The 72,089-nt window shown below is 36.1% G+C and overlaps 1 protein-coding gene and 1 non-coding gene across 2 annotated transcripts; both read left to right on the forward strand.

Moving 5' to 3' along the window:
* Positions 1-5,752: 5,752 nt before the first annotated feature.
* Positions 5,753-60,261, forward strand: KPNA4 (karyopherin subunit alpha 4). The gene is made up of 17 exons (XM_040636619.1): positions 5,753-6,101; positions 28,433-28,477; positions 29,369-29,458; positions 29,569-29,598; positions 29,682-29,734; positions 31,810-31,905; positions 32,644-32,729; positions 37,741-37,827; positions 38,741-38,910; positions 39,005-39,049; positions 42,070-42,201; positions 47,027-47,155; positions 48,505-48,609; positions 51,738-51,809; positions 53,187-53,349; positions 55,844-55,938; positions 58,277-60,261. The coding sequence occupies exons 1-17, from the start codon at positions 6,033-6,035 to the stop codon at positions 58,373-58,375; spliced, it is 1,566 nt and encodes a 521-aa protein (XP_040492553.1). The 5' UTR covers positions 5,753-6,032; the 3' UTR covers positions 58,376-60,261.
* Positions 47,362-47,674, forward strand: LOC121104333. Its single transcript, XR_005836624.1, has one exon.
* Positions 60,262-72,089: the final 11,828 nt, after the last annotated feature.

A 72,089-nucleotide genomic window follows, 5' to 3' on the forward strand; every position in this document is an offset into this window, starting at 1 on the left:
GGAGTTATGTGCCAGGAACCGTGAGGAAGACCAAATACATATTTCTTAATATAAACCACAATATCACAGAGGCCCAGGAGAGATCTGTGTTACAGGCCAGGGAGGCAGCATGGTGGTTTTGTCTGTTCAGGCGGCTGTAACAAAATACCATAGACCGGGTGCTTATAAACAACAGAAATGTCTTTCTCTTTTAAAAAAGATTTTATTTTCAAGTAATCTCTACACTCAATGTGGTGCTGGAACTCACAACCCCAAGATCAGGAGTCACGTGCTCTTCCAACTGAGCCAGCCAGGCACCCCCAGAAATTTATTTCTCACAGTTCTGCAGGATGGAAAGTCCAAGATCAAGGCTGTAGCCAATTTGGTGAGAACATATTTCCTCATAGACCCCCATCTTCTCACCAACTTCTTGGCAGAAGGATCTCTCAGGGGCCTCTTTTCTAAGGGTACCAATCCCATCAATGAGGGTTTTATCCTCATGACCTAATTACTTCCCAAAGGCCCCACCTCCAGACACCATCACACTGGGGATGACGTTTCAACACCTGGATTTTAGGACACAAACATGCAGTCTATAGTAGTGGTCAACTAGAAACAGTGGGAGTTTTGCAGCTAGTCAGACCTGAAATCAAACTGGGGCTCCAGAACTTACTAGTTGTATAGAGTCTTGAGCAAGTTGCTCAGCCTCTCTGAACTTCAGGGTCCTTATTTAAAAAGCTAAAATAATAATGCCTATCTTGAAAAGTTACTATGAACACTTAAGTTTATGTGCCTACATGGTAATCAGGAGTGCTGGCTCTGGTGTCAGGCCCAGTTCAAATGCCAGCTTTTCTACTTACTCAGTGACCTTGGACAAGTTACTAATCCTCTCTGTTCTTCAATTTTTCTCATCGGTAAAGTGAGTAATAACATACTTGCCTTACAGTGTTGCTGTGAGGGTTTAATGACTTAATATATGTCAGTTGCTTAGAAGACTGCCTGCCACATAACTGCTCAATAATTATGTTTGTAATAGCAGGAATACAAATAAAAACAATAATAATAAAATATCTCATGTACATAAAACAACTGGAGTATGATAGGTACTTAATATAATTATTACTGTCATTACAAAATTCTTTATCATAAAGTATATAGGGTTATAAGAGATTCTAGTATATAGGCACCCCCTGATACTTTCATGTGTTCTTTACATTCTCATGTCTTCCCTCCCCTCTGAATAAGCTCTGTGTATTATATTAATATCAATTTCCTGATTTGGATAGTGTACTATAGTTATACAAGATGCTACTATTGGACGTGGCCTGAGTGAGGGGTATGTAGGGCCTCTTTGTACATTTTTAACTCCTATGAATCTGAAATTATCTAGAAATAAAAAGTTAAAAAAAAAATAGGGGTAAGGGAGCTTACCTGAAGTGAGAAGTATTGGGGCAAGAAGTTGGGCCTATACCTCATCTACCCCCAGTTTCTTATTTACCAGTCCCTGGAATCCTAAGCTTCCTCTTTACTAGTGTGGGCTACTGGAAACCACGGGAGTCTGACTGGTAAGAGGCTAGGCCAGGCACCCGTGATATGAACTTGCAGAATGTCTGATGCATGGAATTCTAATGTAAGGAACATCGTAACCCTTATAACATCAATACCTAACACAGTTCCTGGTGCATAGAGGCAAAGGTAAGAGATGTGCTCTTCCTGATCAAAATTGCAAATCCGAATTTTTCCTCATAGAAATACTGCCACATAATGCGATTAAGCTCTGTGATGTTCACTAAGTCCTTTACAGATTAAATAAGCCTTTGTGGGCTAACCTGAACATCTACCCACTAATCATGACGGTGTTCCTATGGATCTATTTCAAAGAACTAATCTCCAAGCAAACTTCTGAAATACTACCAATCTGTAAGTCATTATACTTAGTTGATGCTATTAACACAAAATTTTTTAATTGAGGAGTGATAGTGATCATTCTAGGCTGATTTCAAGTTTCCAAATAGTGTTCTGCTTAACACTAATGTCTTAAAGTTCCCACTACCACCCACCTTATAAGTTCCTAAAATTGTTAGACCAAGAAAACTTTTTTTTTAAACAAACATTTACTAACGCTGGGGAGTTCTGAGGAACTCTCCATTTGAGAGAAACTGCTCTAAGTCACATGATCAATCTTCTTGACCATTTGGCTTTTAAATGGCTCCTTCTGTAGTATTTAAAAATTAAAAACATTATTTTAGGCCCAAATAAAAAGCAAGTGAAAAAGCTTTAGAAAATCTAGGCATGTCTGCCAGGTAGCAATACAAACAGATATCAACCAGTCATCAATTATTTGTACCCATGAATTTTAAGTTTTCTCCAATTAATTAGTCAAAACTGAGCTTAAAACTGTGTGGCTCATCTCTCTCAATCAAATTAATACCCACAGCTAGCTTTTTGATTCATCATCTTTTACCACTCAGGAACTTCAATCAAAGTAAAGTAGTTTTTTCCAGAGTTCTCAAGTTGTAAGTCAGAAAAGTCCTGGCAATAAAAAGGAGTAATTGAAGCCCCCCATTCCTGACCAGCTATGTTTTCCTAAGAAAATAAAAGTGTATTACCAAAGGCCCAATATTTTTCTCGCAAAAAATAAACCAGTCCAACTATAAAAAACACAAATTACATTTTATTTTTTAAAATATTTTATTTATTTGTCAGAGAGAGACAGAAGGAGAGAGAGCATAGGCAGAGGGAGTGGCAGGCAGATGGAGAAGCAGGCTCTCTGCTGTGCAAGGAGCCTGCTGAGGGACTCGATCCCAGGACCCTGGGATCATAACCTGAGCAGAAGGCACCCAGGAGTCCCACAAATTACATTTTAGTTAGGATTTACCAACATAGAAAATTGCTTCCTGTTTCAGCATACACTACCCAGTTTTGCTCAAGAAATCATACATAATTCACCAGTAAAGAAACACTCCAGTCTTCAATTTAATATATGTATCGTGAGAATACTACAAACTGCTTGAATGAATTATCAATTATAATTCTCTTTGAAATTACATTTGATCAACTAAAACCTGTTAAAGCTTCACAAATCCTTTCACAAATCTCTGCTACAAAGAAAGTTTCTTTACTCCAAAAGTGACTAAGAGAATCTCATGACACATTCATTGAAAGCAAGTATCTCCAAAATATTTTAGACTTTTCTTACATTAAAGTAGTAATAAGTCAGGATATGAAGTTACCTAACCTTGAATATCCTATTTGAAAACAGGTGTTATATATAGGTTTTATAGTTTGATTATAACTATATTTCATATACACAAAAAACATTAGTTAAAAAGTCTGTTGAAATGGTATTGATGGCTGCATTTACTTCCTTAGTTCAGGAAGTTCAATTTCTGAAATCTCCTAACTACAATTAGAACTACTGTATCTTGCCAGTTAGGTTGCCAGTCTGCATTTAGAGCTATTACCAACTCCTGGAAGAACTTCTTTACCCTTCTGAGAAACTATGTATGTTCTATCTGGGAAGAACCGGAAGTACAGAATAGGCAGTGATATTTTCAAATGAAAAATTTAGGCCAGCAAACAGACTACCTAAGCATTATAACTAAGGATAATTGTTCCACTTTGCAAAGTGTGTCACAACTCTTTTTAAACATATTGGGGGGTCTGCCCCGAAGCCTATGTCTGATCTACTCTCTGAACTTTATCCCTGGAATAAGCATGATACGAAATTAAGAATTCTTAGAAAGGACCAGTGTAAATTAAAAGCAGTAACAACTCAATTCATATTCTTAGTCAAGAAGTGTTGGCTTGTTTTTTAACTTATGGAACATACATTCAAAGAAGCTGAAATTCAGATCCTATGTTTGACAAATAGTCACTGAGGGCATACCGTATGCGAAGTACTACTAGGTGCCGAATATCTGATAGAGAACAAAACAAGTATGTTCCTTGACTTCAGAGAACTTATTGTCTAGAGAGGGAGAAAGACTTTATAAAGACATTAAATAATAATAATAAAAGAAACTAAATCATTTTGTGGTTATTTCCTGTTTGTACTGCATCTCTGTCAGTGGGTAACTGTGATCACACCCTTCTCTTAGGGGTATTCTGCAGAGAAACTCAAGTTGTTGTTTAACTACCAGAGACAACCAATTGTAGCTGGGAGAAATAAAGACATAGGATGACAATTTTATAAACTTCATCATGAAAGCTATCATGGAATTTATAGCAAGAAGTACAAAATATTCATTTATACATGCATGTTAACAGCTTAACTTCTAATCACAGGGTGGGAATTCACCGGTAATTTGTTTTCTAGAATCCTGTTAGTAACAAAAATCCATGATGGTGGAACACCCCCCCAAAACACACACTCCATTTTTTCAACTGAATTTTCTTATCCTAAACTTATTTTGAAAACATCAGTGCTCCAGTGTGCAATGTTACTTCAATTAAATTATTCTTTGGAGAACAGGATCTATAATGAACTTCATTTATATTTTAAGATCGGCAACGAATTTACATTCGAGTTAAGCTTCAGTGTGAATTATTTCCAGGTACAACTTTTGTTTCCCTAGAGGGCTGAAAGTATACAAAGTACTGAGAATTTTGAAGGTATATATATCAGTAAGGAAGTGGGAGGGAAGGGGGCGGGCGAAGAGTAAAAGTTCCCGAAAGAAATCCCCATACCGCGCCAAATTTACACACCCAATACTCCTACACCGCCCCCTTTCCTTCCGACCTGAGTTTTTGCTGCCTACTTCGTTTCCCTGCACATTTGAGGTGCTATTAATTGGTAAATATATTTTTAAACCCTTTGCTTCCCCCTTTTTTCTGAAATATTGGAACACATTCCTTCGTAGCTTGTGTTATTTCTGCGTCTAGTAATAATATTCCTAATAGAAATGTATATCCTTGGGAATTCATTTTCTTTCTCAACAGTTACAATACTACATTATTATGTCAGGTGTCACAGTCCCCGCCTTCCAGAAGTTAGTACTTTGTGGCCAAGTAACTTCTTTAACTTTCTAAGACGAAGTACTTAAAGAAGCGGTATGACCGGATAATCAGCGCTTCCCAAGTTCCTACCTGTTGCGGGGACGTGGTCTGAAGTGATGAATCAGATTTGCCTAACGCGTCCTTTCCCTTTTCCGCCCACTGTCCCTCTCGTTTTCCGCTGCGACTCCCAAACGCACGTTACCCCTGCAGTCCAAACCCCGCCGCCCGGCCCTCAAACGGCAGGAACCCCCAGCCTGGGAATGGACCTTGGCGGGTAGACGGGGGAGGGCGTGCCCTGACCCGCACTGAGCCAAGGTGCAGCTCCTACTTCCTGTAAAGTCAACGGAGCGCGCAAGCAATGCCCTGGAAGAGAAGGCGCACCGGAGAAAAAAATACTTCAACTCCGCTTCAATCCTATAACACAGACGTCTGGGGCGGCCCCGCAACAAGAGCAAACCAACTCGTTCCCGGACCTCTCCTTCCCCTTCCCCGCCTCCCCTCAAGTCGTCCAATTCTCTTTCGCTTCCTCCCCGGCGCTCCGGAGGCACGTGGTCGCTCCCCACCCTGCCCCCGCCGCGCCCCTCCCAGCCTTCCAGTCCTCCGGCCCTTCCTCCCAACGCTGCTCTCTTCCCCTTTCCGTTTTCTCTTCCGCCCCCGCTCTCCATCGTCCTTTTTGATTGGTCGAGCGCACCGGAGCCTGGTTGGCCAATCGGCGAACTGGGCTGGCGGTGATGGGCGTGGCCGCGGCTCCGGGGCCCTCAGATCGAGGCTGCCTCCCCCTTCTCAGCCGGCAGCACATTCCGCCGCCGTTGCCGCCGCCCGGCCCCGCAGTTGTCTTCGCCGGAGCTGCGGTCGCGCTGGGGTTAGGGCGGGGGGGGCGGGCGGGGAGAGGAGGAGAAGGCCGCGGCGGAGGCAGGTGAGAGGAGGAAGGAAGCAGCGGCGCGGCGGGCATTGCAGCTCAGGCGGCGGCCCGGTTTCTGGGAGTGTCGGTGCGGCGTGGTGGTTGGGGCGGATCCCGCGGGGCCCGGGCGGGGGAAGGAGTCACCGGCCCGGCCATGGCGGACAACGAGAAACTGGACAACCAACGGCTCAAGAATTTCAAGAACAAAGGCCGCGACTTGGAGGTAAACTCGGGGGCGCCGGAGGGGTGGGGGCTGTGGGCCTCGGGCCGATCTCCGCCGGGACTCCGAGTGTGGGGAGTAGGGGCGGGTGCCGCCGCCGGGCCGCGGGGGAATGGCGCTGGGGGCTGGCCCGTTCGTGACGCCTCTGCGAACGCGCCGGGAAGTTTGTGTCGGGCCTGGTCCACCTCCGCCCGGGAGCGAGGTGCTGGGGTACGGCCGACGCGGCCTAGGCCTGCCCGGGGGAGCCGGCCCGGCGCGGGTGCGAGGGGCTGGGCCGCGCGGCGGGGAGGCCGGGCGCGGCGAGTGCGGAGGAGGCGTGCGTGTGCCGCGCTGCCCCGGCCGGGCTGCGGCCCCAGCCCCGGCAGCGGCGGCGATTCCGGCTCTCCCCCGGGCCCCGACGTCTGGCGCTGCGAGGAGGGCAGTGGGAGGTGGGGGGACGAGTGTGTGGCGACCGAGTGGGGCTCGGAACTTCCCCTGCGGGGTCCGAGTCGTCTCCACTTAAAGGCGTTTTTTCTGGTCTTCCCGACTCCCGCTTTACCCCTGCCTCCCCCCAATATCCAAACTACAGGAGTCAACTTCTCCGTTGAAAAAAACACCCCCGGCGTGAGAGGCCATCCTGGTGATGCTAACAGTGCCTTCCAGCGGCCTGTGTTTTACTCTGGATATAGCTGATTCAAGATGTGGCTCACGGTGTGCCCTCTTCCAGGCAAAGAATACCCCTTATTTCAGCTTGCTCACAAATCTCTTTATCCCCTCCTGAGAGACCACCAGCTGCATTCTTATATATAAAGTCCACAGGGTTATACAAAGCTGTCATCCTCTAGTCTACAGTATCCTTTCCCTCCACCTGCTGGTGGTGGTAGTGGGGGATGGGGTGGGCTATGGAATGGCACCATCACGTTTTATTATTTTAAAAAGGTGAAAAAAAACCTTCAGTATCTTCGATACAGCTTTTCCCGAGGTGGTTAGGCTACATGAGGTGTGTGGGCAAAACACATACACAAATCACAGAATTTTGATAAAAGACTTCTTTTCTTCTTTTAGTTTTAAGAGTCTAGGTAAATCGGTGTGGTTTTTTTTAATACTTGCGTCCTGTGTCTGAATCAGAAGTTTAGCTTTTAAAAGATTAGTGGTCAAGTAGTATTTTTTATATTGTTCTTCTGTCCTTTTTTATACTAAAATTTTCAAATTCCCGTTTCCTGTTTCTGAACTTTGAGTATTTGCTTGACTGAGATAGTAACTGTTAAAGCCATTCAATCTCTAAGGTAGTTTGTGTTGTTTTTAGTGGGTTTCATAGTTTGAGGATCTATTAAATATCTGGGTCTGTGGTTCTTAATTCTGTGATTGTTTTAAGGTTAATGTGAGACATTATTTTGTGATCCTTTTTTTAATGAAAAAATTTTTAACATTTTTATTGAGGTAATTCACATGCCATAATCACCACTTTAAATATACAATTTATGATTTTATCATTAAATTTACCTAGTTGTGTAATGATGTGATGAAGAAAATTTTTTGCTAATATCAATATTTAGGATGAAAAAAATTAAAAAATTTAAAAACATAAATACCACTAGTTACAAAATCCCCGCAAATTGCAATTAGATGCTTGACAAGTTCTAGTCCTTTCTCCCACCTACATTTCGTACTGCATTTTTTTTAACAGCTTCATTGAACTGAAATTCATATACCATACAATGCACCTATTTAAAGTGGTTTTTGGTGTTTTCACATAATTGTGCAACCATTAGCACAATCAATCTCAGAACATTTTTATCACTCCAAAAAGAAATCCTAACTCATGAGCAATCTCTATTCCCCATTACTCTCTGTCTAGATTTGCCTACTCTGGATATTTCCTATAAATGGAGTTATACAATATGTGATCTTTTGTGACTGACTTCTTTTAGGTAGCATAATGCTTTCAAGGTTCACACATATAACAAAAATCTAACAGTGCCTCATCCCTTTTTGTGGCTGAAAAATAAGCTGAATAATATTCCTGCCTATGGATGTACCACACTTTTGTTTATCCATTCATCAGTTGGTGGACATTTGCATTGTTCCACTCTTTAGCTATTATGCATAATGCTGATATGAACATTTATGTACATGTTTTTGTGTGGACCTGTTTTCATTTCTCTTTGGTTTTATATCTTGGAGTGGAATTAGTGGATCATATGGTAACTGTGTAGCCTTTTGTGGGATTGCCAAACTGTTCTAAAGTGGTCCTCCGTTTTTTGTATTTTGTTTTTTGTGTGGGGTGTTTTTTTTTTCTTTTTTTTTTTTTTTTTTTGGTAAATTGGTGTTTCCTCTTACTGTGAATTTCTTAATACTTTAGTCAAAATAAGATTGTGTTGATTCTATTAGAACAATATTATAAGTGATTTTAAAAAATAACTATAAATACACATTAACCACATTTTTTGGAGAAGTTTATAGTGCCTATGGGCATCCTTGATGCCTTTCATAACCCTGTGTGTACAAAAGGAATAGGGATATTTTTACTTTTTCACCTTTTCACTTAAGGAAATGACATGACTCTAATGGAAATTGTACTTTTTCCTCACTTATTCAAAGTCACATACACCTGTAATGAGATAGCGACTTCTTTTATCATCCTTAGAGAACACTAGAATGGGTGATTTTGTGTATTTATTAATTACATACATGTTTGTGTCCCTCAGAATACTTACTATGCCCATAACCTTCCCCTCCAAATATGGTTACTGTGTTTTGCTACAACAGATTCTAAGAAAGTAGTCTGCGTTTAGGTCTTAATGATGACATCTGTTTCATTGAGAGGTTTTTGTAAAGAAGTATGAAGTTGGGATGCCTGGGTGGCTCAGTCCATTAAGCGTCTGCCTTCGGCTCAGGTCGCGATCCCAGGGTCCTGGGATGGAGCCCTGTGTCAGGCTCTCTGCTCAGTGGGGAGCCTTCTCCCCCCCCCAAGTTCTGTCACTCTCTTTCTCTCAAATAAATAAAATCTTTAAAGAAAAAAAGAAGTATGGACCATTGCTGTCCAGTGAATTTTATTTAATCCAGTACATCCAAAATACTAATATAACATCAGCAATGTAAAAAAACATTGGGGTATTTTCTATTCTTTTCATATTAAGTGTTCAGAATCCAGTTTTTATTTTACATTTAAAGCATATATCAGTTTGGACTAGCTACATTTCAGCTGCTTAATAGCTACCTGAAGCTATTGGCTCTCTTATTGGACAGCACAGATATAGAACAACATATAGAATGAGGTAATTGTACCATTTTTTCAGTTTGCTCTAACATTGTTTGATTTGAAATAGAGTACAAAGCCCTAGAGTTTAGTGTAATCTGATGATCTCTAACTTTGTGTGTGACCTTGAGAGAGTCTCTCAGTCTTATGATTCTTTAATCTGTTAAAATACAGGTACTTGACATCTGCTTCGTGAGTGTTGTGAAAATTAATGGGTTAATGTTAGGAAGCTGCTAGCAGTTCTCTGAGCATTTTATCATTTTTAGCTTTTCTGTTTGGGGGTTAGGGTGATTTAATAGGATTCATTGTAATTGATTCTTTTCCTCCCTTATTTGCAGTTGGCTCTCTTTTTCCTCTGTGTCCATACAGAACTTAAGTTACATTGAACTTAGAATTAAAGGGGAAAGTTTTTAACATAGAACTCTGTAATTGCTCATTGAAGGGCAATTTGATCACATGGAATTGTTGACCCTTCTAAAGTCATAATTTGTAAGTGTTAGAATTTGAAACTGATTCAGAGCTTTCAAAATGATACTCATTCTTACCTTTCAGTCTTCCATTCTGGCTCTTCAAAATGTGGTCATGCTAACTTCTTGAAACAAAAGCATTAAAGAAGGCATATGTCAGTATCCATTTAAAATAATTTATGGGAATTCTCAAATGATATTCAAGGCTTGGCTGCTTTCTCGCAGTGTGGTGGAGGATCATTATTAGTTTGAGAAAAGTAACCATAGAAAGGGGTACACTGAATGCAAGACAGGAAATGGGTAGTGACCAAACTTCAAATAAAATATTTGTCAGAATAGAGCAAATAAAGCTCATCTAGTTTATGTTTTAAAAGTAGAGGGGGGATTCTTTTGTAGGCTTTCCAATAAATCTGTATGATTTTTATAGAAGTTCTGAGAATATCCAAGTTCTAATAGAGCATAAATTGTTAGAAAATAATTAGATCATATAAAAACACAACTTTAAGAAAAAAACTTACACTAAAAATAAAAGAATCATAAAATATTAAATGACTGGAAACTTGTGATTGTCCACACAGCATAAAATATGCATTGAGCTTGAACTTCAGAAAAAAATGGTTGGTTGGCAAGAGTTTAATAAATTGATCAGCTGATTTGTTTTTGTTAAGTGGCTTTGGTAGTTTGTAACTATACAGAGTGAAAAGCATTGTTAAGCTATTAAGTCTTGTTAACTTTTAGAGACTGACCTCTCTCATCACAAATCTTGGAACATATTTACTATACTTAAAATAACTACAGTCTAATTTTTCATATAATAGTCCAAGCATGTGACAATATGAAATACCTGATAGAAGTATAGTTAGGAATTAAATAATTGTTTTTGTGCTTCCCTGCCAGCTTTCCTGGTTTACAAGACAACCAATTTCAGAATTGCTTCATTGATAATTTTCTTTGAGATATCAAAATGTCTTTGTTTTTCATAGTCTCTGGTATGTCAAATGAATATATATATACAAGATTGGGAAGAGTTCTAGGAGTGATTTAGCTTTAAAAGAATGAAAGTACTTTAGAAAAAATGTGTTGGTAGTTTTTAATCATTGATTACTAATATCTGATAGTTACTGTGGGTCCCCAAAAATATTTTTAAATGTTTTCTGGAGCATCATTCAACTACTTAAGTACTGTAATGATAAAATGAGAATTTATCGTCAAGTCTAACCTTGAATGATGATTTTGGTACTTGCTGGGTTAGTTTTGGGACAGAAATATGATTAAAACACATACTGTGCTATATGCTTTTAATCATATTCTCATTTCTCTCAGTCTAATAATAGGAATTATTCATTTTATAGAAGAAAAAATCTTTAGCGTTAAGTGACTTAATAGCATCGCATTTAAGGGAATGATGTTAATTCAGGTGTGTGTCAAAGTAAAGTCTGTATTTATACCATACCATATTACCTGTTTTTTACTTCTTTCAGCCTTGATACAGGTCGGAAAGTTGATTAAAAGGTTATAGTGAAAGCATAGTCCCTGGGGTATATATAATAGGGATTCAGTAAATGTTTCTTCCTTCACCCAGAGAGGTTTTTGGAAATTGTGTGTCTTTTGTGGACTTGAAACTCTAGAGAACACATTTACAGGCTTTCCATTTAGATTTAGTTTTAAAAGACAGGGTTAGGGGAGACTCCCCCTCCCTTTTATTTTTTTACAGTTAATGTGAGAACAATCTTTATATTGGCACCTACTAAATAAGAACAATGTATATGTGCTTCTAATGGCCTTAGTTCAGAAGTTTTCAAAGCTTTGGGGCCTGAAGACCTGTTTATGCTATTAAAAATTAGGGACCCTCAAAGAGCTTTGTTTGTGGGTTCCTATCAATATTTATCATTTCAGAAATTAAAACTAAGAATTAAATATTAACTCAAAAAATAATAAGCTATTTTATATAAACATAAATTTCTAATGAAAATTAACTTATTTTCTAAAACCCAAAAAATTTGGTGAAAAGAATAGCCATGTTTAACATTATTTTTTTGAGGTCTCTTTTATGTTTGGCCCAAGAAAAGATGGTTGGATCGTCCTATTTCTGAATTCAGTCTTTTGGTGATAACGGTGTTTTGGTTGTTTTGGTCACACAGGCAGTTAGGGAGGGTGTTTTCATAGCCTTTTCGGATACTTACGGAAATTTTTGTTTGATACTATACCATAATTCCACAAAATAGTAGTTTCTTAAAAGTTAGTTGTAATATGGAATCTGAAGCCACATCAGTGAGCCTTTCATTCTCTGTTATGTTAAAATTTATAGGTCTGTCTTGCACTTGGAATATTATCTTTTGCCCATGCCTGATTTTGTAACAGCATGTATTGGTCATTTGGAAAGTATTAGTTCACAGAGTTATGCAGATCTTCCAAATGCTGACACATTTTATTTTACAGTGAAAATTCACAATTATTGTCCGTTAGTGTCACCAAATAGTTCATCAGAAAAATCTTACATATTGGCAATTTGTGAAGCTCACAGTGGTAGATGCAGGTTTTCCAAAATTCTTATTTTCACTTGAAAGCTTAAATTTTATCATTAGCAAGAAACACTGTAAGTTGTTTTCCTTGAAGCCACAAGCTCACTTTGCTCATTTTTGTGAAAACATCTGCCAGACACTGTCTGAATAGCCATAATTTGTCTGTCAGTCGTTCTTTCAAGTAAAAATGGTGTTCCATGAAAAAGTGGCTAGTTCAATTTGCAATTCAATCATAAAAAACTTTTTCATTGAGACAGTCATCATGCTGCAGAAGTAGTTTACATGTAATCCCCATTTTATCACAAAATTTTAGAAAGAAAAGTCTGGTTTTTAATAGAGGTAATTTTTTACTGTTTCATCAAGGACATTAAGTAAAGTGAACTGGCCTTTTTTTGTTGTTGTTGTTTTTTTTTTTTTTTTTTGACTGAAATGTAGTGAGTACTCATACAGCCTGATGACATTGCCTTAATTCATGTTAAAGCACCAGTAGTTTTACTCACTGCATTGCATTGCTGTGCAAATATTAGCACCATAATAAATAATAGTAGTAATATGAGAATAGTTTTGATATGTGGACCCTCTGAAAAGGTTTTCAGTATCCCCACAGGGACCTATTGATCACACTTTGAGAACCACTGTCTCTGATATTAGCATTGCTTCTGTAAGAGGTGATTGTCACTTTTAATTAATAAAAGCTCTTAAAAGACTTTATGGTATCACAGTTAAAAAACATGGAGTATTGAGTCACTTACACCTGGATTTGAACCCTGATTCCTCCATTTAATAGTTATGGAAGTTAACTTAGTCTCTCTAAACCATTTATTTTTTATTTTTATTTTTTAAATCTCAACCATTTAAATGCTTAATAGTGCCTGGCATATAGTATATACAGAGTGAATGAAAGCTCTTTTTATTTCTTCCAGCTTGCTTCATCGTTCATTATATCCAAATAACATTTTGTCTGTAGTTCCGTTTGTACCGCTGTGTACCATAATTCAGGTCACATCACATGAATTGGGGAAGGCTTCCTTTTCTGTTTATTAGCACTCAAGTAAAAGCCTTTTCTCCTATGTGCTTCAACCAAATTATGTCAAAATTACTGATTCCTGACTTCATTTCTCTAATTCTGTGTTGTAAGTAGATTAGTAAATATTTTATGTAGTTTGTAACTGTTTTTCCACAAGATTGTAAGTTTAACCAGAAAGTAGTTTTGATTCACACCGTTTAGTATTGGTGATGAAAAATGAGTTAAAGTCATAGACATGCTGGTAATACAAGAGTGGCTTGACTACTTAAAACCTAAGCTTTTTCTGTACTGTTTATTTACTATTAGACCAAAAATTTATTAGCTGTCACTTTTACCCTAAATTTAATTTACATTAACCTAACATAAATTACATTTTCAATAATGTGTTCTGAAAAACCTGGAATTTTATTACATTTTTGTTAACAAAAGTCAGAATCCTAAGATAATGTGGGGTTTCATAGTTTGGTGGTAGACATATTTTTTAATATTAGCAAATCATATTCTGTCTCAGTTTCCTAGTCTATTACGAAAACTTTAGTTGCTCAGTATCTACTCTTAATACTTGTTTTACTTTTTATAGCATGTCTTTGTGATTCCTTAAAATAGGTATTACATAAATTTCTTTAGTTAATGGTAGTTGTATCCTGATAGCTCTACAAGTAGCGTCTGCTTGCTTGTATTAAATGATCCTGTCCTGTTTGCCACCCATCCTGCCTCTTTACCCTGGTCCTCTGTGGTCACTTTCAGCTGTTGCTGGTCCAGAAAAGGAAGCAAAATATAGTCTTAATATTTTCAAATAATTGTTACATTATTCTTGGTTCTTTAGTAACTATGAAACCCAGTATGTTTTAGCTCTCTTTAGAACAGTGGTTTTAAGAATATCCTAAACTCTCCTTCATCATGTTGTTAGTGTTAAAATTTAAGTCTGATAACTTTAGGCTGAAAAAAGCTGATTTTTATACTATGTTATTATGTTTCAGGGAACAGAAACACACTTCATATTAGTTTAAGCATTAGCTTTCATAACCCAGTAAGTCCAGGGCCACAATTGGTATTAATTGTGGTGAGAGTTCTAGTGAAAGTCTAGGGAAGATTGATTGATCAAGATTTGATGCATGCTTGTGCCTGAATTAATCACTTTGGACAGAGGAATATGGTTCTGTGATTGGCCAGCACAAGGGGTGCGTGCGTGCGTGTGTGTGTGTGTGTGTGTGTGTGTGTGTGTGTGTTAGCTAGGGAGGGATGTTGGTACTTTCACTTAACCCCCACATTTGCCACAAGAATGAGGGGTCTGATAGAAAGAAGAAAAAAATTTACTGAAGACAAAATTACAAAGCAGCACATTCGCTATAGATGAAGAGTGGTTCCTTACTTTGCCTTTGAATATTATGTAGGAACGTTCATTATATTACAAGTATAGCTGTAGAATTGAGTTCATTGTTGATCAACTGTTTTCTCCAACATCTTATATCTGAGTGTTCACATTTTTTCTGTTACTGTCTTGGATAATTTTTCCCAATTCCCTTTTGTTCTCCAGCTTTAAAATAGTAACAGTATTATCCTCAAAAGATGAAAAAGCTTAATTAGGACCAATAAACAAATAAAAAAATATGACCAACATTATTAGTCATTAGGGAAATGCAGATCAAAACCGTAATGAGATACCACTTCGACCTACTAGGATAGGTTCTTTAGTAAGTATAAAAACAAACGTAAGTAAACAAAGATAGTAACAAGTGTTGGTGAGAATGTGGAGAAAGTGCAACCCTCCTACATGGCTGATGGGAATGTAAGATGGTGCATTCAACCTGGGAATGTAGTTTGGCAGTTCCTCAAAGTTAGAACATGTGACCCAGCAATTCCACCCCTAGGTATAAACCCAAGAGAATTAAAAATAAGTGTCTGCACAAAAACTTGTACATGAATGTTTATAGCAGCATTATCCAAAATAGCCAAACCAGACAACCCAAATGTCCATCAGCTGATGAATGGATAAACAAAATGTGGTCTATACATACAATGGAATACTATTCTTCCAAGAAAAGAAATGAAGTACTGCTGCATGCTACAACATGATGAACGTTGAAAGTATTTAGCTGCTTGAAAGAAGCCAGTCCGAAGAGATCCTATATTCTATAATTTCAGTTACATGAAATGTCCAGGGTAGGCAAATTCATAGAGACAGAAAGTAGATAGTAGTTGCCCAGGCCTTGGGGAATGACTGCTAATGGGTATGGGCTTTTTATGGTGGAGACAATGATCTGGAATTAGATGGTGGTGATTTCTGTGCAACTTTATACTAAAAACCACCGGATTGTACATTTAAGTGGGGGGATTGTATGATGTGTGAATTAGATCTCAATAAAGCTGTAGGGTGGTTTTTTTGTGTTTTTTTTTTAAAGAAGCTTAATTAGGAGAAACAGGGACTGTGACAACTTTCCACCACCTAAGGGTCATAGGTGACTTCTTGTTACCTCTTTTTTACTGACTTCTTAATTTACCCTTCCCTATATTGAATTCATTTGGTCAGCAAATACTGTTCTGTGTCTGAGGTTTGGTTGTAAGCAGGGAGGATAGAACAATGAACAACGCAGGCTAAATTCTCATGGAGTTTACATTCTCGCAAGTCAGGATCTCTCAGATCCCTGCTCTAAACTGACCCTGTGGGGATATTCAACCACTGTGAGCTAGTATTATAGTAGATCTCTTATCTTTCTTTCCTAAACTCAAATTTACAATAAATAATACACCTCAAACATGAAGGGAAAGGACGTCCTAAATATTTACTGTCCAGTAACTTTTCCCTTGAGATTTATGGAAAAGCCTGATTTTTAGAGTGGGAACGCCTAGGATTACATTTCAGTAGATATATGCCATTAGGAAAGCTTAATAATTTTTTGTAATCTCAATTTCTGTAAAATTAAAATCCCACCTAATGGGTACTTGATTTGATTAAGCTTTTAAGAATGCAAGGAACACCTTTATCCAGACTAGGTCAAATAAGGGTGTGGGGTGTTAGGAAAATTAAGGAACCAATTCTCAAATTATTCAGGATGCTTCAGGTAAGAGTGTCTTGGTGGTAGGAATTCATGGATCCTCTTTTTACTGCTCTGCCAGCCACTAACCCAGTTCTGGGTTTTATTTTTCCTAGATACTGTCTTAGTCTTTATGTAATTTTGTGTTCAGTTACTGAGAGAATCTAACTGAGCTAATAAAGCTCTGCCCAGTGTGAAACAGATTGTTTTTGCTGCTGGCCTGTTTATGGATTGGCTTCTCCTGAGTCAGGTGCTTTCCCCTTCACGCCCTCCCCAGTCAGCAGTGATGTGGAAGGGAGGATGTCACATGATAAAGGACAGCCTTTGCCTGCTTCTGCAGCAGCATCCCTGGAAAGAAGTTTCTTTTAGACAAGGTTGTAAGTATGACATTATTTAGTTAATGTCACTCCATTCTTTTTTTTTCTGTTAGCTTTCTACTCACTATTAAAATCTGAGGCACATCATTATTACCTCATTATTAATCTCATCTCCATACTGATTGCTTTATTTCTGCTATTGCTCTTCTCCAATTCATAAAACAACTAGCATGGTTCTTTTAAAAAAAGTCATGCCCTTTCTCTGCTTCAGTAGCTTCCCACCACACTTACCTTCCAAATTTTACTGAGCCCTTCAAGGCCTTGCCAGCTCTAGACCCTGTCTATTTCTCCTACCTTTGTCACTTGATTATCTCCCTTACGTATATTCTCATTTTCTTTTAATTGTTCTAACCCTAACACTTCGATAGCTCTCTCCTCTTTAGGCCCTTTACACATGCTGTTCTGTCTGAATGGTTTCTCTACCCCCTTTACCTTCATCCCCTTTCCTTCACTGCTTGATTATTTCTCATCCTTTGAGTTTTCAATGTTATTTACTTAGAGAAATCAGCCTCCCATCCTACCCACCCCCTTTGTTGGTTTCCTTAAGAACACTGATAATAATTTGTTAGCATATTTACTCTGTTAATTTATCCCATCAAACTAGAAACTCCCTGAGAGTACGGACCTGGTCTATTTTGTATACCAGTCTTTTCTTAATTCTCATTACAGGGCCTGGCATATCAGTGGCACTTAAGTAAATGCTTGAGGGAATTAAATGAAACTTTTAAAAATGTGTGTATGCACTCTGATTAGAATTAGTGACTAGGGGCGCCTGGGTGGCTCAGTCAGTTGGGTGTCTGCCTTTGGCTTGGGTCATGATCTAGGGGTCCTGGGATCATGCCCTGTGTTGGGTTCTCTGCTCAGTGGCGAGTCAGCTTCTCCCTCTCCCTCTGTGATCTCTCTCACTTTCGCTCTCTCTCAAATAAATAAATAAAATAAAATTTTAAAAAAATAGAATTAGTGACTAAATCAAATTTTTTAAAATCAAGGTAATTTTTGTCTCTTGAAATGGTAAGGGCATGGTAGTTGTAGAAATTTTTTAGAAAAATGGGAAAACAAAGTAATTCTCTATAATCATTCTATTAAATTTTTTAGAATGTTTACTTTTTCTTGTGTACATTTTTCCAAATATATTTAAACTTTATTTGGGTTCTTATGAGAATAACTCATAGTAGAATACAGCCAAGTTTCTCCACCTTGACACTTTTGATACTTTGGGCCAAATAATTTTTTGTTGTGGGGTACCATCCTGTGCATTGTAGCATGTTTTAGCAGCATCCCTTGTCTCTGCCATTAGATGCCAGTAGCATGCTCCCTCCCAGTTGTGAAAGCCAAATTGTCTCCAGAAATTGCCAAGTGTTCCCTGAGTGGCAAAAAATCACCCTAGACTGAGAACCATTGAAATTTAGTTAGTTCCCCTAACTCAGTATGGATCTTGTACACTACTGTATTCTTAATTCTCATCACAAGAGTCCGGCATACAAATTTTCCCTCATCAACAGTTTGTATCGATCATTCCTTTATTGAACTCTTAGAGTCATTATTTATGTACCCATATTTATGGTTTGTCATGTATTTTGTAGAAAAGAGTATTGCAAAAGGATATGTATGACTTATATACCAATAAATTCGATAACCTAGATGAAATGGATAAATTCCTAGAAACACACAACCTACCAAGACTGTATCCTGAAGAAACAAAATCTAAACAAATCTATAACTACTAAAGATATTGAATCAGTAATCAAAAATCTCCCAACAAAGAAAAGCTCAGGACCAGATTGCTTCACTGGTAAATTCTACCAAACATTTAAAGAATTAACACCAGTCCCCTTTAAACTCTTCCAAAAAACTGAAGACAAGGGAATATGTTCACATCCATTCTCTGAGGCCAACATTGCTTTGGTACCAAAGCCAGAGACACTACAAGAAAACTGCAGACCAATATCCTTGATGAACAGTTTTGTAGAAATTTTTAAAATACTAGCAAACTGAATTAAACAGCATCTTAAAAGGATTATATACCCTGACCAAGTGGGATTTAATCCTGGAATGTAAGGGATGGTTCAATATATGAAAATCAGTGTACTGTACCAAATTGGCAGAATGAAGGGCAAAACCACACATTGATATCCATGGATGCAGAAATCGCATTTGATAAATAAAATTCATGATAAAAACACTCAACAAGCTAAGAATAGAAGGAAACAACCTCAATATAATAAAGGCTAAATATGAAAAGCCCCAGCAGATGACACTCAATGGTGAAAGATTGAAAGTTTTTCCTATAAGAATATGAACAAGAGAAGGCTGTCCACTTTCACCAATACTGTTCAACATGGTGCTAAAAGTGCTAGCCAGCGCAATTAGGCAAGAAAAAGAAATAAAAGTCATCCACGTTGGAAAGGAGGAAGTAAAATTCTCTGTAGATGGTGTGATTTTATATGTAGAAAACCCTAATGAACCTCCTAAAAAAATGTTAGAAGTAGTAAATGATTCAACAGAGTTATAGTATGTAAAATCAGCATTCACTCATAAGGAACAATTTGAAAAGGAAATTGAGAAACATTGAGTTACAATAGCATCAAAAGGCATAAAATACTTAGGAATAAACCTAACTGGTGAGATAAAAGACTTTCACATTGAACACTGCAAAATGTTGCTAAAAGAAGTTAAAGAGAGCAAAGATAAATGGAAAGGCATCCCATGTTCATCGGTTGGAAGACATATTGTTAAATGTTAGTCCTACCTAAAGTGATCTACAGATCTGATGGAAAAGTCCATATGGAATCTCAGGGGAGCTTGAATAGCCAAAACAATCCTGAAAAAGAAGAGAAAGTTGGAGGTCTCACACTTCCTAATTTAAAACCTGAAAGTTACAGTAATCAAAACAGTGTGGTATTGACATAAAGTCAAGCATAGACCTACAGAATCGAATAGGTAGTCTAGAAATAAGCTCTTGCATATATGGTCAAAGATTTTTGACAAGAGTGCCAAGATCATTCAGTGGTAAAGGACAGTCTTTTCAAAAAATGGGGCTGGGAAAATTTGATATCCACAAGCAAAAGAATGAAATTGGACCCTTACTTAATACCATAGACTAAAAATTAACTCAAAATGATTGGATCAAGGACCTAAATGTAAGACCTAAAACAAAACTCTTAGGAGAAAGCATAGGACAAAAACTTCTGGACATTAGATTGGGCAGTGATTTCTTGGATATGTGACTAAAGATTGTGTGTGTGTGTGTGTGTGTGTAACAATTATAAAACAATTATAAAATTATAAAAATTTATAAAATAAAAATTGTAAGACAGTTACAAAAAACTAGAAATTGAACTTTGTTCTTCTTACCTTTATTTTCTAACTTTTCCAAAGAGATGTATAACTTCCGAATTTAATACATTTCTCTGATGTTCAAATATCTGGCCGTGAAACTCCACTGTAATCCCATTCCTTGGAGTTAACAGCTGTTGTTTTTTTTTTCCCCCCTGAAGATTTTATTTATTTATTGAGAGAGAGAGCACAAGCAGGTGGAGGGGCAGAGGGAGAGGGAGAAGCAGACTCCCACTGAGCAGGGAGCCTGATGCGGGGCTTGCTCCAAGGACCCTGAGATCATGACCTGAGCCAAAGGCAGATGCTTAACCGACTGAGCCACCCAGGTTCCCCTGGAGTTAACAGTTGTTAACAGTTTCTTACATTTTTGTGATCTTTATATTTATGTACTAATTGTTTCAGTCCTTACAGTTTAGATGTGGATCATTTTAAAGTATTATTATTTTTAGTAGAATTATTTTAAGCTGTTCAGTAATTTGCCAAGGTTAAATCTGGCCTCCTCCTGTTTAATTTACTTTCAGACTTCTCTTATACTCGATCTTGAGTAATCTTTTTACTTGTTAGAGGGAAGGATTTGATTCTGCTTATGAAGACTTGCCCATCACTAGTAGTGCTAATTAGAATTTTACTACTACTATTAATAAATACTATCTTGAGAAATCACAGTTTGAGTAAGCATTTAAAATTTCCCTTTTATTGTCATAAATGGGAAATGTCATAAATGTAATAAAGTTGGAATTTATTTACTAATCACATGTAGTTTGCCAGCATACATGATATTTGGCAAATTCATGAATAAGCTCCATGGTGGCTGCTGCTGGAGAGATCAGCAAGTGGAAATGAAAGGAGGGAAAAGTAGGAAAGGAATGGGAAAACAGGCTTTTTTTTTTTTTTTTTTTTTTTTTAAGATTACTAGAGGGAGAGTGAGCAAGTGTGCGAGTTGTGGGGGGGACAGAGGGAGAGGGGGAGAGAATCTCAAGCAGACTCCCTTTGGGCACAGAGCCTGGACTCAGGGCTCAATTCCGCAACCCTGAGGTCATGACTTGAGCCACCCAGGTGCCCTAAAACAGACTTTTGTAGTTACACACTTTTAGCATTTGGTTTACCATGTTTATTGGGTTGAACAACTATTGTACCTGCCCAGATACATTTAAGATGTGATGATCATTTGGGTTGAAAACACCAGTAACTCAGCTTTTCTCTGAATGGTTCTGTAGATTAGCTTTATATGATTGATTATGATCTGATTGATTGATATGGCTCCTTGCCTACCTTTCTGTTCTTGGCTTCTGACATTCTTCAACAGATCCTGCATGCACCATCTTTTATAATCCCGTCTTTTTGTATATGCTACATTTTCTGCTGGGATGTTTTAGATGAGTTTTCATTTTTTCTTAAAGATTCAGCTTATATTTCATTTTTATTTGATGTAGTCTTTCTGCTGTCAAGAACAATATATGCATGTTATAACACACTACATTTGTTAGATGAGTAAAATCAAGTAATGTGTTATAAATGGTGTTTGGCACCAAATGTTTGCTAAATGTTAGGCTATATTACTACTTTATTATATTTCTCTGTCATAAATACTACCTCCTTAAAGCCACAGATATGCTGTGTCTGGTCCACCTTTGTATTTCTAATGCTTGACAAATAGATGATTAATAAATATTTGATTGATTGAGTAAATGCTTCCCAGCAGGCTCTAAGTAATAATACAGTAGTAATCCATATTGTGAGGAGGGGAAGGTTATGCATGTTTGTGTATATATATAACTTTTTTAAAAAATGTTTTATTGAGATATAATTTATCTTGCATAAAACCTGTTTAAAGCATTCAATTCAATGATTTTTAGTAAATTTTCAGAGTTATACAACCATTGCCACAATCCAGTTTTAGAATATATCCTATCACCCCATAAAATATCTCATGCCTGATTAGTCTTTTAAATTTTTATTTTCTTTGTTTTTTTTTTGTGCTACTACCTAAATATTAACATTCCTAGGGAATGAGATAGGCTGGATGAAATAAAATCAAAGTATTTTACTCCTTATCTTTTATATGATTAACTTTTGAAATTTTTTCTAGTGAGATTGAGTATGCTAAACCCTGATATTTTACTCAAAAAACTTGAAATTATTCAAAATTCATACAGTATGTTATTACAGCATCATAACTTAAATTAGTAGTTTTTAGAGTTTTAAAGAAAAACTATACATTGGTAAAAAGTGACTTAGAAATTAAGTAGCCACTAGTTAGTAGAAAATAAGTAGCCATAAATTGGAAAAGGAAGGACTGAAACCTGTCCTCAGTAAAGTGTTTAATCCCTAGAATTTAAGATAGTGATAGATACAGTAATTATTTGTTAAACTAAAAAACTGTATTGTGTTCTATAAGATTCACTTGTTTGAATTTTTTAAATAATTTCTTGTCCCCTTTTGCCTGAATTTAGGATTTTGTAACTGTATTTATTACAAGCAAAGAAATACAAAAATACTAGATGATCTGCCTGAACTCTACCCCTTACTCAGTCTCTTTCTCTGCCTCTCTCCCCATCCCCCCATTTACAGCCTTTGTCCTTTAGATAGCTCTTTGGCCTATAAATAAGTCTTTGGCCAGTTTGGCAGTCTTTTGGAATTCTAATTGACAGCTCACTGCATCAGTGTAAGTCATGTGAATGCACAACTATTATATTTGCATGTAGTATATAAAAACTCTGTTCTTTAAGATGAGAAAAGACTTAGAAAAGTAAGCCTTATATACCCCTTTCATGGGACCCCAGAGAGATAAATGTCCTTTATTTGAGTTGGAGTTGTGACTTGGTGTATGTCTAAATATCTAATACCACTTTTAAGACATGCTTTTTTGCAATAAAAGACATGGGTAAATGCTGCCAGGCTGGTGCATAGGATGTCTTTCTGCTAGTTCATTCGGTTTTCTCTTTACCTTGAAGGTAATAGCTTTTTCTCAAGAGAAGAAAATTCTTTGCTTGCTTTCTTGTTCTGTAATAAAGAGATTGTCAAATCTCTTACTTTGTAAATAAATTTCTGTGGGTAGGAATAGCCCGAGGCTTATGTCACTTCTACAGTGTTAAATTGGTTTGATAAATCCTTTATTAATAGTTCCAAATTATCAGAAACTCCAAATTTAATAAGATACACTGTAGTGGGAAAAATTCTTTGGATGTAAATAAAATATTTATGTAAATGTGTATATTAAATATTTAATATTAATTTATGTAATGTTTTATTGAAAATAAGTTAAAATTATAACTTAATTCCGCTTCTTTAGGTGGCATAGTTACTAATAAAAACTTTTTTTAACTACAGATATCTGTCCCTCAGAAGTCTGCCTTTTATTGAACAATCTTTTTAAGTAGTACATTTTACAAGTTGTATTTTCAGTGTGTGAAACATAGGACCTAATTTTTTGTTGTTGTTTACTAAAGTTGTTTAGTGTTTTTGTATTGTGATACAGTGCAAAGCCCATTGTCTTGATAATTGTACTTTTTCTGTAGTATGAACCATAGGCTCTAAACTTAGCTTGAACTTTAAGACTTGGAGACAGTATGGCTTAATGGTTAATTGGCTTTGTAGGAGACCATCTGAATTTTGATCCTAGCTATCCCACTTCTAGCTGTGTGGTCTTGGCCAGATAATTTAACTTCTCTAGGCCTCAGTTTCCTTATTTATAAAAAAAAAAAAAAAAAAGAAAGAAACGTGTTGTTTGTTTTTTTAACCTTTTAAGGCTATAATACTTAAAGGATAGTGAATGTTGGAACTTTTATTTTAATACCTGGCTAAGAGTTTTTATTCATTTTGCAGCCTTTTTTTTTTTTTTTTTATTGAATCTTGTGTTTTGGGGGTTTTTTTAAGGGCGAAAGATTCAAAAAGACTTTATGAAAGAAAATGTAAGATAGAAAATAAATACAGGGTGGCTCAGTAGGTTGAGTGTCCAACTCTTCATCTTGGCTCAAGTTTTGATCTCAGGGTGTGGGTTCAAGCCCTGTGTTGGGCTCCATGCTGGGCATGGAGCCTACTTTAAATAAATAAATAATGAAAAGAAAAAACACATGGAAAGTTGTTCAATAGCATTAATCCTTAGGGAAATGAAAAACCACTACATATCTGTTAAAATGGCTACATGAAAAAGATTGACCATTTCAAATGGTAAGAACGTGAGAGACTAGAACTCTCATGTACTATTATTGGGATGGACAACTATACAACCAATTTGGAAAACAGTTTGCAGGGGTTTGGGGTTTTGTTTATTTTTTTTATTCAAATATAATCAACATACAATGTTATTAGCTTCAAGTGTACAATATAATGATTCAACAATTCTATACACTTTTGATGGGTCACCATAAGTGTACTCTTAATCCCCTTCACCTGTTTTGCCCATCCCTCACCCAACTCCCTCTGGCCGCCAGCAGTTTGTTTTCTGTATTTTTTTGTTTGTCTCTTTGTTCATTTGTTTTGTTTCTTAAATTCCACATATAAGTGAAATCATGCTATTTGTCTTTCTCTGACTTCCCTTAGCATTATGATCTCTAGCTTCATCTGTGTCATTGCAAATACCAAGATTTCATTCATAATATTTCATTATATATATATGTATATACACACACCACATCTTCTTTATTCATTTATTGATGGGCACTTGGGCTGTTTTCATAATTTGGCTGTTGGAAAGTAATGCTCCGGTAAACATCCAGTAGTGGAATTCCTGGGTTGTATGATATTGCCATTTTTAGGTTTTTGAGGAACCTCCATACTGTTTTCTGTAGTGGCCACACCAGCTTGCATTCCCACCAGCAGTACATATGGGTCCCCTTTTTCCACATCCTCACCAACACTTGTTATTTCTTATGGTTTCAATTTTAGCCATTCTCAGAGGTGTAAAGTGATATCTCATTATGTTTTTAATTTTCATTTTCCTGATGATTAGTGTTGCAAGCAGCTTTTCATGTGTCTGTTGGTCATCCAGATGTCTTTGGGAAAATGTCCATTCAGGTTCCCTGCCCGTTTTTTAACTGGATTATTTGTTCTTTTTTGGTGTTGAGTTGTAGATGACATTTTTTTTAATATATTTTGGATATTAACCCCTTATGGGATATGTCATTTTGTCTTCTCCTGTTCAGTAGGTTGCCTTTTCTGTTGATAATTTCCTTTACAGTGCAAAAACTTTTTATTCTGGTGTAGTCCCAATAGTTTAATTTTGCTTTTGCTTCCCATGCCTGAGGGGACACATCGAGTAAAATGTTTCTATGGCTGATGTCAAAGAAATTACTGCCTATGTTTTCTTTCTGGAGTTTTATGGTTTCAGGTCTCACATTTAGGCCTTTAACCCATTTTGTTTATTTTTGTGTATGGTGTAAGAAAGTGGTCCAGTTTCATTCTTTGGTATTTTTAAAATACATATCCGTACCAAAACTCAAGTGGTCATCAAAAGTTCACTTAAACAGAGATTGAATAAATTGGTGAAAAAAGGAGGTAAAGTTTTCTGCACATAGAAGATTACCCAATACATTTTAAGAAGGAATATTTATTCCTTATGTTATTCCTTATATATAGAATTTATGTTCTAGTGGGGAAAGGGTAAAAATTGGTAAAGTTTTATATAGCATATTAGAATGTGATAAGTGGTATGGAGAAAAATAAGGCAGGGAAGAGAAATACAGAGTACCCAGTGGGAAAGTTGCTGGATGGTTAGGAAGGGAAAGACCTTACCATGGAGGTGACATTTGAAAGATGAGAATGAGCACTGCAGATAGTGAGGGAAGAGTGTTACAGCCTGAGGAATTAGCAGTAGCAATAATAGTAATAGCTAACACATACTGTTTTGTGCCGGAGCATATATTAACTTACTTAATCTTTATAGTATCCTATAAAATAGGTATTTTTACTATTCTCATTTTATAGATGACAAAACTGAGGCATTGAGAGCTAGTAAGTAGTATGGCTGAAAATTGAACCCCAAGCATTTGGCTCTGGAGTCCATCCTTAGGAGTTGTGTCTAGTGTATTAGCGAAGGCCTTGAAGAGAGAGAATTTCCAGTGTGTTAGAGGAATAGCAAAGTTAGTGTAGATACAGCACAGTGAATTAAGAGAATGATTAGAGCTGAGGTCTGAAAGGTGGTGATTGGAGAAGGGATAACGTAGGAAGATTTGAGTAGACTTAAACCATTTTAATGACTGGGGTTTTACTCCAAAAATAGAGAGCTTTGGTGGTTTTGAACAGGCGAGTAACATGATCTGACTTTTTAGAAAGGTGTTCTTCACTGAGTCCTTCCTCAGAGTCTATGAGTAGAATTCAGGAGGACCTAGAGACTTAGAAAAAATTACATCTTTATTTTCACTAACTTCTAACAGCGTTTCCTTCTTTTAATAATGTAGCCAATAAACTTCAGTCGTTATTAAAGTTACCTGTGACTTTTGCCATCACCAGTAAAGTATTATTGTTGCAGGAGATCCTGAAATATCATTTATGGTCAACATTACTTTAAAATTGTAGTACTTAATAGCTCATTGTTAGATCCCACTTAATGTGATGATAAAGCACATATATTACAGTTTGTTTTTTCATATTTATATATTTTTTGACAACTATCAATATAATTGTTTTTCTTTGTAATCTTATGTATGTCTTATGTCTATTTAAAAACTGTATGGGAGCTCCTGGGTGGCTTAATTGGTTAAGTGGCCGACTCTTGATATTCAGATATATCATGGGATCGAGCCCCTTGTTGGGCTCTGCGCCCAGTGTGGAGTCTGGGGAGATTGTTTCTCTCTCTCTCTGCCGCTCCCTCTGTTCATGCTCTCTCTCTCTCAATAAATAAATAAAATCTTAAAAAAAAAATAAATAAAAACGCCATATTGCAGGTGTTTATTGATCTCACCAGCTTGTCAAAGGAGACTGTGGCACTCAAAAATTAAGATTCTCAGTAAGGATGGCTTTGGTTATTGTGATAACAACGGACTACAGAGAAGAAGGGCAAGAGGAGAAAGAGGGGTACAAGTTAAGAGGCTTTTGCAGTAACCTAGGTGATAGTTAATGGTGAGTTGGACCAGAGTAGTGGCAGAGAAGGTAGGGATATGTAATTGGATTTCAAATTAAGTTTTGAAGGTTGAACCACTAGGAGGATTTGGTACAATCAAATGTGTAACGTGAGAGAAAAAGAAGAATCAAGGATGGCTCTAAAGTTTTTGGTCTGTGCATCTGGAAGGATAGAACTGCCATCACCAGTTGCTGAAAATCCCTTTGAAATTATCAATAGATCTATAATGCTGGATATGTCATAAATTTTTTAAAGATTGACTTATTTAAGAGAGCACACAAGGAGGAGGGGGAATCTCAAGCAGACTCCCCACTGAGTGCAGAGCCTGTCACAGGGCTTCATCTCATGACTCTGAGATCAAGGATCGGACACTTAACTGAGCCACCCAAGTGCCCCATTATAAATTTTTTAAACAGTAACATAAGGCTTATAAAAATAAGGATACAAAGAATAAAAGAACTCCTGGTCTCACCTCCCATATGAATCATGTGAGATGAGATAGAGTTATGTATGTTTGTTAAAAATTAAAAGTTTGGTTTTGGATATATGTTTGAAATCTTTATTTAGACATATGAATATTACTTTGTGACTTGCTATTTCTACTTAGTATGCCCTGGCATACGCAGTCACTAGAAAGAATGAGGAAAACTATTGTTTCTGAAGGTTTGAATGTTTTATAGTAAGTGTGTATCCATGTGTTAGGTAAGTTTAAATGAGAAAAACACATGTTAAAAAATAAGAGAGTGGTTACAGTATGTGATAGAAAAATTTTGTGGTCATTAGAAATAATGAAAAAGATCGTTTTATACCACCATGGAAGGGCTCTAAAATCTATGAATTAAGTAAACAGAAATTAGGTAAAGACAGAATAAATAGGTAAGTGTGTCAGAATCACAGTAAATCTAACAAGTGTTTACCTTTAGAGAGAGACTAGATGGATAGGAAGACGACTCCCCTTCCTTTTAAGCAGTTGAATTTACTAACCTTGTTACATGTATTACCTCTCTAAGTGACCATGATTCATAAGGGAGGTGAGCTTATGGGTTGGTTCTTTTATTCTTTGTATCTTTGTATTATAAATGTTATAGCTTTACATTTTTATATCTAATGTAGAAAATCATGTCTATAATAATCTTTATTATGAGTAAAATATGACTATTTATGACTAGAAGAAAATATTATGGGATATACATTAAAAAGTTAATAGTAGTTTTCTTGCGTGATGGAAATTGAGGTGATTTTTTAAAAATATTTTTCTTTAATTTCTTGTAGACTATGAGAAGACAACGAAATGAAGTTGTAGTTGAATTAAGGAAGGTGAGTCTGAGTAATACTGGGTACTTCCAAGCATAATTCTAACAATATCACAGCATATATAGAAGATACTAAATGTATATTAATCCCAAGTGCCTACCATATCTTTTCCTTTTGAAAACTGAAGGATTTTGACTAAACTTAGGCAGTCTGTTGAAGTTGGCAAGATACAACTTGGCCACTCTCCAAAAATAGAGATAAACGAGTTATGTAGTGTTTTTTTTTCTGTAATCTTTAATAATCTATATAAAGTGAAAGTCTTACCTATACAGTTATACTAAATAGTTCTGCAGTTTACAAGTGTAGTTCTACCCTGAAAAGAACTTGTTCTACCTACAGATTTCATCAACTTTTCAAGTATTAAAATAGGTTATATTTCACGTGTGTTTAAAAAAAAAAAAGTTATAGTTGGAAATACATCTTTAAATTTGTCCCACACATTTTAAGTGAAATTTAAGTGGCCCTTGATTTTTGTAAGGCATTGTTGACTTTTGTCTGATTTTGAACTGCCCAACTTTTGCTTTGACTTTGTTTTTAGGTGATAAAGAGAAGCTCCCAGATGATGTAGAAAATGGTTTAGTACTTTAAAATAAATATATGTTTGGTTCTGGCTTAAACTGTACACTGTCTTTTTTAATCAAAATTTTTTGGTTTTTTAGTTTGTTTTTACATAGTTCACGGTTCATTAAAAATGTAATTTTCGGGGCTTGGGGCTCAAATTAGTGTTGCTTAAGTGTTTAAATCACAATTTGGTTTAATTTTCTGTATTTGCATTTTACTTTTGAAAGGCACTTCCTATTTCAGTTTGTAGGCATAGGATTCCCTATCCTTTGTATGAAACTATTTAGCTTTCTTTTGACTAAAGTTCTTTTTTTGATTTTTTTTTCTTTTAAGAATAAAAGAGATGAGCATCTCTTAAAGAGAAGGAATGTACCACATGAAGATATCTGTGAAGATTCTGATATAGATGGTGATTATAGAGTGGTAAGTTATTGTTATTCTAGTAACTTAAAAACTACCAGGTAAAATTGTACATAAATATAGAATTTTAAGGTGACTTTTTAACTTCGTTTTCCCTTTAATTTTTTTCACAGCAAAATACCTCTCTAGAAGCTATTGTTCAAGTAAGTTGAGTTTTTCCCCCTGTCTTCTTTTGTATTTCTAATTATTATATATCTATATCAAAAATTGTTTTAATTTTTTATAGAATGCTTCAAGTGATAACCAAGGAATTCAATTAAGTGCAGTTCAAGCTGCTAGGTAAGTTAAATTTTGAGGATATACTTAAATTTTATAACTTACCCAGGAGTTCTGTTTGAGTTTTCACTGTATTCGCTGTACTGTCACTCATTTTTAACTTTGATGACAAACAATAAAGAACAGTCCATAAACCAACTACATTTACTTTAAAATTTTTTTCTCTGATCTAGAGTATTAAAATTGGTAGCAGTTTTCTAAACTCACAAATAAATAAACTTAAGTTTCAGCTTACATAGTACATACAGATTCTAGGGAAGAGTTGTTTTGACAGGTTATTGCTATCAGCTAGTAGAAAAACATTATTTATTAAAACTTCACTTTTTATTAACAGGTTTAATTTTATAAAAAGATTTTTCATCTCCTTCCTAGGTAGCTAATTCTTTTCACAATCCCTATTTTAATCAAATAATAAATTGAGTTATAAATTTACCGTAACAGTGTACAGGCAAGTAGATATTAAGATTTAGGGCTATAAAGTTTCCCAGTGTACTTCCAGGTAGGAATATTAAGTTATTTTGCATATTTCTGCTGTGAAATCTATGTTTTAGAGGTGTATGCTCCTATATTTTAAGGGGAGAACCAGAGAAACTTTTGAGACCTTTGTATTAATGAATAGGTTGGAGAAGACATGGTTGTTTCATAGTACAATACAGGCTTTGCTTTCTATATTTAAAAATATAAGAATAATGCTCTGTATTATTATTAGTAGAACAGAGACACTTACATAATTGATCCTATTTATAGAATTTCATAGTGGGAGAAGATTTCAGTGGTCTGTCAATATCTTAGCTAGTACATGAATCTTTTATTTAAAAAATTTATTAGAGTTTTCCTACTTTTGTGTGTTCATTTCAAGTGACCTAGAACAGATAGGAAAATTACAGAATTAACAGTGTTGCCCACTGTAGGTAAAAGAACTTCTTAGGGCTTGGTTATGTAGGAAGAAAATCACAGAAGTAGTCACATCTCAAAATGGCAAATTAATGTTTATAGATAGAATGATTAAGAAATTGATACATTATGCTCACCATTTTCAGAGTTGATTATTTGAATTTTAAAGGAGCTTTTCTCAACAGGAGTTCTACAAGGTAATTAACACCTTAAGGCCCCTAAGACTGATATTCTCAAATTATGGTCTCTGGATCCCAAGGAAATCCTGAGACAATTTTAGGGGTATACAAGATCAAATCCATTTTCACAATAATACTAAGACTTTGTTTGCCTTTTTTTAATGTGGTAACAACTTACATTGGTGTTGAAAAAGCAACTGTGATTAAAACTTGATGGTACCTTAGTGCAAATCAATTAGTGGCACCAAAGTGGTTTCGTATTATATTTTATAGATACTGTATGCAGCATTGTGCACTCAAAAGAAAGAAGGCCATTTCTAAATCTTTAAGAATGTCCTCAATGAAGTAGTAGAAAAATTTATTTTATTAAATCTGGAACCTAGATTAAGAAAGACTGGGTTATTTCCTACTTTGCACTAAGAATTTTGCCATGTACTGTGGAAAATATGGTTAAAAAGCATGTGGTATAATTCTTGCTATGCAGGAACTTTAGAACCTAATTGAGAAGGCAAAGGTAAATTAAAAATAGGGTGGTACTCAACAGCAAATATAAGCATATGCTGTGTAAATGTTCTTGGAATTCAGAGAGGATGTTGTGAAAACATACAAATTGAAATGGACTTTGAATAGGTAGAGCTTGAATAGAAAGAAAAGAGGGCATTCCAAGTGTGGGGAATAGGATGTGAAGAGCCTGGAAATGAGATTGAAATGGTGAGACAGACAACTGATCTATTGTTGAATTACAGAGAATAAGATTGGTTAGTTAGGTAAGATGGAGCCAACTTGTGGAGGATTTAAGCTAGGTCAAGGAGGTTACATTTATTGGGTAGTAAATATGCAGCCATTCCTTGGTTTATATAGGGGAATGATCTGATTAAGCTTTCATAAACATTGCTATGCAGGGTATTCAAGTGGGTGAGGATTTGTGTAATCTCTATGTCAAATATGAATTTGAATTTAATTATATATCATTAAATTTCACCAGAGTATGTATATCTGTTACAGGAAGCTTTTGTCCAGTGATCGAAATCCACCAATCGATGACTTAATAAAATCTGGAATATTGCCTATTTTAGTCCATTGTCTTGAAAGAGATGACAAGTAAGTACATTATTTTAAAAAGTAATTTAGAATGTATCCTGTGCAGAAGATAAGATTTTCTAGTAGTTTGATCTTTAAAGAAAAATAAAAGGGCTGTAAGATGGAGTTGAAAAGCTAGTGAAAAACAGTGCAAAGTGTGTTTACACCAAGAGGTGAACATAAAGGCCAAAGAGGAACTTGAGAATGATGCATTGAACTTTTAAGCTTTGAAAATTGGCAGAAACTAGTTTGGCTAATAAGTACTTGGGAAAACTGTTTGGGTAGTCATATGCAGGTATCTTAGTAAAGAGTTTTTGGGTCGCCTGGATGGCTCAGTTGGATAAGCGTCTGCCTTCAGCTCAGGTCATGATCCCTGGGTCCTGGGATTGAGCTGCCTGCATAGTAGGGAGCCTGCTTCTCCCTCTCCTTCTGCCCCTCCCTCCCGCCCCCATCCCGTTCGTGTTCTTGTGCCCTCTCTCTCTCTCTCTCTCAAATGAAGAACTAAAATCTTTAAAAAAAAAAAATTTTTTTTTTTTTACTAAAAATAGGTGGGACGCCTGAGGAAATTGTATGCTTTTTATACTGAAGAGATATTATAAGTAGTCATTAGAGGTTTTAAAAAAGTGCTGGATGCATAGATACCTTTTAAAACAAAATATTTAATACTTTTAAAAATGCTTGAGGGGAGGATGGTTGGTTGATATTAGATTTGGGTCAGTGTGAAAATCCCTACTGTTTAAAATTATTTGTTCTTTGTAGTCCTTCTTTACAGTTTGAAGCTGCATGGGCTCTGACAAACATTGCATCTGGAACCTCTGAACAGACTCAAGCAGTAGTTCAGTCCAGTAAGTTGGTGATTAACAGATAAAATTGTGATTTCTTAAACAAATCAGTAAAAAAAAAAAAAAATAGTGATTGTCGTAAAAGAATAAAGCTATTTATATTATAAAATAGTAGCTACCCAATCACAGGGTAGTTGAAATAGGCCAACTGAAGTATGTTACTTTGATCATGTTGTCCCAGTGACTGACATTTTCTATTTTCAAAAATTCATTTGATGCTAAATCTGAGAATATTTCCTAATCATGGTAGCAGATTACATTATTGTAGTTACACTTTACTTATAGAACATCATAGAAATAAAGGTGTTTTTCCCATTGCCATACTACCTCTTGGCCTCTCTTAATGAGATTTTCATCATTCGGTTTAGAGAAATCTTTTATAAAGTAGTCCTGTTGAAAAATGGCTTGAAATTTTTTCATTGTTACTATAATAGGATTGTTTTTCTTTTATGTTCCAAGAGATGTAAGTGGAAAATTATTATTGGAAGTAATAACCTGAGTATATTGTTTTCGTGAATACTATTTAATTCTTCTGTCAAAGAAATTAATAATTTTAAGAAGGTACTTTTAAAATGCTCTTCATACACGTGTAAGCAGTATACTTGTGTAAGCCTGTTAAAATCTTAAGCACTAATTTCTGCCTGATTTTAAAGAGGAACAAAGGTGTTATCCAAGTAAACATTTTATTATGTTGACATTTCTGTTGTAATATTACATAGAATATTAATACTACCTTAAATCATGATAAAACTGGCTTAATTTTGGGTTTAAATGGGTTTTGTTTTTGGTTTTTTGGCTTTATTTTATATAATTGACTATTCAGTAAATTTTATAATCTCAAGATAGTGTTTTACTCTCTCACTTTTTTTCCTTTCTGTTTTATGTGCTTTTTCAAGATTAGAAGGAGGCTTAGAATTTGTTTTAACACCGCCAATCTGTCTTGTTTTACCAGATATAATAAATGAATGAATTATTTTTTGAGTGAAGCATGATTTATCTATATGTACTTAAATAGCATTTTTCAAAGTAATATCAGAAGAAAGAGAAAATAGAAGAATCATTTGTTCAGTGCGATAGTATTCTGTTTAGACACAGTCCTTTCTCTGTGTTTCCCATCCTTGTTACAAAGCAAGGGTGCTGTAGAGCAACAGAACCACTTTCTGATTCAGGAGGTCTCGTGTGATACAGGAGTCACTGGCCTGCCTAAAGACCCATGTGATGTTATTTTTTTTAATTGAGGTGTAAATTAGTCTTAGATATATGACATAATGACTCGAAGTGTATACACCAAGACATGATCACAATAAGTCTAGTTTCCCCTGTCATATCAAATTACATAATATGCAGTACAATATTATTGACTACAGTCACCATGCTATACATTTCATTCCCATGACTGACTTATTTTATGATTGGATGTTTGTACGTCTTGACCCCCTTCTATTTCACCCACCTCCCAAAAGCCCTCCCCTCTGACAACCATCAGTCTGTTCCCTGCATCTGTGAGTTTTTGTTTGTTCATTTGTTTTGTGTTTTAGCTTCCACATATAAGTGAAATCATACATTATTTGTCTTTCTCTTTTCTGACTTATTTCACTTAGTACCTCAAGGTCCATTGATGTCCTAATTAGAAGTATTTCATCTTTTTGGTAATGGTTGAGTAGTATTGCATCGTGTGTGTGTACATACACACATCTTATCCATCCATCCATCCATCGTTGGACACTGGTTGTTTCCATATTTTGGCTATTGTGAATAATGTGGTAATGAACATAGGGGTGCATATATCTTCAAAGGTTCTAAGTGGTTTCACCATAAATATCTTTGCTGAAAGCATTTTCCCCACATAACTAATTGGCCATAAGGCAATTTTGCTGTAAAAGGTATAAGAATAACTGGTTGACAGTTTGACTTGATGGTTTGTTGCTTTCATCAGCTAGTTGACAGTTTGCTTTTATTTCTGCATTGACACAGTACTTGCATTTTTATATTAAATAAATCTTAGCCCTCGTAATAGTCTATACAGTGGCAGAGTTTTGAACCCACATTTCTCATAGAACTTTGGAACATCTGTCAATAGACATGTGGTAATATGCTGAGAACAAACAACAGTGTAGAAGACTTTTACAGTGCAAAACAAAGCGGTTACAAATATGCATCCTTGTATTTAGAAACCGATACCTCTCTTAAGGAAGAAAGAAATTTTAGCAAAAAAAAATGAAAACATGTGATGCCAGACGAAGAGATGAATCAGCAAGCAAAAAAAAAAAAAATGTATAATGTTATGAAAGAAAAACTTTGAGGACAAGTGCTTAGGTACAGTCTGCAAAATAAATTATTTGCATAGAATTGCATGAATCTACACACATTTTAAATGTATTCAAATGTTTTGTATTTTGCAATAAAGTCTTGTTAATTTTGTTAATGCATTTTTCATGTTTTGTTATGTCCTTTTTAATAGATGCCCCTCTTATTTTTGTGAATTTATCTTATATGGCATAATTGCCGTATGGCCAATTAGTTGTAGGGTGAAGATATTTGTGGCAAAGATGCTTATGGTGAAAATACTGGGCACTATTCTTTAATTTGTTTTCATTTTCTTCAGATAAATACCCAGAAGTGGAATTGCTGGATCCTATATTTTTAGTTTCTGTATTATTTTCTTCTGTTTTTAGTTTTTTTTATTAGCTTCCATACTGTTTTCCATAGTGGCTGCACCAATTTATATGCCCACCAGCAGTGCGTGAGGGTTCCCTTTTCTCCACATCCTGTCCAACACTTGTTATTTCTTGTCGTTTTGATTCTAGCTATTCTGACTAGTGTGAGGTGATATCACATTATGGTTTTGATTTGCATTTCCCTGATGATGAATGATGTTGAGCATCTTTTCGTATGTCTGTTGGTCATGTGTATGCTAGTGCTTTCAGCACTTTGAATATATATCATACCACTCCTTTCTGGCCTGCAAACTTTATGCTGAAAAATCTCTGATAGTCTTATGGGGTTTTTCTTGCATGCAACAAGTTGTTGCTCTGTTGCTGCTTTTAAGATACTCTCTTTAACTTTTGACATTTTAATTATAATGTGTCTTGGTATGGCTCTTCTGGGGTTCATTTTATTTGGAACTTTGCTGGTTTCCCAGATCTGGATATCTCTTTCCTTCCCCAAGTTAAGAAAGTTTTTAACCACTATTTCTTCAGGTAAGTTTTCTGTATCTATCTTTCTCTCTTCTCCTTCTGGGACCCCATTATGGGAATGTTGTTCCACATGATGTTGTCCGGTAGGTCCCTTAAGCTATCTTCCCTTTTTAAATCTCTTTTTTGTTTTGCTGCTCTGTTTAGGTGAATTCTACTGCCCTGTCTTCCAGGTCACTGATCCTTCTGCTTTATCTTATCTGTTGTTGAATGCCTCTACTGTATCTTTCAGTTCAGTTACCATGTTCTTCAGCTCTGTGACTTTTGTTTGGTACTTTGTTATATTTTCTGTTTGTTGAAATTTTTTCCGTCTTCATCCATTATCTCCTAAGATTGGGGAGCATCTTTATGACCATTTTTTTGAACTCTTTATCAGGTAAATTATCTCCATTTCAGTAAAGTTTTTTTTCTGGGGTTTTATTTTGTTCTGTTCTTTAGTTTACTTATTTAACTTGACTTTCTGTGTTTGTTTTTATGTATTACGTGAAACAGCTACCTCTTCCCGCCTTGAAGGAATGATCATAGGAAGACAGCATGTGTTTCAGTCAGCTATCTGTGCTATACTTTGGGGGTGGTAGCCTGCCACAGATTGTTTCACTCCTATGGAGCCCAGAAATGAAAAACACCCTCCCTACCCCCAGCTACCAGTGCCAAGCATTCAAGGGGTGTCCCTTATGTGGACTTTGTGCTCCTGCCAGCTTTGGCAGGGCCGCAAGGGCATCCCAGGCCAGGATGATGCATCCCACTGGGTTTGGTGAGGTGGAGCTGTACCAGTGCTCTGTTCTGGAGAATGCAGGGGTGGTGCAAGTATCGCTAGCAAGGTAGAGTGTATAAAAAGTGGCACCTGCCAGCCCCCCCATCCCTGGAGAGAAAGTTCCAGCAGACCTTCATCCCTTAGGCAGATGCTTTAAACTTACTCAGTGAACCTCCTTAACATGCTGTAGTCACTTTTCAGCCCACTGCTTTTGTGCTGGATCCTGGGGCATCTGGGCAAGTAATCTCTGAGAGCGTAGTCCTGGTTTCCTATAGCCCTTTGGGCCTCTTGGACATTAGCCCTGTTGGTTTTCAAATCCAGACGTTTTGGGAGTTTTTCTCTGGCGTAGGTCCCAAGGGTTTGGGTGCCTGATTTGGGGCTCTAACCCTTCGCTCCTCAGAGATATGCTCCATATTTATTAAATCTCTCCTGCTTATAGGGCATGGCTTTGTTAGGACCGTAGTCTCTGCCTCTCCTGTCCATCTCAATGTGACCATTTTATCCTTTGTTGTAGAGGAACTGTTCAGCTAGTTCTGTAGAAAGCATTATTGTATATGTAGCTATAGATTTGGTATGTCCATGGTAGAAGGTAAGGTCAGCCACCATCTTGAACTGCACCCTCTTGTTATTTTAAACTTCTTTATTAAAAAGTTACTTCAACAGTTGGAGTCCCTTTTTTCCTCTAAATTTGAGAATAATGCTTGAATCTTTAAGGAATGAATTAATTAATGTATTTATTTTTAGGAATTGATTTTTAATTTGGAATTTTACTCAGGTTTAATTGTGAGTGAAAATTTACCAGCTTGATTTGATATTTTTATGTTAAAACTGTTATTTTAATGCTGAGTAAGTGGTTTGCTAATCAGAAATTTTATACTACAGTTGATATATTTTTTAAATATATTTTTGATAGGTTCCTTTCTTAGATTTCAGCAAAAAAGGATTGATTTTTGGTTTAGAGTATAGTATCTTCAATCCTTTTTTTTTTTTCCAGTACTATTGAGATGTAATTAACCTCTGAGACTGTCTTTAAACTTAAATGTTAATTTGTGTTTTCCTCCTTAAGATGCTGTGCCACTTTTCCTGAGGCTTCTACATTCACCCCATCAGAATGTCTGTGAGCAAGCAGTGTGGGCACTGGGAAATATCATAGGTTTGTATAAAACTTGTAATGCTAGTCCAACAATTGTTGTTATCATATACTGTGCAATAAAAATGACTACTAGTAGTTGAAAAAGAAAAATTATCTTTTTCTGTACTGGTTTTTGTTAAATAATTTATAGAAATTATAGCTGTTTTAAGTGTAGACCTATAGTAAACAGAATGAACGTTTTGTTGCTTATGATACCCATAGTAGCTTTTTGTATGTAGTCAACTCTTTTTTTAATTATACAGTCAACTCTTAATTATTTGAATAATTATGAAATATGTATGTGATAATAGATCTCCTCTCCCTCATTATTATGTTGATGGATCCATTTTATTCCTTAACTCTCCATTGTCATAGAAACTAATAAGAAAAAAGGAGGATGCACAACATAAACCAACAATTTTTCTCCATAATGACAGTTCTAAAAAGAGTCTTAATTGAAATTTTTACTATCCTGGATTTTAGTACAGTAAAATACACTAATGTTATCCATTATCATCATGACCTCATCATCCAGGAGGTGTTTGTAGCTTATAGACAGTGTCATTAAATGTTGAATACCATGATTACCCTACCTTTCAGGTTTTCTCTGACATAATTATAAGAAGAATAATTAAAGACAATTCTAATACTTCAAGATTTGTTTTTAAACTAGAAGACGGACTTTACCCAAACTTAAAAATTTGAAGAACTATATGTCAGTAATGTGCAAAAAATATCTTACTACTTTATGTTGCTTCTCTTGGCTCAGAGACCTAACATGAGAACTTGGTTATTGTTGTCTAAAACTTCTGTATAAAAGTAAATAGTGTATTTAGTTAAAATATAGAAATCAGCATATTGAACCCAGTGCTTTATGTTTTTTGAATTGCTTATTGTCAATGTATTTTATTGAGTTAATCACTCCTTCCTACAGGTGATGGGCCACAGTGTAGAGATTATGTCATAAGTCTTGGAGTTGTGAAACCTTTACTTTCCTTCATAAGTCCATCTATTCCTATAACATTCTTAAGAAATGTTACTTGGGTAATGGTCAACTTATGTCGCCACAAAGATCCGCCACCCCCAATGGAAACCATTCAGGAGGTAAACAGGTGTTTTGTGTTTTGTTTTTTTGTTTTTAACTAAACTAGATACCATTGTGTATATGTTTATAAATGTATATATTTTCTCTCTTCAGATTCTTCCAGCTCTTTGTGTCTTAATTCATCACACAGACGTAAATGTGAGTATTTTTTATGTGTATAATATGTATGTCTAGGGCTGCCCAAATGTTATACTGGACATAATGTTCATGTACACTATTAGATTTTTCCATTTCAAGAGTTGTAATAATATAGCTTGCTGTTACTATATTTACTTTGTGTTTGCCTGTATCACAAAATATAGTTTACAATGAAGCCTGACTGTATTTTGGTCTAGGCAATAACGTATGTGGAGAGTTGGGGGAGTTAAAACTTGTTTTGGAACTTCTTAAAGTTGCCTCTGTGTGTGTGTGTGTGAGAGAGAGAGAGAGAGAGGGAGAGAGCGCGCGCGCGTGCAAGGGACAAAAACTCATTTTGGAAGTTCTTAAAGTTGCCAGTTAGTGATCTCTCTCACTAAAATTATATCTCTGATTGGTTAAGAGCTTTTTCTGGTAAGCTCATTTTGTCAGCCTAGGCAGTGTTTGAGAGAATACATGGGCCTAATAGTATTTCATCGTTGGAAAGATAAAAAAGAGCAATACTTGTACCTTTATGTGTGGATTTGTATTCATATGCATACACCAATCCAAGAACTTCAGTTGCTCTTTATTTTTACTGTATTTTTCCATCTATAATGACTTTGATAGTGGTTTCATGTGTTATAGAAAAAACTTGTAAATATCCAAACAAGAAAAAAATTAGTGCAGACTAGATTCTAAGCATAATAAATAAACCTTATTCATTCTCACCAACACAGATGGCAAAGGAAAAAACACCTCAGGAAGTATGAATGAGGTGGGAAACTGCTTATAAACCCGGCTTCACCGTCATTGTGTTAGAAAAGCTAGGAATATGACAGGTAAAGGAAATCACAGGAATACAGTGCCTAGCAACATTCAGGAACTTTGGTTCCTTAAAAACAGCTTGGCGGGATGACCAGTATTTGATAAGCTGCTTCATTCGTTTTCAGTTTCTAGGGTAATACCATTTTTCCAGGATCTCTCTAAAGCATATGGAACAAGTTAAAGTTAGAATTCTACTCAAGCAGTGACATAATGTATAAAATTCTTTAGATGAACATGATCCTTGCTCTAAAGATATTTTGTTTTAGATCCTGATAGTCTAGAATCTTAAAATATATATATGTGCTGTTATGGGGTTTGGCTCCTTAGTGCCAGGTATTTTTATTAAATTACAAATTTTAATATTTTACTTTTAAATGAGTTCCAAGGAAGATTAATCTCAAAGTTTATACCTCTACTAAAAAACCAGACATCTTAGTTGACCTTATTCAGAGGTGTATTGTGTTCTTTCCACCTGTTTACCCTGGTCCAGCTGAGATTGTAATGCCATTTTTCTTGCTCTTAATATATCTTGAATTTTTCAAGCCAGTCTCATTGTTCTTCTTTAGTAGCATGTTTATGAAGTAGTTTACTATATAATAATGTTTACTAAAAATACAGTCTTCTTGGGTAAACAGCAGCAAATTCTTAAACCAGACCGTGAAGGAAGTAAAAAATCAATAAATAAAATTGCTTCCACAAACCATAAGTGAAACACTGAAATTACACTGTAGTTATAATTAGTAAATTTATCCTAGAATGTTAACTTCGATATAAGAAGTATATATGAGGTCAAGTCTATTTAAATTGTGATTTTGATGTGAGCATATTTATGATGTTTGGTGTTGAGCCTTTAAAAAAATCGCATCTGGATTTTATGTACAGTCATGGAGAAGTAACTTGAAATTTTTTGCCCATATCAACAAATTTTGGCATATGTTGGTACTCTGGAAAAAAGATTTACATTTGTAAGTTGAAATTTAGTTCTTTCACGTATTTTGGTACCACTTTATGTGTGTGAATTCCTTCATTCGGTGTCTTCTTTTTACATTAAAAATAGCTGAAGAACTTTCTTGAGTTTTTGAAAGGAACAATGGCAAAGTGGTGTTTTCTCCTTCCAGGAGATTCTCAGATGTTTTAAACATAACATTGGTTTAGAATTAAAAGGGTTTCAAACCTTTCTGACTTGTCTTTTGACACATAGTTCATATTCCAGAAAGGCTTGAGAAGTAAAGTTCCAGGCACAATTATTATTCCTGTATCTTTGTCAATAACTATGTTATTTATGCAACAGTTTAATAGTTGTCTTATTTCCTTTCGGATATACCTTCTAATTAGGACTTAATACAAAAGAAAGATAAAACACAGTGGCCTGCTGAACTTCACAGTAAATTTCATTAAAAATTATGCCATTTAAAATGATAGTTTAATTTTTAGTATAATTTAATTACAGAGGTTTTTTTTATAAGTAGTTTTGGCAGATGCTGTAAATTATGCATTTTCTTTTTTTTTTTTACCAGAACATTTTTTATTGTAGATCACACAGATTGACCTATGGTTGCTTTTAATGTCTTGATCTGCAGCTGTGGGACACTTCCGCTATGAGAAGTTGCCTCTAGTTTTATAAGGCAAAGCAAACTGGTTGGAAAAGATGAAACTGCTGTACTCCAGATACTGAAATATTGGCTTTAGACATACCTACATGATACCAGTGATACTGGAAAACAACTTGAATGTATACATCTAGCCCTGATGTTTTGAATCACTGTGTATGTTGAATACATATAGTCTTTACAACTATATGTACTTACTACAACGTCTTTGGACCTGTTATACCTCAGTGTGAGCATTTGAGAAAGACAATGTCTTTTTCTCCTATTTCACATACAGTATAGTGTGTATTTTAGTGAATTAAGACTGGATACTAAAAAAAAAAAAAAAAAAAAAAAAAAAACAAACCCCCAAAACTGGATACTAACCTGTGGTTGGGATCATAATTAACTGAAGCATCCTAAATACGGCTAAAAGATGGACATACTTGATACAGACATTCGGACATGATGATGTTTAGTATTATAGAGCAGATTAAGATTTCAGTGAATTGCGGTGAGATAAGAAAGGAAGAAAGAAGGTAGTGAAACAGATTTGTCTGTATAGTTAAGAATTATTAAAGTGAGAAAATATTCAAAGGCTGTTTGAATTTTCATTTTATCCATTAGATATTGGTAGATACGGTCTGGGCCCTCTCTTACCTTACTGATGCTGGCAATGAACAGATACAGATGGTGATAGACTCTGGAATAGTCCCTCACTTGGTTCCTCTGCTCAGCCACCAGGAAGTTAAAGTTCAGGTGAGTTTGTTGTTGACAGTAATATAAGGTGTTTTGTTTTGTTCACCACTAATTTGCTTTAAGCATGGCATTCAGAAATGGACAATTTCATTAGTTCATAGTATATTTCTAGCCTAATAGCACATCTTTTTTAAAATCTTTTTTTCTTTATTGAAGTATAGTTGACACACAATATTACATTAGTTTCAGGTGTACAACATAGTGATCCAGCTTCTCTATAAGTTATGCTGTGCTCATCACAAGTGTAACTACCATCTGTCATAATGTAATGCTATTACAATACCACTGACTATATTCCCTATGGTATACTGTATATTCCGTGACTTACTCATCCAATTACTGGAAGCCTCTATCTCCCACTCCCCTTCACCGATTTTACCCATGCCCCCCAACCCCTCCCCTCTGGCAACCATCAGTTTGTTCTCTGTATTTATGGGTCTGTTTCTGCTTTTTGTTTGTACAGTTTGTTTTTTAGATTCCATATATAAGTGAAGTCATATGGTATTTTTCTTCCTCTGACTTACTTCACTTAGCATAATACTCTTTAGGTCCATCCATGTGGTTGTACATGGCAAGGTCTCATTTTCTTTATGGTTATTATTCCTACACACACACACCACGTTTTTATCCATTCATCTATTGATGGACACTTGGGTTGCTTTCATATCTTGGCTATTGTAAGTAATGCCACAGTAAACATAGGGGTGCATATATCTTTTTGAAATAAGAACATACCTTTGAAAAGAGTGAGGTATTATATCTCCATTTTAAAATGGAGAAAATGAGGTATGATAACTATAAGTTAACAAGAACCTTTCCCCCTTCCCCCTCCCTTTCCCCACACCCCACCAAAAACCCCACCCCAGGGCATCTCCTTTGTAAATTACTGATTTCTAAGGTAGACCTAGGAAATTCATATGGTAACTTGGGTGGCATCTGAAACAAGCACTAATACTTTATTTTTTTCTATTCTTATTTTTCTTCATTTTTCCTACTCTTTTCCTTTTCTCCCCTCTTTTTTTTTTTTTTTTTTAACTATACTGCTCTGAGCAAGCTTAGTTAATGCATAGTTTCATTGCCACTGTGCTAAAGGCTTTATACTGAAATATTCTGCCTAGGGGCTTCCTAAATTGTTTCCTTTTAGTTATTTAAAATCTTTTTTAAATGGGGCACCTGGGTGGCTCAGTCAGTTAAGCTTCTGGCTTCATCTCAGGTCATGATCTCTGGGTCCTGGGTCCTGGGATCAAGCCACTAGGCCATTCCTTGCTCAATGGGGAGTCTGCTTGTCCCTCTCCCTCCTCTTCTGTCTGTCTCTCAAATTTATAAGTAAATAAATAAAATCTTTTTTTAACTTTTGTTTTATCCTTTTATTATTTTTAAATCCTTCCACATAAATATTTATCCCAAACCTACATATAGAAAGAGCCATAAAAGAGAGGGTGAGAAGTTCACACAAATATTATAAGCAGTAACTGTCAGACTGCATTGGTAAAGGGAGATACAGCAAGCTTTCCTTATCCTTCTGAGGTAAATAGTATGCTTTAATCATATGATGACTTACAGTCTGTTCAGCAATAGCATAAGGAAAACCGTTAACCTAATTCACTATTTCTCAACCCTGGGTGGACATTAAAATCACCTATGAAGCTTGAAGAAAAAAAATTGTATTTCCCTTGCTTGAACCCTAGAGATTCTGTTTTAGTAAATCTGGGATATTTCCTAGAAACCTGGGCTTTAAAAAGCACTTCAGATAATAGTCATATACAGTTGGAATGGAGAACACAGACCTTAAAATTTAAAGCAGTTTAAGGAAAGAGGGAACACTTAGCTGAATACAGGAATAGAATAGTTTGCCATTGAGCAGTATTTTTGGCACGTTTAAAATATTTTAATAGGGGCACCTAGCTGGCTCAGTCAGAGGAGCATGTGACTCTTGGTCTCAGGGTAGTAAGTTTAAGCCTCATGTTAGGTGTAGAGATTACTTTAAAAAAATAAACTTTTGGGTGCCTGGGTAGCGCAGTCATTAAACGTCTGCCTTCAGCTCAGGGCGTGATCCCGGCGTTCCGGGATCGAGTCCCACATCGGGCTCCTCCGCTGGGAGCCTGCTTCTTCCTCTCCCACTCCCTGCTGTGTTCCCTCTCTCGCTGGCTGTCTCTCTGTCAAATAAATAAATAAAATCTTTATAAATAAATAAATAAACTTTTTAAAAATTAATAAAATATACTAGATATTTACCATTAAGTTTGCATTTCTCAAGTGTGGTGATTATGTCTTGGTATGGGTATCTTGTTTGTTTTTGGTTTCTTTTTTCAGAATGCATCATTTTAATACTGGATTTCATTCAGAAATAGGGTTGGAATTTTTCTTTAACAGCTCTCAATGTTCTGTACTTTACATGATAACTAGTAGAGGTTTCTAAAATTTTTTCAACTTTAACTCCATAATTTAGGTAAAGAGAATAGTTGTAATGAACCTCCATGTAGGTTTCCTCTATATCCCTACTCACTCCCTCCCCCAAAATTATTTTGACATCCCAGATAGCATATAATTTCATCCAGCTTCTCTTAAAAATGAAGGCTGTGTTTTTACATAATCACAGTACTATTAGAGTATTTTTTTAAATTTTAATATTAAAACGCAGTCAGTATCCAGATTTTACTGATTGCTTCGTATTTTTTCAGTTTGACTAAATCAGTCTCCAGACAAGGTTGACACATTGCATTTGGTAACTTTGTCTTTATGTTTCTGTTACTCTTCAATTTTATTTTTCTTTCCCCTTTTAAATTTATTCGTTAAATTTATTCGTTAAAAACATTTTTAAAAGAAATTAAAGAAGACCTAAATAAATGGAAAGACACCCATGTTCATAGATTAGAAGACAGTGTTGTTAGGATGGCAGTGCTCCTCAGATTTACCCACAGGTTAACTGCAGTTCCCGTTGGGGCACCTGGGTGGCTCAGTCGGTTAAGCATTTGCCTTTGGCTCAGGTCATGATCCTTGGGTCCTGGGATGGAGCCCTGTGTTAGTCTCCCCACTCATTCTCTCTCTCTCTCTCTCAAATAAATAAATCTTTAAAAAACAAAAAAAGACTCGAGATATAAACCCATACATTTACGATCAGTTGGTTTTCAACAAAGGTGCCAAGAAAATTCAGTTAGCAAAGAACAGTCTTTTCAACATGTGGAGCTGAAACTGAATGTCTACATGTAAACAAATGAAGTTAGACCCCTATATATAAAAATAGTTCAGAGTAGATCAAACACCTAAATATAAGAGCTAAAAGTGTAAACCTCTTAAAACAAGCATAAATTTTCATGACCTTGGATTAGGCAGCAATTTTTTAGATATGATATGACAAGCACAAGCAAACAAGGAGAAAAATAGATAAATGTGGACTTCACCAGAATTAAAAACTTGTGCTTCTAAGGAGACCATCAAGAAAGTGAAAAGACAACCCACAGAATGGAAGGGAGTATTTGCAAATCATGTATCTGAAAAGGAACTAGTATCCAAAATACATAAAGAATTCTTACAACTCAATAATAAAAAGACAATCCCATTAAAAATTGGCAAAACATTTAAAGAGTTATCTGGAGAAGACATACAAATGGCCAGTAAGCACATGAGATGATGTTCAGTATTACTAGTCATGAGGGAAGTGCAAATCAAAGCTGCAATGAAACAACGCTTCATACCCACCGGGATGGTATAATCAAAAAGACGTTAACAAGTTTTGGCAAGGTTGTATTGAGAGTGGAATCCTTATACAGCTATAGAAATGTAAAATGGTACAGCCTCTTTGGAATACAGTGTGATAGTACCTCAGAAAGTTAAATATAGAGTTACCGTATAACCCAGCATCTTCTGCTCCCAGGTACATATGTACCCAAGAGAACTGAAAGCACATGTTCACCCAAAACTTGCACACAAATGTTTATGACACTGTTGTTCATAATAGCCGGTGAAAACCAAATGTTCATCCACTAATGAATAGGTAAATAAATACAATCCACTTACATATAAGTGGAATATTATTTGGCCATGAAAGGGAATGAAGTATCGATACATGCTACGACATGAATGGACCTTGAAAGCATTATGTTAAGTGAAGGAAGCCAGACAAAAAAGGCCACCTACTGTCTAATTCCAGTTATATGAAATGTCTGGAGTAGGCAAATCCACAGAGACGTCTCAGGCATAGTAGCTGTCAGGAACCCCCCCAGGGGTGAGGGAAATGAGAGTGACTACTAATGGGTACAGATACCCCTTTTTGATGTGATAAAAATGTTCTGGAATTATGTATTATGGTTGCACAACTTTGAATATATAAGAACCACTGAATTCTACACTTTGAAAGGGTGAATTTTTTGTTAAATTACATCTCAACTGAGGGGGAGAAACTGCGTCATTTGTCTTGTAAATGTTAAAGTTAGCCCCCAAAAAGCTTTAACTTGACAGAAAATGACCTAATACAGCTAAAAAAAAAATTGATAATTCAAATTCATATGATAGTGAAATCTCATACTAAGCAGGCTCCTGCTGTCCTTCAGAAGAGTACTGTGATTTTGTTTGGAATAAATTGAAGCTCTGAAGCAAAAATCTAAAGTACTTACTGTCTTTATGGCCCTAATTACTATCCAAAATTATCCTTATTCGTTTGTATATTGACAATTTTCTACAGTAGTGTAAGCTCCATAACCCTGTCCTATTCACTCTTCTGTTCCTAAATCGGTATCAGACACAACTTGCTCAAAAATAGTAGGTTGGCATGAATGAAAGAGTGTATCTTTCATAAGAGAACATCTCATTAAGTCTTTTGTTTCAGACTGCAGCACTTCGAGCTGTGGGCAACATTGTTACTGGAACTGATGAGCAAACACAAGTAGTTTTGAACTGTGATGCTCTTTCACACTTCCCAGCACTTCTGACACATCCCAAAGAGAAAATTAATAAAGTAAGTATTTTTAAATACTACTTAATAAGTAACACATTAAGTATCAGCAGTTTTCATTTGTAAAATTAGGGATTCAGAAGTATCTATAATGATTATTAATATAAACTGTTATTTAGACATCAAGAGAAGATAGAGTATTTTGTTCATGGACTTATATGATTTTCTGTATATAAAACCAGTTGTAAACAATGCAAATTTGGCTCTCTTGGAAATGATGAAATAGAGATAATTGGGTGTTGAATGTTGTGTGACTGGAAAATTTTAATGTGTAAGTTTAGTAATTAAGTTTAATATTTTATAGATAATCGAATGTGTGTTTGTGTGTATGTGTTCATGGAGGCTATTGAAAGGGGGCACTGATTGGTGATGCTGATATTGGAGTGCATCTGAGGCTGTTGTAGAAATACATGGGCTGTTGATTACAACATTGCCGATGATTATAACCCAAGAACAGCTCACCTAAGTAGCCTAGCACCCTAAAATCTCTAACAGGTTCATGAAACCTGTGATCTGATCCAAAGAGCCTACTTCACATTAGCTTCACATTTGTTTACTAATTTCTCTTCAAATAAAGAAAATGTTTCCCCTTACATTGATTAATGTAATAAATTTATTGTGTCTGGTAAATGACAGTAATATTCTCCATAGGATATGAGGTTGATATTTTGTCTTATTTTCATGCTGACTGGTCTCAGTGTACATTTATTGTCTGTGAAACTTGTGAAACACTTGACTGCCATCATCTTGGCAAAAGCAGTAAGCACCACTAAGTGTAAAGGGTAGCATAAAAAGATCATTAAGGTAGACCAGTGAAACAATCAAACATCTGGTTCCATTTCAGCTCTTGAGAGGTGCAGTGAATGACTTACCGATAAGTGTACCAAAACAACCCACTATTTCAATATTCACGTCTCCATTATCATGGATGATTGAGATTTACCGACTTTGGCTAGCATTCTTGATCACAATAGAATAGAGAATAACGCACATTATGTGAGGGGGATGCTGAATCTCATTTACAGTAGTTTTGGGATTTGTATCTGTATTACAGCTCCTGGATTCCTTAGTATTTGTTCAGACAAGCTTCTTTTGAGTCTTATGTTTGGGAACAGTGCTTTCAAGAATTTTTCAGAAGGGTTTGTTCATTATGACTTGGGTTAGGGCCATTAACAGTTTGTTCAAAGAAAATATGGAAGGTGGGGGGATAGAGGAGTTGAGATTCCTGAAAGTTTTATTATGGAACTCATTCTATAATAAAATCATTTGGACATTGTACAAATGTAGAGAATTTAGTTCAGATGCAGATTTTAATTTTTAATGAGAAATATTGAAGGGGTCTTGTTCTGCAGGAAGCAGTGTGGTTCCTCTCTAACATCACGGCAGGAAATCAGCAGCAGGTTCAAGCAGTAATTGATGCCAATCTTGTACCAATGATAATACACCTTTTGGATAAGGTAAGAATTTCATCTTGTATATAATTTGAGTAAGAGGAAAAGGATTTAAATTTAACAAATTATGTGAATATATGCCTCTGCTTGTTTAGTTAGAACCTGTACAGCGGCATTAATGCTACGGGAAAGTAGTAGTAATGTGAAAACTTTGAACTAGCAGTGTTTACATATAAAAAACATTTCTTTTTAAGAACCCCTGACCCTTCTTCTGTATCATTCCTTTACCAATATTACCATTATCCTGGGATTTATTAAAAATACATCATTATTTTAAAAAACACATTATTACTGATGATAATATTCAAAATCATAATTATTACTGCTGATTATAAATGCTTACGTATTGTTGTCATCACTCCACATCTATTACTTCATGTAATACTGCAACGCCATGAGCTTAAGATGAAGAAACTATGGTAAGACAAATAAGTTGTCCAAAATCAAACAGCGAAGAAACTATGGTAAGACAAATAAGTTGTCCAAAATCAAACAGCAAGTAAGTGTGCTGTTTAATCGAATGCTGTATCATCTCTCCTGCTTTACATTAATGTATGGGAAAGACAATTTAAAATGTCACAGTCACAGCATGAGGGTTTTTTCTGAACATTGATCTGTAATTAAAGAGAAGAAAACTCTTTTTTCCCTCCATGTTCTCTACAAACTGGTAATAAAGGCTTCGTTTCCTATAAACTGGTAGATCAGTTCAGGCAAGGCTTCACGCACTACTCTGTATTTCCTAATGATTCACATCAGAAGGCATATACTGTTTGTCCTATATCTCCAGATGTCCTACATCTGTCCTCTTCAGATTGATGAGTGAGCTCAGGTGTTATGAGCCTACTCCAGGTGATTGTTATAAACCTATCCATCAGTCTTTGCCTAGTGGTTTTCAGGTAGTCACTAATGATCATTGCGTGGATCCCTAATTTTACGAGGAACTGCAAAATGGTGACTTTCTAATTCTGTCATTCTTTATATATTAACTGTGATTTTTCAATAAAAAGGTTTTTTCTTTATCAGCTATTGGTTTACTCTGAAATATGTTTCATATAAGAAAGGCAAGATAAATTCTCATTATCACTTAGTTTTTTTTGTTTTGGGGGGTGTGTGTAGGTTTAAGTAGGCTCCATGCAGGACTTGAACTCACAACCCTGAGATCAGAACCTGAGCTGGAATGAAAAATCATAATGTCTAACTGACTGAACCACCCAGGTGTCCCATTATTCACTCAGTTTTTAAAATAACATCGTTCCCTAACAACTTCAAAAGGATACTAGGATGGAATTTTTAGTGTCATTAGGAAATTATGAACTTTCATATATATGTATTTTGTAAGTTTTAGTCCATTGTAGTTATTTTTTCTGAAACTCAGATTTTCCCTAACCCAAACAGCAGTGTCTTTTTTACATCACCCCAGTAGTTTTTGAGAGCTTCCTAACTTTTGAATATGACATAGTTCTCAAGCTTATGTTATGTATTTCCTGACCTAGACTCTCCAGGGTGTCCTTTTAGGTAGTAGATAGTATTTAAAGATCATAGGTCAGTCCCTAAGGATGATAGCTGCTACAAGGTTGTCATTTTTTTCTAGGCCTGAGTGAACAAAATGGGTGATAATGTGTTGGTTTTGTTTGGTTTTGTTTTTAGAAAATAGAAAGTAGGGGTGCCTGACTGACTCAATCAGTAGAGCATGCAACTCTTGATCCTCAGGTTCATGAGTTCAAGCCCCACATTGGGCATGGAACCTACTTGGAAAAAAAAAAGTAGAAAAATATATAGTAATTTTGTGAACATGAGAATTCATAAGAAATAAATCATGAATGAAGAGAAACTATCAGATAGTACTGGGTATTTCAGATAAACTTCTTATTTTCTCTTCATTGATTTTACATTTTTATCTTTTATACTGGAAATCTTTTTAAAAAGATTGCGATATATATTGAGATATATAAAATGTATCAAAATAACAAGATCACATTGCCACTAACAACATAACTACTCCACTTTTAAGATTTCCTTGAGGGGTTTTGTCTTTAGGATGTATTCCATCAGTGATTACTTAAAGATGATATGTCACTTGAAATAATTTTTTTATGTGTGATTAAGTCACCAACTTGATATAAAGTTGGGTTATTTATTTCTGTTTTTTATTTGGGGAAATTAGTATTTTTGTTTAGGGTTTTTTGGTTATATAAAGGCATATATGTAAATTTTGCTGTATAATATCACCCCCTCTGTAAGGATTGTGCCATTTTACAGTCCTACCAGCCTCACTGATAGATACTTGCATTTTACCAGTCTGCTATATAAAAATAGATATCCCACTGCAATATTAATTTTTATTCTTCACATTTATAAAAGTTTTTTCTTGATTGTAAGCATTTTTCCAGGTTGCTAGTCTTCTTTATATTTAACAACAGGTTATTATTCCATCTAGCAGATTTATTGTAATTAGTCATTCCACTGTTGTTGAGAATTTTGGTTGCTTTACTTTTTGACTAGTATATGCTACTAAGATAGTATCTAAAGAGATACATAATACTACTGTGTTTTAAATTATTTTCTTGGTAAGTTCTCAGAGATTCTCACCTTTGAGAACTTCATATGATTATCAAATGTATTGGTAAGTATATTATTAAATCATATATATGACTTTTTAAACGATTTTTATTTGTATTTGGAAGGTAAGGTAGGAGGGTGATGTTTTTATATCATGGTCTCATTAATGGTGGAGTTATCGTTTTTAAAACTTTGTTTTGTGTTTAAAAGGATACTTGACATTCCTTTGATTAAAGTGAAATGTACATTTTTCCCCCTTTTTTTTGGACTACTTTTATTTTATCACTTACTTCATTTAATCTGATTTAATTGAACAGTAATACCAAGTCAGTTTGTTGCTAGGAGAGTTTGCAATAGGGAGTCTACATTTGTTTAGGGTAAATTGTGTGTGGGGAGGGGGGTTGTTTGTTTTGTTTTGTTCATTTACAGTAAATTGAATTCAAAATCTTTTCTTAAGTAAAAATTATGTATGCATATAGAAAGCGTAGAAAAAAACTTGAGGAAATAAGCAGTTGAAAATCATTTCAGACATTTTCCCCCAATTTAAACTATGTTGCGATTTGTATCCTTTGCAGGGGGATTTTGGCACTCAGAAAGAAGCTGCTTGGGCCATAAGTAACTTAACAATTAGTGGGAGGAAAGATCAAGTAAGTTCAGCTCTTTTATTTCTCAAAGCTGGTAATATAACAGTACAGATAATTTAGATTTCAGTTAAATCATAATTTAAAGTAATAGCAAGATAACAGGTGTTTTGTGATTTTTTTTTTCCATATAAAAGTGTCATCTTGACTTCCATTAAGTTATAATTTATAGATGAGAAATGTTACATCGTCTTGGCCTACAAAGATTTTCTAATCCATGGTAAGACCAAAACATATGTAGACAGGGGTTTATCTGGTTTTGTTTTTTTTTTTAACAGTATTAGGAAAAAACAGGACTTTTTAGCTTAATAGAGCAGAATGAAACAACATCACAGAGTCTCGTAACTAGTGAACATCAACAACAAAAAAGAACACAAACAGCAACAAAAATTTACCAGCAGCAAACAAAGCAAGGAACAAATGTAAACCAAAAGGCTGGGTCTAGGAATTAGGAAAAGGAATATCAGGAGCCTAGGGTGTAAAGTTTAAAGAGGCGCTCATTCTGGAGTTGTGTGAGTAACAAAGTTTAACATTGTGCCAACTGGTAAAAGAAAATGAGTTTTAAAGGTTCCAGATAAATTTCACAAATAGGTAAAAAGGGTGAATTTAGAGCTGATAAACAATAAGCTGATAATTGTCACGGAAAAGCTATAGACTGGTGGTGAGCAATGAATCCACTTAAATATGACTATAACAAAATGTAAAAATGATAGGAAAATATTATAGAACCAGTTGGATAGTGAATTGAAGGTGGCTAGATATTTGAGGGTTCTAAATGTTACAGCACTCTCACATTGAACAACTGTAGCTTTAAAAAAATACCATCCAGGAGCACCTGGGTGGCTCAGATGGTTAAGCATCTGCCTTTGGCTCGGGTCGTGATCCCAGGGTACTGGGATCGAGCCCCACATCGGGCTCCCTGCTCAGCGGGGAGTCTGCTCTTCCCTTTCCCTCTGCCTGCTGCTTCCCCTGCTTGTACTCTCTCTGTGTCAAATAAATAAATAAAATCTTTAAAATATATATATATGTATATATATATATCATCCAGCCTCTTTACAGATTTCATAATTTTTTAATCCTAAAGGGGAGGAAGGGGCCTTTGAAGAAAGTACGCCTTATGGCAAATGTTTCATATGAAGTTGAGTGATTCCTTCATTTTCACTTATTTTTTCTTAAGTTCAAGAAAAGTAAACACTACATTAAAAGGAAAAGGAATCGCATAGTAAATAATCTAATGATAAAATAATCTAATGTAGTCTGTCATAACATGTGAAAGATGAGGTCATGTTTCCATACTCAGAATTTTAAAGTCAAAATTATTTCAGTGAGATATGGTACACAAAATTCGCTTGTTTATTTTGTCATGGTGTTTTTCTTCTTCAGGTGGCCTATCTAATCCAACAAAATGTTATTCCACCCTTTTGCAACTTGCTGACTGTAAAAGATGCGCAAGTTGTGCAAGTAGTACTTGATGGACTAAGTAATATATTAAAAATGGCTGAAGATGAGGCAGAAACCATAGCCAATCTTATAGAAGAATGTGGAGGTAAGTTTATTATAAGCTATTATTTCACATTTTAATGTTCTTTTTGTAACTGCTTTTATTTTCTGACTAATGTAGCACTTCTGTATTTTTCTGTCTTAGATTATCAAGTAACAGAATAAAGTAAATACTATATTCTATATGTACAGTCCTGCTCAACTTCTTGCATATGCTTAGGTAACTGAATTGGCTGCCATGTATTGAACAGGCACTGTGCTAAGGTACTGGGAAAACAGTGGTAAACGAGACACAGTCCTTGCCCTCAAGGCATGTAGTTTAGTCATGGAGTTAAATATGAACTGATTTAATGTGCTAATTACCCTAATAGAAATGTACAACAAAATGAAATACCTTATCCATCCTGGAAGAAGCAGGAAGTGACACCTGAGCTGGATTTTGAGAGATGAATAAGGATTAATAAAGTAAAAAGGGATGAGAGGTGTTCCAGGCAAAGATAACACCATGAGCAGAGTCTGAGGTGAGACCTAGCATTCAGCAAATTATAAGTAGTTCAGTGTTGCTGAATCACAAAGTATGGGGTAGAAACTGCCTAACGATGAGGCTGGAGATACAGCCACCAACCGGGCTCCTGCAGTCTTACAAGCCTGGTAGCACAGCAGATTCTTGATTCTGTAGGGCCATAGTTCCAAATCTGATTCTGTGCCAGAGCCACCCAGAATGTAAACAGCGTGTCTTAGCTTTCAGCTCCTAGAAGTACCATGTAGATAGAACATGGAAGACTCAATTGTAGCTGTATGTAAAATGTAAATATTACCAACCCGGGTAAGCACAAAAGGAAAGGTATATCTGACAGATGTTGAAAAGTAAATGAAAGGAGAAGTAACTGTAAGAGTAGGAGAACCATATCCTCAATTTGCTTAGTGGAGTTCAGAGGCTTAAAAGAAAGAAGTATTTTGAAAGTTACTAAAGTGACAGAGCAACAGAAAACGCATAACTATCAAGTTAGGAACAGAGGATGGAGAACAGTGTTAGGGAACCTAATTGAGAAGTTGAGTACCAGAAAAATTAAAAACAAATATAGTTTAAAAATTTGAACTATTTTTTCCCCATTGTAAACACTTTAATTATTAAAAATTCTATTTTTATATATTAAAGTTAAAATCCAGATATGAGCCTTGCCCTCATCACTGGAGGTAATGCCAGGAATCTGTATGTTATAAGCTTCCCCAGTGAATTCTGCCCCAGGGTATTACAAGCCATTGTAAGATTTTACCTAAGGGGTTGGTATGTTTAAATGGAGCGTGGATATCAGGGAAATGGGACCGTTGGAGGCAGGAAACCAGTTAGGAAAGTATATAACGGTCGGGCCACAATAAATGATGACAGGATTCAATAAATGGATGACTTTGAGGTTTTTGAGATTTGATGATAAGAGTATTGAGGGAAAGGGGAACTTACTAGGCTTTCTCTCCGATTTCAAGTTGTTTATTATCACAAAGTAAGAATACGGTAGAATGAATAGTTTAATTGAGGAAAGGCAAGTAACAAATTGTGTTTAGACATTTTGAGTTTTAAGTACCCATGAAACATCTGGTGGAATTATCAAGCAGGCATTTTAATTTTATGCTTTTGAAGCCCAGAAAAGAACAAGTCCTCACCCTATCGTAGTGGCTAAATTCTTTTTTTTCTTTTAAGATTTTTTTTTTAAGCAATCCCCACACGCAACATGGGGCTCAAACAACCCCGAGATCAAGAATTGCATACTCCACTGACCAAGCCAGCCAGTTGCCCCTTGCTAAATTATTTTTTACTTAAGGCAGGCCCACTAAGTAGTGTGTGTAGAGTGAGAAATGAGCCCAAAACAGCTTCTCCCATGTAAGGAATAAAGGAAGAACACTCATGAAAGGGCAATTTCACTTAACTTCAGAAGCCTTAGAATTATTACTCCCGTAAAGCAAAACAAGATGTAATTTGCATATCAGTTAAGTTTGCATAGTCTTTCTAGTGTTTCTGCCTGTGATTTAATAAACTTGTTAATGTTTATAGGGAAAATTCCCCTTCTCCCTGAAACACTGTCATTGATCGTGACCATTTTCCATAATACTTAACAGATGTCTTCACATTCGTATTTATCAGTCACCAGTATCTTCATTGTTTTTATACGTGCTTATTAGAAAAACTTGGCAGAGGCTAGAAAATAGAAAGAATCTGCTTTTAACTTGTAACAAACAAAAGTAATCCATGTTCTTATTCCTTATAAACATTGGTTATATAGTATTCTGCTGAGTAGAGAGGTGTCCGTTGCTTGCTTAAACATTTGTATGCATTTAAACACTCAGGTTGTTAACTTTTTAAGGTAAATATGCAGTATCTTTGTGCATAAAAACCTTTTTAAGATTCACCTTTAGAATAGAGTCCCCAAAATCATAGATTTGCAGTCCAAAAATTGGGATTATGTGGTCCCAAGATAATTCTAAGTTTTTTGTTCTTATATTTTTAATATTACCATTGTTTCACTGCATAAAATTTCTTGCAGGACTGGAGAAAATTGAACAACTTCAAAATCATGAAAATGAAGACATCTACAAATTGGCCTATGAGATCATTGATCAGTTCTTCTCTTCAGATGATGTATTTAATAATTTTATAGTTTTCTTAGTTTTATGTATAGTTTTATGTATAAACATAAGTCTAGAAATAATATAAGCTAGGACATACATTTTTTGGAATGGAATTAAAATAATGTCACTTTCAGAAACAAATATTTTAATATTTTAAAGTCCCTCAGGGCATTCAAAAGTAGTACCGGTTCTAAAGGCAAAAGAAGATAAGGACTTTTTCTTTTTTACAGATTTATTGCCATTAATAGTTAAAAATAGAATGAGGACTTTTTGTTTATTTTGCAGGAATGCTGAAAGGTTTACTTGTAAAGTATCTTTTTTTTTAATCTTGTAATTGAAAGTTTGTACTTTTTGACCACCTTCCTCCACTTTTCTCTGCCCCCACCCTCTACCTATGGTACCCACAAGTTTGATCTTTCCTATGAGCTTTGTTTTTTGTTTTTTTTAAGATTGCACATATAAATTAGAGCATACAGTATTTGTCTTTCCCTGTTTGACTTATTTAACTTAGCATTAAATGCCCTCAGTGTTTATACATGTTGTCGCAAATGGCAGGGTTTCCTTTTAGTCTTTATAATATTCTACTGTGTATATATACACCACATTTTCTTTATCTATTCATCTGTTGGTGGACATTTAGGTTATTTCCATGCCTTGGCTATTGCGAATGATGCTGCTGTGAACATAGGGGCAAAGATGTCTTTTTGAGTTACTGTTTTCATTTCCTTTGAATATATTCCTAGAAGTGGAATTGCTGAATAATCATATGATAGTTCTATTTTTAATTTTTTTGAGGATCTGCCATACTGTTTTCCATAGTGGCTGTACTAATTTACAGTCCCACTAACAGTACGCATATCCACACCAGCATTTGTTAACTCTTGTCTTTTTAATGATGGCCATTTTAACAGATGTGAGGAAATACCTCATTGTGGTTTTAATTTGCATTGCCCTAATTACTAGTAATGTTGAGCATCTTTTCATGTACCTATTCACCTTTTGTATGTCTTTTGGAGAAATGTCTGTTCAAGTCTTTTGCCCATTTTTTAATTGGTTATTGTTTGTTTGTTTGTTGCTATTCAGTTATAAGAATTTTTTTTGACACTGGACAAGTCAGGCTTTATTTTCACTTGATGTCTTTATAGTTCTCAAATTCTGTATTGGTACTAGCATAAATATTTATAAATAAAACAGTGATACTGGTATATTCTATAATAAATCCTTTATGACAATAGTTAATCTATATAAATGTAAGGTGTAGTATACAAAGTATCTTCATATTGTCGGTATATGGTAGTTGAAATTAAAGTATTAACTTATTTTTAATGTTGCATCTTTGGAAAAGTAAATCTAAAGGCAGTTATTCCTTAGAAAATTCTGATTAGATACAGCCACCAGTGGATTTTTTGATAATTCTCAGCTTTCCAAAAAATAATTCATATACCCCAAACTTTTCCACATTATCAAAAAAAGAATGGAATGTTATTAAATATTTTCTTAAGTGTATATGATTTGAACATGAACCTGGCAAAGACAATACTGGAAAAGAAAATTTGTGGACTGTTTACTTACCTATGATCAAGCTAAGTCCTATTTAGAATATAATGCTAGTTAAATCAGTCAGAATTAAAATCCAGAAAAACACTCTTTTAAGGGTAGCTTTTATCACATGCTCTAAAGTCGGATTTTGGGGAGTTGTAATTTGCAATTAGATATACAGAAGACCTTATGATTTCTAATACCTTAGCATGAAGTTCTCTGTTAATCTCTTACATTGTGAAAAGAATGATTCAGGTGATGTGCATATTTACAGGAACTATACCATAGGTCAGTGATTTTTGTGGTATTTCAGAAAAGAACCTGTAGGCATAAAGTCTATAGAATAGTATTTATATATTATAGCACAGGTAGTATTTTACTGTTTTAAGCCCAAATGTCATTTGTGTACAGCTGCTAGTAAAAAATTAACTAAAGATTACATTTACTCTCCAAAAGTGACAGCATTAAGTTTTTTAATGTCCTCAACTTTTATCTATTTGCCCAGGTAAAAGGGAGATTATAATGAGCATCCTCTCAGATTGAGATGTAGGACCATCTCCAGTTTATTACTTATATTTCATTCTGTTGGAAGATACCTATCTTGCATATTCTTTTAAGTTTCGTCTTGTTTGGGTGTCTTTTAAGAAAAAGCCTTTACAAAATGTTTCAGCTTCCTAAAGAGATGGTAGGACAATGTTGCCTCTCATCATCTCTCTCGTACTTTTTTTATGGAAATGAGAATATTTCTATAATGTTATTTATGTGACCTTTAAAACTAATTATCACTTACTTTTTCTTTTTTCCTTTAGATTGATGAAGATCCTAGCCTTGTTCCAGAGGCAATACAAGGTGGAACATTTGGTTTCAATTCATCTGCCAACGTACCAACAGAAGGGTTCCAGTTTTAGAACGATGTTGTGGAGGTTAGGTACAATGCAGCACTGAGATATATATATATATATATACATATATATAAAAAGGTTTGATCCATCAAGCTTGGCTCATGGGATCTGCTGCTGCATTAAATCGGGAAAGAAAATGTGAAGATTTCATTTGGAATCACAGAAAATGCCCAAATGAGGTCAAGATGGCGAGTGGGTGCGAGTGAGAATGAGTGGCAAAATGTAATGAAAACTTTACATGGATGCTTATTTAGGTTGTTCAAAGTAAAAAGGGCTACAGGTCACAGATCTTCAGTGCCTGAGAAGGAACATTGACTTACTCTGTATCAATTGAGGGAAAGTGAAGTACTGTCATCTTCAGGCCTTGTGAGCATGAAAGAGGATACGATGCCCATATAAGTCAAAGGAAAACGAGCCCAGGCTTTGCTGTGAAGCAATGTGTGAGTGGACAATGTTGAATGAATGTCTGGCTCAGTGATAGGGAGTCAGGTTCATCTTTCAAATCTAGGGCTCTTCACTCATGAAGCAGACTCCTAGTCCTGGAGTGACTGTGTACGAGAGTATGGTTGTGGTGCTGTATGTGGACGCATGCAAGCTTGATTCGCCTTCAGGGGGCTGATAACAAACCTAGTAAATCATCAGAGTGAGATCGTAAGTGTTAATGTACACTGGACATGAAAACAAAGACCGGTTTAGCAGCAGACATTGGTTTACTCTGCAGCCTGTGTTTTCTATTCCCCCTCTTCCCTTTACCCACCCCCCTCCTTTTTTTTTTCTTTTTAGTTTTTATTTACTTTACCTAGTATGGCTTTTTAGTTGCTTCTCAAGTCAGAAAACTTTTCAGGAAGGTTTCCCTGTGCATTTGCACCAGATGAATGTTTGATGCTATGAAAAGCTTTCCATATCATCAAAACTAATTTGTGTAGATTTTTGCATGAAAAAAATCATAAATTTCCCTCAAAATAGACTGTGTTGCAGTACACAAGTTGCCATAATAGTATAAAACAGTAAAATGTGCTTTAAAAAGCCATCCTTTTCATTTTCAGAGATAACATAAAGATCTTTGCATGAGGTAAATCTACAGCATAGTTCATTTTTAGATTTTGTTGAGTCCTGTAAAGAAGAAGAAGAAAAAAGTTTCAGTTGTGGTAGAATACCGTGCTGTGTTTAAATGTTACTTGTTTTCAAACTTTGTTTTCTATGAAAATGATATGGAAACTTCTAAAATGGAATTTGGTGCATATGTACTGCTGAATAAAGACCGATGAAGAGGTTTGAGTAGATGTACAAATCAAGTAATGGTTTGAACACCTTTAATAATATGCCTAATCTGTTCAATTGTTTTAGAATCTTTTTATCTTAGATGTAGGCAGCCATGAACAATCTATTTTGAGCCACTTTAGGGAGAAAACTTTGTATTTTTAAAACTTGCATAAAAGTTATGCAAGTGGTTTTTATAAATTGGAATAATACCTCAGTTTTGAGGTTATGCACACTAAATTAAATGTGACGTAAATTAATTTGTACAAAAAGAACTCTTTATAAGGTGGCTCATTGTAGGAGATCCTGTGCCTTCCCCTTTGAGCACAAGTGTTGCATGAACAACAGTTTGCTATAAGAAACATACCAGATTAGCCACCATTAGCATCTATATCTACTTTGTGTTTAAAATCAACTGGTAATTCTGAAACACTGTAGAATGGATAAAAATTATTTTGTGATCATAACTCTTTGTTGAACTAGAGTATTTTTGCAGCATTCCTTGTCATCAGAAACATGGTTAAAGTTTAAAACTAGAAGCAGCAGAAAACTAGCTTGTAAAATTTATCCAAGTAGAATGCAGGCTAGGCTGTCTTGGGGAAATAAACATTAAAACTTAAAGCAATGTTTTACATGGGGTGTGTGTGTGTGCTGTTTGGATTTTAATATATATAAATATAAACATAGAGTATAAATCAGTGGCTTGTTTTAGATTGTCCTTAAGCTTTTGACCTAGAGCCAACATAACAGAAGAAATTTATTAAGTTCTGTACTTTGAGTATAGACATATCAATATTCTAACCCTCTGGATCTGTTCAGGTGACACTGTCTTTGCTTCTGCTCTCTCCCTGTCCAGCCCAAGATTTTGACCTTCCCTTTTTCTTCCAGCAAGATGGACTGAGAGAAACTACTTGAACTATATTTTACATATAACTGTAACTTCAACACATGGCTGCAAATGGCAAATTACATACAAAGCTTGTTTTTTGTTTTTTGGGTTTTTTTACAGAAGGCTTAAATTAACAGAAGTTGACCATACCAGTATTTTGTATAATCCATGTTTCTTAGTAAACAGATCTAGCTCAAAGTAAGGTTATAATAGGCCAAATGATTTTATAAAATAGTTAACCCTGTAGTAATCCTAGTTGTGGATGATATCAACATCTGTGAATACAAGGGCTACCTGACGGTCTAAATATTTCATTTCTACCTATGGTCTTATGTGGGACATTGATTTCATAGTAGAATTCTTGGAGGGGTTTTTCACTGTTTGAAATTTGTCTCAGCAGAGTTAGTGGATTTAAACACAACTCGTTTTATTCTCCACTGATTAAGAAACTTGATTTGTTTTTAACATAGAGCATTATTTGTGAGGAGGGGAAGAAATGGAATAGTAAGCCTTTCATAAGCTTAATGTTCATGACTTTTCATGTCTTAAACTGCTTTTTTGGAGCATTGAGCCCTTCTCAAGTTGTATAAAAATAAGAACGTTCTATTACACATGTGTGAGGAGCCGTAGTCTAAAATATATCTTTAAAGATATTTTTTCCTTTCTGTTTTGTGTCATGATAGAATTAGTACTTTCCACATTACTTTGAACCAAAACCAGAACATTCCTATAATTAAAACTATTGACTGATCATTAAAAATATATCTGGAAGACTTAACTTTAGGCTTACCTGGTTGACTGCATTTCATAGGTTTTTTGTTTCTTTCAAGGTATTGCATTGCGAAGTGATGGGCTTTATTGTAACATGAACGTAATTTATGGAGCACCTTATTTGGATTTTCCATTGCCTCAGTTCCTTCGAGAAAAAAGAGAAATTAAGCTAAGCTTTGTATTTTTTAAGAAGTGATGTATCTTCTGTTGCTATATAACAAATTACCACAAACTTATGTCTTAAACCAACATATATTTATTATTTCACAGTTTCCACGGGCCAGGAGCCCAGGTACAGCTTAGCTAGATCCAGTGCTCAAGACCTCACAAGGCTGCAGTCAAGTTTCAGCCAGATCCACAGCCTCAGAAGCTCGGGGTCCTCTTCCGTGCTCTTATGGCAGAATCCATTTCTTGGCAGCTGTAGAGTTCAAGGCAGCTTGCCACTTCAAGGCCTGCAGGAGAATCTGATTTCAGAGAAGGCTCTAAACCTACTCTTTTTGTTTTTTTAAGATTTTATTTATTTATTTGACAGGCAGCAAAGAGGGAGTACAAGCAGGGGTAGTGGGAGAGGGAGAAGCAAGCTTCACGCTGAGCAGGGAACCCGATGCAGGGCTCGATTCCGGAACGCTGGGATCATGACCTGAGCCGAAGGCAGACTCTTAACGACTGAGCCACCCAGGTGCCCCTAAACCTACTCTTTTTGAGGGCTCACCTGATTGAGTCAGGCTCACCCAGGATAATCTCCCTTTTGATCACCTCAAAGCCAAACTGATTAGTACCTTAATTACACCTGCAGAATCCCTTCCCCTTTGTCCTGTACGGTAACCTGTAATATCTATCATTCTCACAGATCTGCCCACTCTTGAGGGAAGGGGATTATGAAGGGCATGTGCATCAGGGAATCTTGGGAGCCATCTTAAGAGTTCTGCCTACTGCAAAGGAGTATCAGTCTTTAGACCCTACAGCAAGTTAGAAGTGATCCCCTAATATATTGCAAGTTTGTTTTTGGACCACCTGTAAAAATTTAATGAAAGCTATGGACCACCTTCCTCCCAAAATGCATAAGCATAGCAGCTTTAGGGGATCCTAGGAGTCGTGAATTTCTGAGTATAAATGATCTGTCTTAACCCTCCCCTTTAGATGCTTGCCAAGAGGTGACTTGTCCAGGGTTATACAGCTCCTAAGGGCCAGATGAGACCTAGATCTCAACTCCCATACCATTGGACGCTGTGCTTCAGCTGTCGATCTAGAATAGTTCATTTATAAATTCGTGAATCAATGCATAAAGCCTTGATACAGCTTTTTCTAACTGTTTTGAGGAATGGCTAATAAAAGCTTGCCTGAGAGTTTTGAAATTACTTGATTTCTTTTTGAGTTTTCAAAGTTGAATCTTTCATTGTAGATACTAAGGTGGTGAGCTATAAACGGCAAGTTTAGCTTCAATCAAAGGCAGTTACCATTTGTTAACTTCTGCGGGTTGGTGAATTATTTAGGATCCAGGTATAAAGGTTCAGTTGTTGACTGTTTTGAAGGTCAGGATATCTGGTAAATTTTTGTATCTTTTTACTTCTTCATTATTTTACTCCTTTGCAAAATTCATTAAATGTGAGCTAGTAATTTAATATGACTAGGCAAGAAAATTTTGCCCAGAAATTTGTTCCCATATTCCCAAAATAGCAAATCCATGCCTAACAAGCTTGACGTTTTGAATATTTAAAGGAGAAATTATTTTTTTTAATAAACAAGCACACTGGGTTGCCTGGCTGGCTTAGTTGGTGGAGCATACGACTCTTGATCTTGGGGTCATGAGTTCAAGCCCCACATTGGGAGTGGAGATTACTTAAAAATAAGTGAGGGATGCCTGGGTGGCTCAGTTGATTGGGCCTCTGCCTTCGGCTTAGGTCATGATCCCAGGGTCCTAGGATCAAGTTCCGCATTTGGCTCCTTGGAACCTGCTTTTCCCTCTGCCTGCCTCTCCCCCTTCTTCTGCTCTCTCTCTCTCTCTCTGACAAATAGGTAAAATCCTTTAACAATAAATAACCCATACTTTAAAAAAAGTAAAAGGTTTATCTACAACCCTTTAAAAAATAAGCACGTTAATTATGTTCTTAAAAATAGGAGTAATAAAAGTTATACTCTGATCCCTTTAAAGAAAATCAAGGTGCACATTGACAGCCTTATTATAATCCAAATTCCTAAATTAAAGGAAGATTTTAAAAATGAAGATTTGTCAATTCTGTATTCTGGTGCGACCAGAAGCAACTAGACTTGACTGTAGCGTCAGATTGCATATTAACTAGCACAGCAACAATGTGCAAGGAGAGTAGATGAAGTATGTTTCGCTAAGACTTAACCTAGCAGTTCCATTAATTTTTAATATTCCCTTTACATTCAGCCCCTTAGGTGACAAATTTGGTTCAGAATATCCATGTAAAGTTATACTGCTTATAAAAATGACAGCTGGAACTTGTGAGGAAGGGCAGCTGAAGGATTCTGATCAACCTCTTACCAGAAGACTGCACTACTACCTTACCACTGCTTCTGTTTTTGTGTCGGTTTCTGCCTTCTCTCCACAAATTTTGTCTCTTGCCGCTCCAAATATGCTGCTTACTCCAGGTTACTTAGCTCTTCCAGACCATCCGTTCTTACAGTTTTGTTCATGAAGAAATTTTTTACCATCTCTTCTACTCAGTTTTTCTGTTACTCTGGACAGCATGAATCCTGTTTTCCCTGCCTAGATCGTACTTCTGTTTTGTATAGCTGATGGGTTCCTTGTTACTCTCTAACTTTACCTGAGATTTCCTCATCTATTTTTACTCCAAACAACTGTTAAAAATGTCTTATCAAAAAAATATATTTAATCTGCTTAAATTTATATCCTTTTTTGATGCTCTCAGTCTCCAGTTATCTGCCTTCCAGATAATTCATTCAGCATCCTGTCTTCTCCATTCCTCTGTCTTTGGAGCCTTGTGAGCCACCTTTCCCCCATCCTTTGTGTACACAGTTACTTTTTCACTCTTTGCGCGTACTAATCAATGCTAAATATCCAACTCTTGGACTCAGCTTGGGGTATATCTCTTATCTCAGAAAAACCTCCCCATTTTGGCTCATAATTTGGGGATTGGGAAGGAATCAACATAGGCTTATTTTCTCCTGCCGTAATACCATACTTTGTTTTGTTTTTTACAAGTTATCCCCTTATTCGGGTCATTAATGTAAAACTTAACCTATTATGGGTATTTTCTACCTCCAGCCAGTTCCCTTCGCACTTGCCACTGTGCTCTCTCCATAAACAGTTAACATTCTGCCTCGAATCTGTTAGCTCCCGGTGGGGTCTTTAGGGTGTCCCACTTTTGTGACTATATAACTGGTGCGTAGAAACTGCTTTTACTTTTCACCCCCTTTGAACCCTTTTAGGATGGTTATAGGACAGCTGTTAAGGTACTTAAGTTTAGTAACATTGTTCCAGTCTGAGTCCTAGTGCTCAGAGGTGCTAAAGAGAACTGAAAAATTGTTTTCCTGTTCTCTCTATCCCCACGTTCCTCGTTTTGCAGTTCTGCCCAGCTGTGAAGAGGCAGTAGATAGGGGGTGTCTTTTTTGCATCCTGGTTTTCTCAGCTCATTTGTACCTTGAATTTTCCATATCTCGGTCTTCAGGAAGCTGAATGTGTCCAGTACTGTCTACTACCCTTGCCATCCCCATTAACTTATTTTGTAATGTGCGTCTTACATTTATGGTAATTTTTCAGTCTGTGGAGTCTGTCAGTCATTGCTCTTATCACATCCACATTTCTCCATCTTTCTTTGCCCTGGATTGTAAGCTTCTTAGGGTGACAACTCCATATAAACAAAGCTCCGTAAACCCCATGAAGGTGCCTTGAATTCTGTAAAGGTTTCCAATAATAGTGACGCGTCCTCTCTGACAAACTGATTGTAGGGACGACTTCTAGAAATCATCCTTCTATTTGGAATATAAAAATTTGCCTCATTGCACTTGAGGCAGTGCTTCACAGAATGCTTCCTATCAGAAGGAAAGCTGTTTCATCCCTTGCCAGATGAATGGTCTTTTCTTTTCTTCATTTTTGATGTTTTACCCAATATCAGATCTGGATATCTGACACACGTGAGATCTTAAAATGGATCTTCTTGGGGTTTTCAAATACCAGTTTTACATACTGTGACGCTGAGGCAACCTACTATCTTAATATTGATGTAATTTTTTAAAACCTGTACTTTATTGAAATAACTTTGCATCATATCAGTAGGTGTTTTTACAAAGAAACTATCCAAGGTAAGTGGTTGCTGTTTTAGGCTGTCTGTAGTACAAAATTACTAGAATGCTGTTTTGGTTATTGATGTTGCAGCATTCATTGAAATCATTGCGTAAGATTTCTTCTGCCTGAATAGCAATTGTACACATTTTAGTTGGTAGAAATAATTAAGAGCAAGCACAAGGAACTCCCTCAATTTTGTCTAGTCCCAGTCTAAACAATTCTGATAATCACCGTGGTGCTTACCCATTCTTTTCCTCCTGTTGCAGAGGCCTTCGGCAATTATTCAGACCTTGGCCCATTTGGTAATCTGGCTTCAAATCCCAGCTCTGCCTCTTAATTCTTGTGGGACCTTGTAAAGTTATTTTAACTCTATGTGCTTCTGTTTCTTTATCTGAAAAATGGAAAATAATCATAATGCCTGCCTCAGTGGGTTATTTTACAGCTTAAATGAGTGAGTTCATGTAAAACAGGGATACCTGGGTGGCTGAGTTGGTTAAGCGTTTGCCTTCCGGCTCAGGTCCTGATTTGGGGGCCTGGGACTGAGTCCTGTCCTGAGCTCCTGTTCAGTGGGGAGTCTGCATTTCCCTCTCACTCTGCCCCCCCCTCCCCAGCTCATGCTCTCTGTCTCTCTCTCTTCTCTCTCTCTGTCTCTCTCTCTCTCAAATGAATAAATAAAACATCTTTTTTAAAAAATTCATGTAAAACACTTTGAATATCCTAGGTAGATAATAAGCACTTACAACAGCTAGGGGAAATTTCCTTTAACTTTTACTGCAAATAAACACAGAAGCTTTATTCATTTTTACATTTGACAAATATCTGAGAACCCACATTGGTCTAGGCATTAAATCAGTAGCTCAGGGTACAAAGCCAATTAAACTGTAGCACTTGCTCTCAGTTTATGTTGAGAGACACAGTCATAGTGGATAAACAAAAAGCAGTAAGTACAATGATAGATGTACATGATACCTTTGTTAGACCCCACTATTTGGGGACTATCGGGGCATTTGATGTAGCACACAAAAAATGTAGACTGAGCATCTCTGGATTCACTTACCTCCAACTTCAGGCTTTGCTTCATCTATTCAGACTTGATTTTTTTCAAACCCTCAGCCCCCACCTCCCCCCTCTTTCTTAGTAGATGGGCTTTCCTATTTTGGTGGGGAGAGATGGCAAAGAGAACTATATGGGAGGAACTCCTCAGCTCACTTCCAGATTAGGAATCCACATATAGGGCACCTGGGTGGCTCAGTCAGTTGAACAACTGACTTGATTTTGGCTCAGGTCATGATCTCAGGGTCATGGAATCAAGCCCCATGTGAGGCTCCGTGCTGAGCGTGGAGTCTCTTGGGATTCTCTCCTCTCCTGCCCCTCCCGCTGCTCAAATAATTTTTTTTTTAATCCACATATATAACTCATCCACTCATTTCTGCTCCCTTTAAGAAGGTATCTTGCCTCATAACCAGGGCAGTCCCATTGTCTTGAATTCTATTTCTTGCTACTTCTGAGGAATCTCACACTATGAATTATGGCTTCTCTCTTCTTTCTGTCCAACTATTCTTCAGTGTGATTCTTTCTGTCAACACTAAAACATATACAATTGTTTCCTATCTTAAAATAGAAGTGCAGCACTCCCCTTCCAGCTACTACACCATCCTCCCTTTACTGTCAAAGCCAAAGTTCTTTTGAGAAGTTAGTTTGCGCCTTCCAAATGCTCAAGTCTCATTCACTTTTCAACCCTTTACAATCTCATTTGTCCCATCATTCTATAAAGCCCTTGAAAAATCAATGCCTACATTTCATTAAATGGGCAATTTTTCTCTTTATCTTGACTCAAAAACATTAGATACTTGACCACTAGATTTTCACAATACCTCACTGTTTTTCTTCTTTGATCATTGCTACCTCCTCTCATGCTGTCCTAGACTCCTAGCCAGCATTTTGTCTCCTTTCTATCACATCTTTCTTTCTGGTCAATAAATGCTTAAAGAGTTTACTTCTCAACCCAGATTCTCCTCTCACACTAAATCCCCTTTAATCTATGCAGACACAGTACAGTAGTCACACTTCAACGATCATCTATGACATGCCCACTGATCCTCAATTTAGTGTCCGCTTTCTCTGAAATCACCATACTGCCTCCTAGTTCCCATTGTATATTCTTTCCTCCTTTGTTGAAGATTAATTGACCGTATAATTGTGGGTTCATTTTTGGGTTTTCTATTCTGTTGATCTGTGTATCTGTTTTTGTACCAGTACCATACTGTTTTGATTACTGCAGCTTTATAATACAACTTGAAATCTGGAATTGTGATATTTCCAGTTTGGGGTTTTTTTTCCCAAAATTGCTTTGGCCTTTTGGGGCCTTTTTGGTTCCATATAAATTTTACGATTGTTATTCTAGCTCTGTGAGAGATACTGTTGGCATTTTTTTATTTTTTATTTTTTTAGATAAATAAAGCCTTAGGCCACAGGTGATTGAAGAACAAATATTCACAAAAGGCTACCAAGGGTAGAACTGGACCTTTACATTTTCAAGGGATAATCGTGTGGGGACAGATGGTTGATACAGGGCATTCTTGGCCAAGGGAATTCCAAACACGCATACAAACTAGAATGTGGGATAAACATGGTGTGTCCTGAGCGGGGCCCGCTTAGCATATGACCTGTGCTGCTGGAGTCCCATGCTCAGCAGGGCCCTGTGCTTGGTCTAACACAGTGCTGTCACCACCTGACATTTTCATCATTTTTCTTTTATTTTTGTCATTAACATACACAGTATTTGTTTCAGGGGTACAGGTCTGTGATTCATCACTCTTACACAACATGCAGCTCTCAAAACACATACCCTCCCCAATGTCCATCACCCAGCCACTCCATCTCCCCACCCCTCCTCTCCTCCAGCAACCCTCAGTTTGTTTCCTAAGATTAAGAGTCTCTTATGGATGGGGCGCCTGGGTAGCGCAGTCGTTAAAGCGTCTGCCTTCGGCTCAGGGTGTGATCCCGGCGTACCGGGATCGAGTCCCACATCAGGCTCCTCCGCTAGGAGCCTGCTTCTTCCTCTCCCACTCCCCCTGCTGTGTTCCCTCTCTCGGTGGCTGTCTCTCTGTCACATAAATAAATAAAATCTAAAAAAAAAAAAAGAGTCTCTTATGGTTGACAAATTGTCATTTTGATAGGGATTGCACTAAATCTGCAGATTAGTTTGGGTAGTATAGACGTTTTAACAATATTTGTTCTTCCAATCCATACTCGTGGAATGTATTTTCTTGGCATCGTCTTAAATGTCTTTCATCAGTATTTTATAGTTTTCAGAGTACAGGTCTTTCACCTCTTTGGTTAGGTTGATTCCTAGATATTTTTTTGGTTTGGGTGCAGTTGTAAATGGGATTGGTTTCTTAATTTCAGTTGCTGCTCCATTATTAGTGTATAGCAGTGCAATAGATTTCTGTACACTGATTTTGTATCATGCAACTTTACCGAATTCATTTTTCAGTTCTAGTAATTTTGGGGTGGAGTCTTTAGGGTTTTCTGTATATAGTATGTTTTCTGTGAACAGTGAAAGTTTTAGTTCTTCCTTACCAATTTGGATGCCTTTTATATCTTTTTCTTGTCTGATTGCTGTGACTAGGACTTCTAGTACTATGTTGGATAAACTTGAGAATACACATCCTTGTCTTGTTCCTGAACTTAGGGGGAAAGCTGTTTTTCCCCATTGAGTATGATGTTTGCCGTGGGTTTTTCATATATGGCCTTCATTATGTTGAGTTGCGTTCCCTCTAGACCTACCTTGTTGAAGGTTTTTTTCATGAATGGATGTTGTACTTTGTCAAATACTTTTTCTGCATCTGTTGAAATGATCATATGTTTTTTTATCCTTTTATTGATGTGATGCATCACACTGATTGATTTGTGAATATTGAACAATTTACAAGAAACAAACAAATACTCTTGCATCCTGGGAATAAATCTCACCTGATCGTGATGAATGGTTTTTTTTTAATGTATTGTAATGGATCGGTTTGCTAGTATTTTGTTGAGGATTTTTGCATCTGTGTTCATCAGAGATATTGCCTGTAGTTCTCTTTTTTGGTGGTGTCTTTGTCTGGTTTTGTTATCGGGATGATACTGGCCTCAAAGAATGAATTTGGAAGTTTTCCTTCCTCTCCTGTTTTTTGGAACAGTTTGAAAATAGGTATTAACTCTTCTTTAAATGTTTGGTAGAATTTTCCTGTGGAGCTGTCTGGTCCTAGACTTTTGTTTGTTGGGAGTTCTTTAATTATTGATTCAATTTCACTGCTGGTCTTTGGTCTGTTCAAATTTTCTATTTCCTCCTGCTTCAGTTTTAGGTAGGTTATATGTTTCTAGGAATTTATCCATTTCTTCTAGATTGTCCAATTTGTTGGCATATAATTTTTCATAATATTCTTGTACAAAGTCCTTGCATCAAACAGTTAGTCAAGGTGTGAATGCAAAGGAAAGATTCTTGAAGGAAATTAAAAGTGCTACTCCAGTGAACACACAAATGATAAGAAAGCAAAACAGCCTTATTGCTGAGTGGAGAAAGTTTTAGTGGTCTGGATAGAAGATCAAACCAGCTACAACATTCCCTTAGGTCAAAGCTTAATCTGGAGAAAGATCATAACTCCCTTCAGTTCTATGAAGGCTGAGAGAGGTAAGGAAGCTGCAGAAGAAAAGTTCATGCTAACAGGTTGGCTCATGAGTGTTAAGGAAAGAAGCATCTCCGTAACATAAAAGTGCAAGATGAGCAGCAAGTTCTAATATAGAAGCTGCAGCATATTATCCAGAAGAGCTAGTATGATGAGTAATAAAATATATTCAATTCAATATAGATGAAATAGCCTTCTATTAGAAGAACATGCCATCTAGGACTTTCATAGCTAGAGAGGAGAAGTCAATGCCTGGCTTCAAAGCTTCAAAGGACAGGCTGACCCTCTTGTTAGGGGCAAGTGAAACCGGTGACTTTAAGTTGAAGCCAATGCATATTGGCCATTCTGAAAATCCTAGGGCCCTTAAGAAATATGCTAAATGGACCCTGCCTGTGTTCTGTAATTGGAACAGCAAAGCTTGGATGATAGTACATCTGTTTACAACATGGGTTACTGAATATTTTAAGCATACGTTGAGACAGTGCTCGGGGCTGGGGGTGGGGGGGGGAAGATTCCTTTCAGAATATGACTGCCCACTGGCAGAGCACCCAAGAGCTCTGATGGAGATGTACAATGATATTAACATTTTCATACCTGTGAACACAACATCAGTTCTGTAGTCTGTGGATCAAGGAGTAATTTCAACTTTTAAGTCTTATCATTTAAAAAGTACATTTTGTAAGGCCATAGTGATTCTTCTGATGGATCTGGGCAAAGTAAATTGAAAACCTTCTGGAGAGGGTTCATCATTTTAGATACCATTAAGACCATTAGTTATTTTATGGGAAGAAGTCAAAATATCAACATGAAGAGTTTGGAAGTTGAATCCAACCCTTGCGAGTGACTGAGGAATTCAAGACTTCAGTGGAGAAAGTAACTGCAGATGTGGAAATAGCAAAAGAGCTAGAACTAGAAGTGGAGCCTGAAGATGTGACTGAATGGCTTCAATCTCATGATAAAACTTGAATGAATGAGGAGTTGCTTCTTGTGGATAGAGAAAGTGCTGGGGCACCTGGGTAGCTCAGTCAGTTAAGCATCCAACTCTTGGCTTGAGCTTAAGTCATGATCTCAGGGTCGTGGGATCAAGCTCGCACGATGCTCCATGCTCACTGCGCAGTCTGCTTGAGATTCTCTCCTCCCTGCTCTTTATCTCTAAAATCAATAAAATCTTTAGGTCTCCCTGCTTCTCTGTCTCCCTCTGCTCCTCCATTCCTGGTCTCACTTGCGCTCGTTCTCTCAAATAAAATCTTTTTTAAAAAAAGAAAAGAAAGTGCTTTCTTGAGCTGGAATCTACTTCTGGTGAAGATATAAAAATTGTTGAAATTACAGGAAAAGATTTAGAATATTACATAACCTTAGTTGATAAAGCAGCAGCGGTGTTTGAGAGGATTGACTCCAATTTTGGAAGTTCTACTCTGGGTAAAATGCAGTCAGACAGCATCTCATGTCACAGAGAAATCATTCATGAAAGGAAGAGTCAGTCAATGCAACAAACTGTAGTATTGTCTTAGTTTAAGACATTGCCACAGCCACTCCAGCTTTCGGTAGCCACCACCCTGAGCAGTCAACAGCCATCAACATTGAGGCAAGAGCCTCCACCAGCAAAAAGATTAAGATTAACTGAAGCTCAGATAATGGCTAGCATTTTTTAGCTACAGGGCATTTTTTATTAGGATATGTACATTCTAAACATAATGCTATTGCATACTTAGTAGAGTACAGAATAATATAAATGTAACTTTTATACGCACTGGGAAACCAAAAAATTCATTCAACTCACTTTATTGTGATACTTGCTTCATTAAGCTGGTCTGGAACTAAACCTACAGTATCTTAAAGGTATGCCTGTAATCATTT

The sequence above is a fragment of the Ursus maritimus genome, unplaced genomic scaffold (genome assembly GCF_017311325.1).
Source record: "Ursus maritimus isolate PB19 unplaced genomic scaffold, ASM1731132v1 scaffold_20, whole genome shotgun sequence".
NCBI classification, from domain to species: Eukaryota; Metazoa; Chordata; class Mammalia; order Carnivora; family Ursidae; genus Ursus; species Ursus maritimus.

Coding starts and splice junctions, on each gene's coding strand:
- KPNA4 (XM_040636619.1), top strand. CDS start 6,033: ATGGCGGACAACGAGAAACTGGACAACCAACGGCTCAAGAATTTCAAG. Junction 29,599..29,681: donor CTCTAGAAGCTATTGTTCAA/GTAAGTTGAGTT, acceptor AATTTTTTATAG/AATGCTTCAAGTGATAACCA. Junction 53,350..55,843: donor TCTTATAGAAGAATGTGGAG/GTAAGTTTATTA, acceptor AATTTCTTGCAG/GACTGGAGAAAATTGAACAA.